Source organism: Prunus dulcis, unplaced genomic scaffold (genome assembly GCF_902201215.1).
Source record: "Prunus dulcis unplaced genomic scaffold, ALMONDv2, whole genome shotgun sequence".
Lineage (NCBI taxonomy): Eukaryota > Viridiplantae > Streptophyta > Magnoliopsida > Rosales > Rosaceae > Prunus > Prunus dulcis.
The window spans coordinates 1-57,025 of record NW_023010079.1 but is presented as its reverse complement, the minus strand read 5'-3'; the positions used below and the strand labels follow the sequence as shown (position 1 = coordinate 57,025).

General features: G+C 38.8%; 4 protein-coding genes, 2 long non-coding RNA genes and 1 pseudogene across 6 annotated transcripts; 3 read left to right on the top strand and 4 right to left on the bottom strand.

The window, feature by feature from the left end:
* Positions 1-23,744: 23,744 nt before the first annotated feature.
* LOC117612809 lies at positions 23,745-27,804 on the bottom strand (annotated as a pseudogene).
* Positions 27,805-32,814: 5,010 nt separating this feature from the next.
* Positions 32,815-33,734, bottom strand: LOC117612813 (probable lysophospholipase BODYGUARD 4). Its single transcript, XM_034341454.1, has 2 exons — positions 33,276-33,734; positions 32,815-33,080 (listed from the first exon to the last, which is right to left on the bottom strand). The coding sequence occupies exons 1-2, from the start codon at positions 33,685-33,687 to the stop codon at positions 32,815-32,817; spliced, it is 678 nt and encodes a 225-aa protein (XP_034197345.1). The 5' UTR covers positions 33,688-33,734.
* Positions 33,735-35,346: 1,612 nt separating this feature from the next.
* LOC117612812 lies at positions 35,347-36,610 on the top strand. The gene is made up of 3 exons (XR_004583572.1): positions 35,347-35,415; positions 35,526-35,624; positions 36,431-36,610. It is a non-coding gene; the product is annotated as an uncharacterized LOC117612812 (long non-coding RNA).
* A 1,702-nt stretch (positions 36,611-38,312) lies between these two features.
* On the bottom strand, positions 38,313-39,378 carry LOC117612811. The gene is made up of 4 exons (XR_004583571.1): positions 39,308-39,378; positions 38,947-39,051; positions 38,729-38,815; positions 38,313-38,556 (listed from the first exon to the last, which is right to left on the bottom strand). It is a non-coding gene; the product is annotated as an uncharacterized LOC117612811 (long non-coding RNA).
* Positions 39,379-40,758: 1,380 nt separating this feature from the next.
* LOC117612810 (inactive LRR receptor-like serine/threonine-protein kinase BIR2) lies at positions 40,759-43,389 on the top strand. The gene has a single exon (XM_034341453.1). The coding sequence runs from the start codon at positions 41,258-41,260 to the stop codon at positions 43,070-43,072; it is 1,815 nt and encodes a 604-aa protein (XP_034197344.1). The 5' UTR covers positions 40,759-41,257; the 3' UTR covers positions 43,073-43,389.
* Positions 43,390-50,387: 6,998 nt separating this feature from the next.
* Positions 50,388-53,551, bottom strand: LOC117612814 (putative rRNA methyltransferase YlbH). Its single transcript, XM_034341455.1, has 10 exons — positions 53,369-53,551; positions 53,171-53,265; positions 52,989-53,084; positions 52,706-52,810; positions 52,404-52,508; positions 51,982-52,120; positions 51,672-51,784; positions 51,530-51,586; positions 50,856-51,118; positions 50,388-50,696 (listed from the first exon to the last, which is right to left on the bottom strand). Exons 1-9 carry the CDS (start codon positions 53,520-53,522, stop codon positions 51,008-51,010), a joined length of 975 nt encoding a protein of 324 aa, XP_034197346.1. The 5' UTR covers positions 53,523-53,551; the 3' UTR covers positions 50,388-50,696; positions 50,856-51,007.
* A 462-nt stretch (positions 53,552-54,013) lies between these two features.
* Positions 54,014-56,966, top strand: LOC117612808. Its single transcript, XM_034341451.1, has 9 exons — positions 54,014-54,340; positions 54,437-54,517; positions 54,624-54,971; positions 55,080-55,215; positions 55,313-55,475; positions 55,778-55,906; positions 56,085-56,279; positions 56,394-56,516; positions 56,608-56,966. The coding sequence occupies exons 1-9, from the start codon at positions 54,199-54,201 to the stop codon at positions 56,731-56,733; spliced, it is 1,443 nt and encodes a 480-aa protein (XP_034197342.1). The 5' UTR covers positions 54,014-54,198; the 3' UTR covers positions 56,734-56,966.
* Positions 56,967-57,025: the final 59 nt, after the last annotated feature.

Below are 57,025 nucleotides of genomic sequence, written 5' to 3'. Positions count from 1 at the left end.
TTTTTGGGCGACGAGGACAAGAATTTGCGCAACAAAATCTTGTGCGACGGAAATACATTCCGTCGCGCAAAAGTTTTTTTGTCGACAAGTTTTCACGCGACCAAAAAACTCGATTTGTGTGACGGAAAAAAGGTTTTGGGCGACGGTAGTTTGCGCGACGAAATTTGTGATTCGTCGCGCAAAGTGTTTTCATTATATCAGAACACTGCCTTTGCAGAGGCAGAATGGAAAAAAATCTCCTTTCTGCCTCTCTCTCAACTTCTCTCCCGCTGTCTCTGCTGGAAAATCAGTACGTTCATCGGGTAAGTATTTGTTGTCGTTTCTTTTTAAGTATTAATGTAAATTCGTACTGATGCTATTAATTTTCTTCTCGTTAGAGATATTTGTAATTAGCGATTGGTGAAGAACGATTGAGAAGGTATTTTATTCGTTTTATATATTAAAAATGTTAAAGTTAGTTTGTTATGTTTATATTTTTTTTGTGAAGTTATATTTATATTATGTTGTTAAATTATATTTATATTATGTTGTTAATTAAAATTAACTTTGTACTTTTATTTTTTATGTTTAGTAACACTTAGTTTTCCGTTCGAGATTAGTTGGATTTCGTGCATGGATGCGTAAAGCATGACTGCGGTCCAATTAATTCTTGAATTGTCCCACTATTTGGACAGTTTGGTAATGCATAGTGTTGTCACGGAATCCATGGCTACAGGATTAGGTTTCGATTGTGGAGATTTCGGTGTCATCTTGGTACGTTCTTCGGGTGGTACGTAGGTATTAATACCTATGCCCACCTCAAGAACTGTATCGAGATGCTGTCGAAATTCATCCATGTCGAAATCTAATCTCATGTAGCCGTAGGTTACGTGATAGAACTATGCATTCCCGAATGGGACAGGGCCCTTACCGGAGGCATAAGGTGACATTATAACTTTGTATGAAGTTGTTGTGATTGTTATGTTGTGATTATGGTTTCAGGAATTATGAGCAGAAGGTGGATACAGAACCCGAATAGATGCTCAGACGAATACTTGGATGGAATCGAGGATTTTATTGAGTTTGCACGTAGACAGACCCCGGGTGCAACTAGAATCCGATGTCCTTGTAGGAAGTGTAATAACACGTTGTGGGAGACAATTGAAAATGTTGGATTTCATTTAGTAAGGAATGGAATGATTGAGACATATAGCATTTGGAACCTTCATGGGGAACAATTAGACCATGCTTCGTCTTCAAATGCCACAAGAATGGACAGTGTTGAACCTATTGTGGATCATAATGATCAAGTCATGGATATTATAGAGGATGTTTTTCCATTTGCATCGACCAACATCAATAACGAAAGGGAAGATGACGTGCCAACACCAATAGACAACGCGGAGTTTGAACAATATGAAAAACTGTTAAAAAATGCAAACCAAGAGTTATACCCGGGGTGCGAGAGCTTTTTCGTTCTCACGGCCATTGTAGAGCTAATGCACGGAAAAATAAAGTATCGTATGTCGAACCTGTGTTTCGATTATTTTTTGGGGGTTTTCAAGAGAATGCTTCCGACGGACAATTGTTTGCCGAAAGATCATAAACAGGCAAAGAAGGTGTTGAATGGTCTTGGATTGGGTTATGAAAAAATTCATGCCTGCAAAAATAATTGCATGTTATTCTACAAGGAGCACGAAACGTTGGATACATGCCTTATATGCAATGAGTCAAGGTTCAAAATGACATCTCAGAATAGAACGACTAAGATCCCACAAAAAGTGATGCGTTATCTGCCCTTGAAACCTAGGTTGCAGCGATTGTATATGTCGACGCATACTGCAACAGACATGAGATGGCATAAGGAAAAACGGGTAGACGATGATGTAATGCGGCATCCTGCAGATGGGGAGGCATGGAAAGAGTTCGATCGAACGTTCCCCGAGTTTGCTGCTGATCCCCGAAATGTGAGATTAGGACTTGCCACAGACGGATTCAATCCATATGGGGTTCTAAACCAACACCACAGCACTTGGCCGATTTTCGTATTCCCATATAATTTGCCGCCTTGGAAATGCATGAAAAAAGAATACATGATGATGACTGTTTTGATAATTGAGGATCCTGGGAGGTCAATCGATGTTTACTTAAGGCCGCTGGTTGATGAGCTGAAGGATTTATGGACAAACGGTGTTCGCACGTACGATAAATTAACTGGGAAGATGTTCACTTTGCGGGCAGCAGTTATGTGGACTGTGAATGATTTCCCAGCATATGCAATGGTTTCGGGGTGGAGCACAAAGGGTTATATGGCATGTCCTGTATGCAAGGAAGATGTAACTTCTGGTTGGCACGCAGGAAAAGTTTGTTACCTTGGTCATCGGAGATGGTTGCCATGGGACCACGAGTGGCGGGAAAAAGATAAAGAGTTTGAAGGGAACACAGAGCGTCGCCTCAGACCAAGAGAATGGTCCGGTGATGAGATCGTGGAACAGCTTAACCGTTTGGATTTTGCTCCGTTCGAAAAAATAGTTAGCCGGACCAGACCTTCTACACATATGAACTGGACTCACAAGCCTATGTTTTTTGAGCTCCCATATTGGTCGAAACTCAAATTGAGGCACAATCTAGATGTGATGCACGTTGAGAAAAATGTATTTGACACATTGGTGGGCACGATTCTAGATATCGAGGGCAAGACAAAGGACACAATCAAAGCCCGTCTTGATTTGGAAAGAATGGGCATACGAAGGGGATTATGGATGAACAGGGACAGTGATAAAGCTAGAAGGGATCTTGCATTCTTTTCTCTGAAACCGAATGACAAAAAAGAGTTTCTAAAGTTTGTATCGTCTGTCAAATTTCCCGATGGGTATGCTTCTAATATCGCACGTTGCGTGAATGTCGATGGGGGTAAATTTACTGGACTTAAGAGCCATGACTGCCATGTGTTTATGCAACGCCTACTTCCTGTGGGTATTCGACATCTATTGCCGGAAGATGTTGTGAAGCCAATCATGTTGTTGTCCAGATTTTTTTTCCCAACTGACGGCAAAAACATTGCGAAAGACAGACATATTGCAGTTGCGCCATGACATTGTCCAAGTCCTATGCAAGTTTGAGATGATATTTCCTCCAACTTTCTTCACAAGTATGATGCACGTGATGGTTCACTTGCCACAAGAGGCATTGCTTGCTGGTCCTGTCAACTATCGCTGGATGTATCCAATAGAAAGGTATATAATCCTTTTCGTTTGTGTATGCATCATTATCACAGGCTTGCTAAATTGTATCATATCTTTTTATTTTGACAGGCTTCTCGGAGAGCTGAAAAAAAGTGTACGCAACAGGGCGAAGCCCGAAGGATCAATTATAGAGGCTTGGGTTCAATATGAGTCGCTTACTTTCTGTGGAATGTATTTAAAAGATGTGGAGACGGCTTTCAATCGTCCTCAGCGTAATAACGACGGAGGTATGAGAAAGGAAAAACTTTCTGTTTTTGCCCAAAGCGCACGGCCCTTTGGAGATCCTGGACGAGGAGAGTCGTTTTCTACAAATGACATGGAAGTAGCACATTGGTTCGTACTGAACAATTGTGATGAGATAATGGCATACTTAGATGAGCATGAAGAGATGATGAAGCGAGAACATCCATCACATTTAGTTGCCCAAAAACAACGTGAATTGTTTCCACAATGGTTTTTGGAATCTGTAAGTTATAAGTATTTTGTATTTGACAAATATAAATTGTAGTATTTAATTTTATCATACTAACATGTGAATGGTTTTCTATTATATTAGGTGAATAAGTTGAAATCATCGAATTCCCCCACGTACAGTGATGAGTTATATAACTTGGCCTTCGGCCCTATTCGCGCTGAATTGTTTTCGGGTTGTTATATTAACGGTGTTAAATTTTTGGGGGCTGCACGAGATGACAAGTTGTGTATGCAAAACAGCGGTGTCCATGTCCCAGGTGGAGGCGAAAGTACGAACATTGATTTCTATGGCAAACTCACAAATGTCGTTCAATTGCTTTACAAAGATCGATGACAAGTGATCATGTTTAAGTGTTGATGGTTTGATAGCAACCCAAATAGGCCGGGAAGTGTTAAAATCGACCATGGCTTACTATCTGTGAACATTAACAGAACTTGGTATGATGACGACCCATACATTTTGGCGAACATGGCAACACAAATTGTGTATCTAGATGACCTTAAAGCCGGGAGCAGTTGGAAAGTTGTTCAGAAGATGGATCATAGGAACGTGTATGCTATACCAGAATTAGACGGGAACACTGACAACGACGTCGACAATGTGGCTGACCAACGTTTAGAATCATCAATGGAAAATGATGCGGATGCACTTCGAGATACACATGTTATACAAGAACCGTTTCAAATTCAAGGGGTGTCTTCAATCGAAATACCGATTCAGTCAATTACAATTGACCTCGGGGATCTCCCAAGATTCGATGTTGCAGTGGGCCCGAGTAGCGAAGATGATGTAGTTATAGCAGACGAGGAGGAGGAGGATTGGGAGACCGAAAGTGATGATAGCGACGATAACGAAAGTTATTATAGTTCAGATGATGAATAATTAAATTTTTTATTATTTTATTATTTTTGTGTACAGACTTTGTGTAATACAAATGTTCGAATATATGTAGTACAAATATCCAAATCTTATATCACTACTACAAAAAGTGAAAAAGACGACCAAAAAACAACGACGGTCTAAGTGAAAATCGTCGTGGTTTTTAAAAAGACGACGGTTCTAAAAACACCGTCGTGTAATACCACCTTAGACAACTAAAAAATGGAGATTCAAATGGCTGTTCAAAAACAACGACGTACCTAATTAAACAACCGACATCTATTTGAAACAGATTTCCGCAGTGTAAAATCAAAGCCAACAAAGAACGGCGGAAGTTATGAATCGACCGACGTAGAAAGTAAAGACGACGATTTCAATAAAAGCCGCCGTTTTTACTCATAAAATAACACGACGAGTTTTTCGTATAAGACGCCGTATAATTACAAACAAATCCACGGCTTTAAAATACAAAATATTGCCGTATTAAATTAATGTACAACGACGGAAAATATAAATATATCGACGTCATTCTCGTATAGTTCTACGACCTTATCTTTAAATCGTACTATAAAATTTAACATCGTATTTATTTATTTTATACGTCGTACCTTTAATTTAAACCATCGTCTTAATAAGAATTTTTGTTAACAATTTTTTTCTTTGATTTTCTTATCCTACGTCGGTAGATCTACTTAATGACAAGAATTGAAATAACCACGACGGTTTATATAGAAAACCGCCGACATAATCAGATTTTTCTGAGATCCCAAGGGTTACGAAATCTTACCAAATGGAACTCTGTTCCACATCATAATCTTAACAGATGACACAGATTTGCAATCAGAGAGACAATTTTTTGGAAGTTGATGATGTGTGTGCGTTTGTGTATCTACAAAATATTATACCTAACGTCGTTGCAAATTTGCAATCAGAGAGACAATTTTCAACGACGATTATATTATACCTAACGACGTTTAAAAAACAAATCAACGTCGCTCAACAAATATATTACGTCGTCCTAGTCTTACTTAAGACGACGAAAAACGACGACAGTAATACAAAAACAGTCGTTGTTTTTATAGTCTTATTTTATTTAAATCTGTCATCCAAAAAAGAAACTTTACATATTCAAGAACATTAATTTCCTTCATTTTAAATTTCCTCCGGAAAAAAAACTCTATTTATAACGCACTGTAATTGAAAAATAAACTGAAAGGTCACGGGAAAAAAAATTCTATTCATAATTTAAAAATTCAAATCCATGTCGGTTATATTAAACCTAACGACGTTAAATGAAAAGATTCCACGTCGCAAAACAAATATTGCGTCGTGTTAGTTAAAAACGACGGCATAACAAAAAACCGTCGTTGTTTCAAACTGAATTAATTTAAAATTTCTTCGGGAAAGCAAAATCTATTTATAATTTCCTCGGGTTAGTAATATTGCGTCGTGTTAGTTTACAAATTCTAGAACATTAATTTCCCTCATTTTAAATTTCCTTAGGAAAGAAAAATCTATTTATCACGCTTTGTAATTGAAAACTAAAACTGAAAGAATTCGGAAAAAAAAAACTCTATTTATAATTTAAAAATAAAATCCACGTCAGTTGTATTACACTTAATGACGTTTAACAAAATAATCTACGTCGGTAATTATAAATCTACCGCCATCTTACCTTAATATAGACGACGAGAAAAGACGACGGTATAACAGAAAGCCGTCGTTGTTTCAGTTTCTTTAACAGTTTGGTCCTTTATCTTTCTGCATGACTTGTATAGTTCAAAGCATTGACAATGTCTTCATCATATCTCCAGAGCAAGCCGTAAAGCAGTGCTATAAAAATATATAATTCTCACATAGCCAGAGCAGGCCGTAAAGCAGTAATTTGGAAAACTCTGTCAGGCACACCAAAGCAACCCAGCAGGGTCGAATGCGGGTATTATGTGATGCGCTTCATGAGGGACATCATCATGGATCCTTCCTTGGCGTTTGAGAGGAAGGTAAGAAGAAATTACCTTCATACATTTTACGTCGTTTTTTGTATTATCAACGACGGTCATGTAATATTACCGTCGTTGAATAGATATACTACGTCGGTTATGAAAAATATTGTCGTCTGTGATTAAATTTCTTTTTATTTATAAACCCTAATAGTCATTGTTTATGCAGTATGCCAAGGGAAAACAGGAAGCGCCATACCCCCAAGAAGCAATTGATGAAGTCCGGAATGAATGGGCAGAGTTTGTTTGCCTTCACATGGAATAGGGGAATTATTGAACACTTGATATTTATGTATAATGTACAAATTTTGTCTATAATATTGTTTGGGCCTAGAATTAACATACCAAAAGATCCAGAAACAGGCCCGTGATGAAATCACTTACCCAGTCCCAGAAAGCCCAAAGCATAGAAAACTGCCATATTGGGCCTTTGAAGATCAGCCCACGAAGATATTTGTTTAAAACTCAAGCCCAAAAGACTAAAAACACATTCACGTGGCTACCTCAGCTTTGAAAGTCAGCATTTTCAACTAAAAATTCTTTATATGGGAAGGGACGTCTCTGAAAAACTGCCAAAACAGAAGATCAAAAAGACCCATCTATATTCAGAGATTTTCTCTCCAAGACGAGACGCCATCTTTCAAAGGATTACAGGTCACGCCTTCTCAGTTAGAACGGGAAACAAGGAATTACTCAGGAGACACAAAAGAAACCAAACCGCCATAAGAAGCATAGGCGGTCGCGTTGGTTAAAACAAAGAAACAGCCGCCCAGGAAACCAGGGAAGGGATTGCTGTGGAAAAGACTACTGGGAGCCTATCTGCCATAATTGATAAAATCTTTCCTGCTTTACGTTTCGGGAGATCTGTTGCCGCCCATTATTAAAGTTTAAAATCACCTTCAAGAGAGGATCTCTTATAAAAAAACAGAAGTAGGCAAGAAAGGAGGACACTCAATTCATCAACCAAAAAAGACAACAAAAAGAAAAGCCAAGAGCTCACTTGAATCCCAAGAAAAGCTAGCCTTAGATCAAAATCCCAAAGTTCAGACTTAGAAAATAAGTCTTCTTAAAACGAGATTTCTGGTTACAAATTTAGTTCAGCAAAAAGCCAAGACAAGCAGAGTTTTGAGTTTTCACAAACGTGGAGACTTCAGCAAAATTAATGAAGAGTCCTGTCCAAGCAGAACAACTCTCTCGTAGTGCAATCCCTAGCTTACCAGATCATCAAGAATAGCCAATTCTGCCCCGTTCAAACTGAAGAAGTTGCAGTTCTGCCTACTCAGAAGGCCTCACAAGCGTGAAGCGACGATAAAGCTCTGCCAAAATCTAACTTTGGTATCGATTTATAGGCCAGCCTAGCATTTGAAGTCACAAATAGTATGGGCTGACCCAGACGCGTCCAGTCCAGCCCAAGTTGGAACCTTCCATCCAAGCAGAATCGGAGTTCCAGCCATTCTCCAACCTCCCTGGAGTCGATATGAATAGTTATTGTTTTGTAAAAGGCAGTTCTGCCTGAAACAGTCTCACTTATATTAAACATTTCTGGCCAGAACAGCCATTTGATACTGAGATAAATTGTGAAAGTCCTCACCAGTCTGAGGCAAGAAAAGAACTTACTTGGGAGATATTCCTCACCCAAATTCACAATCGTTTTGTTTTTTAGGAGTCAGTAACTTGGGGCGCAAGTTATCTTTTCTAAAAGAAGTCTGCTAGAATTTACGTTGCTAGCAGTGGCACGCTCGCACACCAAAGAAAGCTGACTTGTTGACCAATACGTGGTCTTTCAAGCCAGTGGGGAACTTCGCCCTTCCATCACAGGAGCCAAACGCGAAAACGGGTGAACAATTTGGCACGCCCAGTGGGACTTCTCAGTATACATACTCTGACAGAGTCGTTCACAGGTTTACAAATACAGGAAGCTCTAGCCAGAATCCACACCAGATATGGAGGCCTTTTCATTCTTTTTCTTTCAAACGTAGTTTTTATATTATTTAAATGTATGTAATTAATTTATTGCAGACGAACTACAACTTGGAGGACCTTGACGAAGAGTCGTTGGCGTACGTCAACAGACTCTTCTCTGAGACGTACAAGCAGTGGAAGAGCGACTTGCACCACCATTTTGAGGCATTCGATGATCCGCAAGTCGCTCTTCAAGAGGGTTGCCCGAAAGAGCTTGAGGGGCGGGAAGATAGTTGGGCGTGGCTCTGCGCTCATTTTCAGGCACCCGCTTTTGTGGTAATTTTTTATATTTTATTTTATTTTATTACAAATGTTTTTTTTAATTTTTTATATTTAATTTCAATTTCAACTAATACGTTTTATTTTTTGTATAACAGAATAAAGCCAAAGTCAATAAGGGCAATAGGAAGAAGAAGACTCTTCTCCATCATTCGGGTTCCAGGCCCTTCTCCTATCGGATGGATGCACGACGTCAGGTAATAATAGAATAATTTTTATTTAATTTTATACTTTTTCATTATTCTTAATTTATTTTGTCGTTCTAATATTTGTCTTCTTTTGTTAAATTTAGGGGGGGTCCAAATTCCCAGAGATCGACGTCTTTGGCGACGTTTATGTTCGGCCTGGGAATGAGTTGGCCGAGTCCCTTCATGTAAGTATTATTTAATTTTAGTTCTTATGTTACGATTCAACTTTAAAGTTCATTATATGAGTGTTTGAATTTATATTTTATGTTATGCTAAACAGATGATGATGGTGGAGAGGAGCCAGTTGGTTCTTCAGGAGTCCGCCTCCCAACTTCCTCCCGATACTCCGATCGAGTCTGTGGATCCTCCACAGGATACTGGGTTTCAGATCTTGACGGAGACATTGGATCAGACTCTAGGGAGGAGACCGGGGACATATTGTCGAGGGATGGGGAATGCCAGGCAGAGGGAACCCAGACCCCGTTCATCAACGCAGTCAAACAGTTAGGTCACTGCTTTGACAACAAAGGTGGCCACTCTTCAGAGCCAGATGTCGGTCATTCTGCAGTCCCTCGCACAGTCTGGCATTCCAGTCCCGCATTTTGATGCGCCGACCTCCGAGCCCGTCCATCCCGAGCATCCACACCAGATGCCGGCCCCTGTAGACCCCCAAACATCTGAACCGCATGTGCCAGACGATAATGTAGATTTTGGAAATTTATTCGATTAGTTTTTTTTATTTTCGTAATTATTTTTTAAATCTTTCTCTTGTAGCACACATTTATTTTATAAAATAAATTTTTTGTTATTGGAATTTCATTTTGTTACCCAAAAAAAAAAAACCACATTTATTTTTTTATAAAATAAAACAAAAGTAGTATTATAATTATATATTAATTATATATATTAGTTTTGCACGACGAATGGTTTTCCGTCACGCAAATGTATATATTCCGAAAAAATAATGTTTAATTTTTCAATTACGAATAATTATTTTTGCGTGACGAAAGATTTCGTCGCTAAAATAGATTACTGCGACAACAGCATTGCGTCGCGCAAAATGTTTGGGCACGTGCCGCGCGACAAAGTTCACCGTCGCGCAACCACAACATAGTTTCGTCGCGCAATACGTGTGCCGATTGCGCGACGATGAACTCCTAGTGCCGCAAATGTCTACGGGACGTCTTGCGCGACGACATCTATTCGCCGTGCATTGTTTTGGCGACGAATCAGGTTTCGTCGCGCGTAATTTTGTGCGACGAATGATTACGTCGTCTCTGAACTTTTTCTGTAACGAAGGATAACCGTCGCACAAAATGCGCGACGAATGCTATTATCTGTCGCGCAAAGTCTTTCTTCACGATCTTTGCACGACAGATTACGCGCGACGATCTTTCTGTCGCGCTTTTATTTCTGCGACTACATGTTAGTTTGCGCGACGAAATTTTGTTCGTCGCGCAAATACTAAAATGTAGTAGTGATTACTAGTCGTAATTCATAGAAGGAAAGCACCATTAATTCAAAAATAGATTACTAATACTTTAATGTGGAATTTGATATTTAATTTCAAATAAGTTTCTAAATTAGTTCCTACATCCATTACAACTATTTGGAGATATTTCCAAATTCAACGGGTGTCATTAGTTACATCCCCCATAACACATTAACTTATAAATAGGGGTAGTTTTAGAATCCGAAAAATACAATAAATCAGATTTTATGTTATATTAGGTAACTTGCTTAGTTGGATTCTCGTCATCAGATATTATTTGAAAAAAATTGGGTATTTTACATAGAAAACTAAAGGAAAGAGTTGTAAGTGATTTAAAATGAATTTTATAGGTCTAAGCTCAATTTACTATTTAATTAATTACTGCACGTATTCTAGGCTCAACTTAAAGCACTCGAACAAATCTTTGTATTGATCAAAAAGCTGAGCCGCTTATTCATGTGGCCATTACGAAAGGTGAGCTGCATATATATTCTTTTATAAAAGCTTTCCGTGGTATCAGAGCTTCTATCCACCCATCGGTGATTCCCCCTCTTGTGCACTGGTTCATATTGCATCTCCTTCTTTCACCAATCCATTAATTATCCATATGGCATCTATTCCTTTCACCAATCCTTTATGCCTACACTCGCTGGCGGAACTAGCCTATAGGCTACGCTGGGCTGAAGCCCAGGGAGGTTTTGGGAGGGAGGAAAAATAAATTTATGTATTGGACTACAAAAGGGAGCTCACCACCTCCAAGCAAAGGATCCAGCAGCTGCCACTTCTCCAAGAGCTGTCCAAAGCTCTTCCCAATCTCTCTATTTCTCTTCTACTAGAGCTCTCAAGCCTCTCTCCCCATATCTCTCTCATGTAAAATGTAATCTCCATATTCAAATACAAATACAAAGCTATAAACTATATTGGATGTAGCCTCATAATGGGTGAACCACTCAAATATTTGTGTTATATGCATGATTATGTCTTAATCCGTTATGAACAAATTCACCCGTTAACATTTGGCTCCATCTGTGGGAACCGACACAAAAATCTATGTCGTTCTCCTTCATGGTGAAACTCTCTCTCTCCACTGTGAGGCTCATCTCTACCAGCAGCTCCATACTAAAATTTGAAGCAAACCTGCTCAGAGCACCCACGGTGCTCCCCTCTTATTTTCCTCTCTCAAGAGTTATAGTCCTCCCTTATTTCTCAATCCAAGTCATCAACCTTATTGGTTGAGAGGATGAGAACCAAACTTGGTTGGTCAACCATCAGAAACCACTTCGCATGATCATCTACAACATCGAACGACCTACCCGACCACCTTGCATGGTCATATACCACGTCAAACGACCGACCTGACCCCTTGCATGGTCATCTACAATGTCAAACAACCAACCCGACCACCTTGCATGGTCATCTACCACATCGAACGACCAACACGACCACCTTGCATGGCCATCCACCAGGTCGCATGACTGACCCGACCACCTTGCATGCTCAATCTCCATGTCGTATTACTCGCATGGATGACATGAGCACTTTGTATGGTCATTCACCACTTTGCCACCTAGCATGGCCGACTACCATGTTGCATGACTAACCACCTTGCATGGTTGATTCTCCAAGGAACAAAAGCTCTACCCACCAAGGCACAGGTTGATCGGCTTGACCAATAATGGTTTTACTTTAAAGTTCCTAGTCAACAGCAAGTTCTTAACAAAGAACTTGGGGGCTCGAGGGGCACTATGTATATCAGTCACACCATCTCCAATATGTCCCGCCATGCTTAAAGAGAAGGAAAATTCTCTATATATGTGCTCGGCTCAACTTGGGTGATGACTATCTCAATGCAAGTAAGGGATTACACATACCTATTATTATCTAAATTACCAACTAGTGTGCATCATTATCGTACCATCATGTGATAACATATATACATCTGTAAACACGAATTTCTTGCGACAAATGAGACAAGAACACGTGTACAAAATAATATTGTATTTATGAAATTTAGGGTTACAATCTCTGTATTGAATCCTCTGATTCGATCTCCAAAGTGTTTAAAGAAAATTTGTGTTTCATACAAGGGTTGTAGAGACTTGATCTTGATCAAACGGGTAGCACGAAGCTTGTTTGGTGTTTGGAATTTTTATGGTGAAGGAACCGGCACGTATTTGTTGTGCTTGGTGGCTCTTCCAAGGTAGGGTGAAGAATGCAGAGAGTTTTCTGTTTCTTCTGAGTGCTATATTTTTTTCTCCGACCCCTTCTTTCATCTTGAGGCCTCCTATTTATAGGCTTTTGTCGGATGCTTGACCTAAATAACTTTCCTTGATTTGTGGGATTTGATTTGATTTAAATCAATTCCCATAATCTGGCAATTTAAACAGATTATCTTCAATTGATTAACCTGATTAATATTTGATTAAATCAAAGTCAATCACAGAAGATTCTTTCCTTTAATTTTGTCTTCATCTTGAACCGTTTGATGCACTCCGTCGGATGGCGCCATTTGTCATTTTTGACAACTAAACCGATTTTGATGAGTCACACGCCACATGGGCGAATTACGGGGCCCACGATTTAATCCACCGAACCCTAATTATTTTCTTGTCAATAGAATTTATTACACCAAAATTTCTTTGTCTACAAATTGCCCCCACTTCATGATGCATTGTAGACATGGGCCTTTTGACGTGTAGGAGGTGCAGCTTGAAGTGTTCCCCCCCTTTTTATTTTTTTTGGGCAATATTGGTAAGATCTTGGGAAGCAAGATACTTTCCTAAACTAGGAATGAGAAACCCTAGCATCACTAGGAGCTCTTTTTTTTGGTTGATATTATTAAGCTTAATAATATCCAATATTGGTAAGATCTTGGAAAGCAAGATACTTTCCTAAACTAGGAATGAGAAACCCTAGCATCACTAGGAGCTTTGATGGTCATTGGCTTCTTTAAATAACAGTATGTTCATGAATATTGAGATCAACCAAATAGAATAGCAGAAAAACTCCTCTTGTTGGCGAGAAAGTCTACGACTTTGAAGTTTGCATCATCCGAATCTCAGCAACCAAAGTGGTGAGAGTTGCTTGTTGGTAAGCCTGAACCCATTCTTCTTCTTCTTCTTCTTCTTCTTCTTTTTTTCCGCAGCATCTATCCCTTTTTTCATTTTTTTTTTCCGCAGCATATATCCTTTTTTTCATTTTTTTTTTCGCAGCACCTATCCCTTTTTTCAGTTTTTTTTTTAAATATATAAATATTTTTATAATGATGATATTTATATATGTGTATTTTTGTTGTAATAGGTACTTGGAAAGAAAGTGAAGAACGTAGACGTCCTATACCGCTTGGGTTTGATCCATCTCTCTGACTTGGTGATAACCCGCTCAAGCGCTTAGGCTTTACGTAAGTGGAGGACAAGTGAAGAACGTAGACGTCCTATACCGCTTGGGTTTGATCCATCTCTCCGACTGGGTGATAACCCGCTCAAGCGCTTAGGCTTTACGTAAGTGGAGGACGAGTGAAGAACGTAGACGTCCTATACCGCTTGGGTTTGATCCATTTCTCCGACTTGGTGATAACCCGCTCAAGCGCTTAGGCTTTACGTAAGTGGAGGACGAGTGAAGAACGTAGACGCCCTATACCGCTTGGGTTTGATCCATCTCTCCGACTTGGTGATAACCCGCTCAAGCGCTTAGGCTTTACGTAGAGGAAGACAAGTGAAGAACGTAGACGTCCTATACCGTTTGGGTTTGATCCATCTCTCCGACTTGGTGATAACCCGCTCAAGCGCTTAGGCTTTACGTAAGTGGAGGACGAGTGAAGAACGTAGACGTCCTATACCGCTTGGGTTGGATCCATCTCTCCGACTTGGTGATAACCCGCTCAAGCGCTTAGGCTTTACGTAAGTGGAGGACGAGTGAAGAACGTAGACGTCCTACACCGCTTGGGTTTGATCCATCTCTCCGACTTGGTGATAACCCGCTCAAGCGCTTAGGCTTTACGTAAGTGGAGGACGCCCAACTTGATCGAGCACAGATACTTTCCCAAAGAGACTTTCTTTTTCTTTTTTTCTCTTTTTTTTTTTCAAGATTCACCAAAGAAATTATCCATAGTGAAGCAGCTCGATGTTGAACGAAAGATGTTAATGTAGCCCTGACGGAGTGAATTGGAAGTCAAATAGTGCCAAACTAATGAGAAACTCCAAATTTATTTTATTATGTGACTGAACTCAAAGTGGTCTCATGAGCTGTCTACGTACTCTTCTAAGAAAAGAAGAGATCAAGTCATGACGTAGTTCAATTTTTTTTTTCAGTTTGCAGTTTTGGCTCATGCAAGCGAGTGAGCATTTGGTGCCTTGTGCATTTTTGGCTCTTGCAGGCTAAGGAGCGTTTTGGTGCCTTGTGCAGTTTAGGCTCATGCAGGCGAATGAGCATTTGGTGCCTTGTGCAGTTTAGGCTAGTGCAGGCGAACGAATGAGCTTTTGGTGCCTTGTGCAATTTTGGCTCGTGCAGGCAAAGGAGCATTTTGGTGTCTTGTGTAGTTTAGGCTCGTGCAGGTGAATGAGCACTTGGTGCACCGTGCAGTTTCGACTCGTGCAGGCAAATGAGCATTTGGTGCCTTGTGCAGTCTAGGCTTGTGTTGGTGCCTTGTGCAGTTTTGGCTCGTGCAGGCAAATGAGTGTTTTGGTGCCTTGTGCAATTTAGGCTCGTGCAGGCGAACGAAGTAGCGTTCGGTGCCTTGTGCAGTTTTGGCTCGTGCAGGCAAACGAATGAGCGTTCGGTGCCTTGTGCATTTTTTGGCTCGTGCAGGCAAAGGAGCATTTGGTGCGTTGTGCAGTTTAGGCTCTTGCAGGCAAAGGAGCATTTTGGTGCCTTGTGCAGGCAAACGAAGGAGTGTTTGGTGCCTTGTGTAGTTTTGGCTCGTGCAGGCAAAGGAAGGAGCATTTGGTTGAATTTGTGTCAAGTGAAGTAAGAAGTATCCCTTTTATGTTTTTCACCTCGGGAGGTGCTCGACACATTATTCTTGAAGAATCACTTGGGGAAGAAGTCATGTAGCATGATGGGGCTAGGCGACCTTTGTTTCAAGAGTTCATCTTTTGGAACCATTTTGTTCAGATTTGATAATTCATTTCCTCTATGCCTTTTATGTGATTGAGGAGAACTTCTTTTGCTTACAAATCTTTTTGATCGAGGAGTTCTTGGCAAAGGAGCATTTTTATGTAACTTCTTCCGGGTAGCCAATGCCCATCCTTCATTATCGTCATCGAATGAATCGACACTACTTTGACTTTTCACTCCAACACACTCATACGGATTGAGTTGATGGGTTTCAGAGAATGCCCCCAGTGATTGAAGTGAGGGCGAATGTGCCGAACCAGATAAGACAAACGAGATCGTAGCATGGTTAGACTCTACCACCTTGTCAAGATCCATTTCGATTCTTCCTTGTTGTGCCAACTTCATGATGAGATCTTTCAACACGAAGCACTTTTCCACTGGGTGATTGATGACACGATGGTACATGCAGTATCTCGGGTGGTTAATATGATTCATCTCTTCAGGGCGTTTGCACTCAGGTAACTCAATCACCTTCTTCTCAAGTAAGTCTTCCAGCATGTCTTCTACGTCAGAGTCTGGAAAAGGATACTTCTTCTCCTTCATTTCTTTCAGGGTGTGTCGTCGTGGTTCTTGATCTTGAGTCGACTCGGCCTTCCTCGCATCTTTCTTGCCTCGAGTGGAAATCTTCATTGGAGTAGCACTGATCGTCATTGACTCCAAGATGCGTGTCCTCAAAGAGTCTGCCCCATTTCTCGACGACTTGTCATTTCGATGATCACTCACCATTTCCTTTCTTCCATCGTGATTAGCGATACTTAGCTCTATATCATGCGCACGAGTGGTCAATTCTTCAAAGGTACGGGGTTTGATCCCTTGAAGAATGTAGAGCATACCCCAATGCATACCTTGAATGCACATCTCTACAGCCGATAACTCTGAGACTCGATCTTTGCAGTCGAGGCTTAATGAACGCCAACGATTGATGTAGTCAACAACAAGTTCGTCTTTTCGCTGCTTTGTGCTAGTGAGCTCTAGCATGCTAACTGAGCGACGAGTGCTATAGAAGCGGTTGAGGAATTCTCTCTCCATTTGTTCCCAGCTGTCAATTGACTCAGGTTCCAAGTCAATGTACCAGTTGAATGCAGTGCCTCGGAGTGATCGGACAAATTGCTTCACGAGATAATCGTCGTTAGTGCCAGCGCTGTTGCACATCTCGATGAAGTGGGCAACATGTTGTTTAGGGTTACCTTTTCCATCAAACTGCATGAACTTTGGAGGTTGATAGCCCGTTGGCATTCGAAGGTTGTCTAACCTTTTGGTGTAAGGCTTGGAATAGATAAATGTATCTTGAGAAGGCCCACCATATTGAGCCCTGATGGTGTTCGTGATCATGTCCTGAAGTTGTTGGATAGATAAAGAACCCACCGAGGCTGTGTTGCCTTTTCCGTGCGACTTATCACCCGACTCTGTTTCATGACCCAATCCTTTCTCGTTGGATTCAGCTTCATGATGTGATTCTTTCTTATGCACGTCTTGACTAGGTTCCTTATCTTGATGTGTCTCCCACTTGTTAATGAGAGAAGCAATCTGCACATCCTTCTCCTCGACCATCTTAGTCAGTTTGGTGACCGCTTCGCTCATATGGGCCAGCTGTTCTTCAATAGACATAGCTCCCATCACCATGACTTGCATAGCCATAGAATAAGACTCACCTACGAATGCCAGGTAAGCTTCTTCTGTTGATTGTCAGGCGGGGATCCATGGTATGAGCCTGTGCTCGAGTCAGCGTCTGAAACAGGTGAGAGTGAGCGTTCTCTCGAATTCTTCGAACCCGAAAAACTCCTCCCTTCTCTCCGAGAGTTTCTCTCATCCGCCCGAGAGGTATTCTTCTTTTGCCCCAATGAGGCCAAATTGATAACCGGTTCTCGCCTTCGGTGAACATCTTTCACCTTGGCTTGAGTCGGTATGGAAGTAACATGTTGAGTTGCGGATATCGCCTTGGCCTTGCTCCGGGTGACGACCCCAGCAGAATCTCCGCTTGAGAAGGAGGCGCTCACGCTTTTGCCTCTCGTCGCGGGAACGGATTGAATCTTCTTGGAAGCCATCGTTTTTGGTGTGTTGATTGATTTTGGAACTGGAGAAAGAGATGAGAGGCAGAGATGGTCCCACTGGGCGTGCCAAATTTGTAAACACGAATTTCCTGCGACAAATGAGACAAGAACACGTGTACAAAATAATATTGTATTTATGAAATTTAGGGTTACAATCTCTGTATTGAATCCCCTGATTCGATCTCCAAAGTGTTTAAAGAAAATTTGTGTTTGATACAAGGGTCGTAGAGACTTGATCTTGATCAAACGGGTAGCACAAAGCTTGTTTGGTGTTTGGGATTTTTCTATGGTGAAGGAACCGGCACGTATTTGTTGTGCTTGGTGGCTCTTCCAAGGTAGGGTGAAGAATGCAGAGAGTTTTCTGTTTCTTCTGAGTGCTAGGTTTTTTTCTGAGACCCCTTCTTTCGTCTTGAGGCCTCCTATTTATAGGCTTTTGTCGGATGCTTGACCTAAATAACTTTCCTTGTTTGTGGGATTTGATTTGATTTAAATCAATTCCCATAATCTGGCAATTTAACCAGATTATCTTCAATTGATTAACCTGATTAATATTTGATTTAAATCAAAGTCAATCACAGAAGATTCTTTCCTTTAATTTTGTCTTCATCTTGAACCGTTTGATGCACTCCGTCGGATGTCGCCATTTGTCATTTTTGACAACTAAACCATTTTGACACGACACGACATCGCCATTATGACATGACATATATCGTCATCAAGTCATTACATACAACACCATCATCACAAAATCATGTGATATGTGTTCGGCTTGGCCTTACTATCTCCACATATATGCTCGGCTCGGCCTTATTATCTCTATATATGTGTTTGACTTGGCCTTACAATCTTTATATATGAGCTCGGTTCGGCCACACTAACTCCAAGATGCCTCACCATGCTTAAAGAGAAGGACAATTATCTCCAATATATGTGCTCGGCTTGGCCTTACTATCTTTATTTGTAACACCCCGACTCCAAATTAAACCCCTTATTTAAATTATTTAAGGGAAATTACAAATTTATCATTGAGATAGGGGTATTTTGGTCATTTTCTTACCCGGATAGAGTTTGGGGCAGTGACTAGTATTTTTGGATAGGTCATACTGAGATGAGTTCGTAGACACATAGTGGGCTCGAATCGGAGTTGTAACGAGAGAGATATGGTCAAAAGAAACTCAATGGCACAATCGTAATTATTTCAAAATGGGATTTTATAAAAATCAGATTCTCTCTCTCTCTCTCTCTCTCTCTCTCTGCCCGCAGAAACAGCCCCCCGGTTACTGTTCACCGCGGTGGTTTTTGGGCCACCACCGTCGCATCCGGCCACCGCTTGGGGTGGCACCAGTCGCAAAAGAACTGTGCCATCTTCCTCTTCCCATCCCAACCAATCTCAGCCACTTGAACCACCTGTGCTCGCCAGAAAATGCAAAAATCTGACTGGTTTTAACCTAAAATTCAAGGAGCTCGATCTCTCTACTCCGGCCACCGATTCAGACGAGTAAGGTATGGATTTCTACCTATTTTCCATGCTCTAGCTGATGGTTGGGTAGAATTGCATCGATTTTGAGCATAAGTAATTCGATTTACGAATTGAAATTCGACCGATTTTGGGATCTCGATTTCGGCCACTTCCGGTCAGTTTTTGTGGTAGATCCAAGAACAAAAGTGGCTCCAAATAGGGTGTTATACCTAGGGTAGGAGTTTGGAGCCGTGGTTTTGAGATTTTATGGCAATGCGTAATCGCATTGGGCACCCAGCACTGCCGGCGCGTGTGGCGGAGCGTGGGCGAGAGTAAGGAAGTTGCACTGTGTCTCGATGAGATCCTTAGGTTGTCACGAGTGCGTAGGATTTCGCGGATCTCAATTCGGACGTCGTTTGACTACCGAACGGATACCGCCTATTGCGCGTTATCCGGGTTTGATAGGTTAGGATAGTTGGATGGTCTTGAATTTAATATATATTAATTTAGGCATTTCTAGGATCGTGTAGGAATTAACGGATTGTGAATCGGAGCCCCGGATGTTCCGATTTAACAATTTAAAATTTATATTTTATGATAACTGTCAGATCGTGCAATCGTGAGCCATCCGACCGTCCGATCTGAACCAAACTTGCAGGACGAGTGTCCTATACCTTGTAGAACCCATAGGAACTTTCAAATCGAAATTTGGAGGTCATGGGCCCGTTTGACCAGGGTTAGGGTAGTTTAACCCTTAGTTGACCGTGAGTCTCCTAGAGTAATCTAACCTTCCCATGGGGATTATTGGGTGCTAGACTATTGTTGAGGTTTACACAATATTAGAAGTAAATTATATATTTATATACGTTTGTAAAGGTATAAAAGGAGTCTAGAATGTCAGTTTGAAGTGCTATACGCACTACCTTAGGTACCTCCCCGGATTTTGGTTACACTACAAGTACCACCCTATGAAAGTTAGGTCCCACGTGGCGTAGGTTATCCGGCGTGCGGACAGACCCCATACGTGGCGTTGGTTGTACCGGCGTATGGGGAGATCTTGTGATATTATGTTAAGGTCGCACGTGGCGTAGGTTATCCGGCGTGTCGACAGACCCCATAAGTGGCATTGGTTGTACCGGCGTATGGGGAGATATTGTGATATGATGTTCAGGTCTCGCGTGGCATAGTTTATCCGGCGTTGCTACAGACCCATACGTGGCGTTGGTTGTACCAGCGTATGGGGAGATTATGTGATATTATGTTGAGGTTGCACGTGGCTTAGGTTATCCGGCGTGTCGACAGACCCCATACGTGGCATTGGTTGTACCAGCGTATGGGTACCGGCGTATGGGGAGATATTGTGATATAATGTTCAGGTCTCGCGTGGCGTAGGTTATCCGGCGTTGAGACAGGCCCCATACATGGCGTTGGTTGTACCGGCGTATAGGGAGATATTGTGATAGTATGGTATGGTAGCACGTGGCATAGGTTATCCGGCGCGTTGACAGGCCCCATACGTGGCGTTGGTTGTACCGGCATATGAGGAGATTATGTGAAATACAGAGGAATGAAATAAGGTATTGCCTATGTATGGAATTGGGTTTTAAGGAAGAACTACATGTGGCTTGATCCCTCAGTAATGGTACGTAGGCAGCTAAGGTTATTAGGTGCAGCCGCGGATATAGATGTGATTATGTTAGGAGGTTAAGACCTCGTATGTTGAAATTGAAAAAGTTAGATGATGTATGTTGAAATTTAGTAGTCATAATTTATATTTGAATTTATCATTTGCCTTGTTTAAGGTATGAATTGATTTGCTAGCATGCTTGGTAGTTAAGAATTATTAGAAGGCTGAAGGCCGTTTATGTGAATTGCATGAAATTATATTGTGCATGCTGCCAGTTGTGGATATTAAATGTGTTTTCATGCAGGTTGTAATTTTGGAAAATGTTCAATGTACAGGGGAGACTGCCGAAATTTCAGCAGAAAGTCTCGTAACCTTATTCCATTTTGGGAAAAAGGGTATAACTTTAGAAGTGGGCCCAACATCGGGATGATGTCGGGAATTTTCACAGGATTCGCCTCGAGTTTTGGAAAATTCGGGGTGGGTCCTTCCATTATTTATAAGCTCGGCTCAGCCACACTATCTCCAAGATGCCTCGCCATGCTTAAAGAGAAGGAAAATTATCTCCAATATATGTGCTCAGCTCGGCCTTACTATCTAAATTTATGTGCTCGGCTCAGGGTACACGATGTATATCAGACTCATCACTTGAATAGATATGTGCTCGGCGTCCTCATCACCTTAACAGATATGTGCTCGGCTCGGCCTCATCACCTCAATAGATATGTGCTCGGCTCAGTCAGACATTGGTCTTACTTGAAAGTCCCCAGCTAAGAAGCTATTGTTGACTGTGAACTTAGAGGCTTCTCTGTTGACACCATGTTAACCTCACCTTCCCCCTTAAACAAATCCCACTAATTAAGGGATAACCCTGACTTATCATACCTTACATCCCACCAAACAAGGAGTAGCTAGCCATGCCCCCTCCCATGCCTTATCAATGGCCAAGGCCCCCAAATCAGGGGGAGGCCATGTAGATTCCGCAAATCAAGGAGAGCCATGCATTCTCTTCCACTACTTGGACTACAAAAGGGAGCTCACCACCTCCAAGCAAAGGATCCAGCAGCTGCCACTTCTCCAAGAGGTGTCCAAAGCTCTCCCAAGCTCTCTATTTCTCTTTTACTAGAGCTCTCAAGCCTCTCTCCCCATGTCTCTCTCATGTACAATGTAATCTCCATATTCAAATACAAATACAAAGCAACTTTGAAGTGTAGCCAGTGTGAAATTGCCATGTGGAAAAGGTTTTTTTTTTAAATTAAAAATTAGAAATAAAGGAGGACGTAGTTCAATCCGGTTCTTTTCGATGTTTTGCCAGTCCGGTTCTTTCTAGTGTTTTGCCAGTTTGGTTCTTTTAGATAAATCAAATAGGCTTGACACTAGTTCAAGGTCTGTTTCACCAATTTTTCTTTCAATTTTAATTTTTTTAATTAAAAATCCAGACCAAACTGCCAAAATCGGTCCAATTTGGTCAGTTCATTCGGGTTTTCTATAATAATGCTCGGCCATTCCTAAGGTTTGTCATCTGGTCAAGCGGGCCCAGCCCTAAATTTTTGGGCTCAAGCCGAGCTTTTTCTTTTTTTGTGCTGGGCCGGGCTAGGCCGAGATTTGAAAGGGATCGGCCCATTGCCTTTTTTTTTTTTTTTTTTTCCTTCTTCCTTATATTGCTTTGCCTTATTTCCATCCTAAACCCATTTAAGTAAATGTCTTGTCTTCTTACTTTAATTTATTTTTATATTACTCCATTACTTAAGTTTACATGTAAATAAGGAAGTACCCCCTATTTGGATTCAATAAAAAATACTAGAAAATCAAATTCCCAATAAATCAAAATATGAAAATCCAATTTTAGTATACAATAAAGTTTATACCAATATTGATACATCAATAAGTCAGTATATACTTTATGCTAAATCTCATAAAATCATGTTTGATTATTTAAGTTGTAAGGAATATAAATAGTCAAAAATATCATTGAAAACATTAATATTTCAAAAGTCTATTTTTCATACTTATTCAAATATTGAGAGAGAATAGTTTTTCAAGTATGATATATGTGGTAATATTCTATGTTATTGTTTAAGAGTTATGTAAAGCTAACATTATTGTTATACCATAAGGTTGTAAAGTGCAAGTGATTAATTAGTGTGTAAATGCCAATCTAGTTGGCATATGCATAAATTTAGTTGTGCCAACCTAGATTACTACATATCATACTTGAAAAATTGTTTTCTATCAAAATCTAAGTATGAAAAATGGACTTTTGAAATACTAATGTTTTCAATGATATTTTTGGCGGTTTATATTCCTTACAACTTAAATAATCAAACACGATTTTATTAGATTTTAGTATAAACATTGACTTATTGATGTATCAATATTGATATAAACTGTATCTTAAATACATAATGTTCATATTCCTTAGCCTGCCATCGGTGGCCTCCCTTTGGTTGATTTTCTTTTCAAGCTTTTGATTTTTAAAATTTTAAAGAATTTAATGCTCTTTTTTTTTTTTCTAAGCGTGTTTTTTTTCCCCCCTAAGTTTTCCGAAGAGTTAGAAACTTATTTTATAGTGAAAATCTTAAATACATAATGTTTTTATGCAAGCAGTTCAGTGTAAATTTGTGACTTCTACTTGTTCCCACTTACAACTACAATTATACAATGGAGAAAGCACAGAAGGCAAAAACAATTAACATCTTATCTCTTCTTTTTTTTCTTTTTTCGTTTTTTTTTTTTTTTTTTTTTTTTTTGCATATAAAAACATCATAAAGACTGTTTGGCATACACTTTATTTAAGCCTATAAAGTTTCTGAACAATACATAAAAGGCGGGGAAAACGCAGAGGAAGAAGAAGAGAGAACTCCAACTCAGAGCTATGTTGACCTTTTAAGCTACAACCTGTATAGCTCACACATAATCACTCAATAATAGGCCTTACTCAAACCAAGAATACATATCAGTTTCCTCTTGCAGGGCAAATTGAAAATTTAATCTTTCTAATTTTCTTGAAAATGTATTTCAAACCTTGGGAAAATCCTTTATACAAAGGAAGCTGCATGAGCCCAAGCACAGGGACAGGAAGAAATGCAACCACGTAAATGAGGGACGTTGTCCATTTCTTTCGGAGATGAATCAATAGCACAATAGTAGCAGTGAAGGTGAGCATGGTGGTTACGAGTGAGAAGAACAGAAGGGTGAACCCTAAATGCAGCCGGAACGGAAGAGAACGGTAAAAGTCTTGGTACTCAAAAGGGGACGTCAGGATAGAGAGAAACGTGACTAAAGAAGCCAATGAGCTGATAAGCGAGACAGTGTCGGTAATGGCGAATGTGACAAAGAAAGTGGAATTCCGGACAAGAGGAAGCCCGTTAGAATCATAACCGCCAGGAGCCGTGTACGCGGCTGCATAGACCACTGTGGCCACCAGAGCCGCCACGGTCGAGCATGACTGAGCAGTCCCTTTCATCCATTCTTGTGCCGACTGAAGAAGCTTTGTATGCTCACTATTGAAGAGCTGCTCCGCTGTCATACCCTTACGGTTGTGGTGCATGGTGTAATGACGTGGCATAATCTTTTGCACACGCTGGCCACAAATAGAAACATTTTTTTTTAATGTTGGAAGATGTTCCCCTAATAATTTTAGAGGCCGAAATGCAATATTACAATTGTACTAATGTAGTAAAATCAAGTCATATAACTCACCACCATCCAACGCAATTCTTCTTGCAATTGTAATGCGGGACCACCTACGCGTTGAGTGCTTGTAGAGTAACATTCCATATAGGCAGCTTGATGCAATAGGGTGTTGCCATCACGGTCAATCTTCATAGCCATTCTTGACGTTACTGATTTGCTCTTTTTCACAAGCTTGAAGATCTCTAGCCGACGATGCTTAATGGCCATGTGAAAAATGTTTTGTTGATTATCTACGTCGTGTGCCTCAACTGATTGAGGGTGCAGTTCAAGCATCTTCTTCACAATTTGTGATATTCCTGTGCTGGTTGCTATAAACAATGGGGTATCATTATGATGAATAGATTTCGTCTCTTCTTCTTCCCCATCATCGTCACCGGAGATAGCATTTTCTTCCTGTGACGGCACCGTGAAAATTGGCACGTCGTTCGTTTTTTTATTTTCCACCCATGAATAGTCCTTCTCCACCAGCAGATGAATGAGTTCCAACAGCGCTTTTTGCTTTTGCATTTCCTCGGACTTCATACGCATTCGTGGCCATCCTACCAGTTATATATGATCATGCATATTCATGAGAGATATTATATTGATGAAGGGAAAGATAAGATTGGTAATACTAAGTCGCAATGACCAGCACATTAAAGAATTTCTCAGATCACTAGTTTTTTTTTTTTTTTTAAAAGATTTATGGGCATGAACATTGGTGTGCGGAAAAGAAGTTTGTTGATAATAATAATTATAAATTGCTCATCTTTTTTTATGGTCACAACGTATCTTAATTATTTGCAATTTGTCTAATTTTTTGTAAAAATAATCTTTGAATGAACAACTAGAAAATAAATTGTTTGGATCGTTGAGGGCAAATTTTTAATGGACCCTACTATGGTCACTCAGACAACGTTATTTAAGGGATCCCTCACATAGTATTTGAGAGACACCTTTAGAGTCCCATACAAATTTTTTTCAATGATCTAAACAATTTATTTTTTTAAGTCTTCTACCATAAATCATCCTTGCAAAACCTTAGGAAAATTGAAAATCATTAAGGCACCTAATTGGGACCAAAAAAATAGATGAACACAATACTTCAAGAAAAGACTATAATAACAACAATCTAATTGAGTGGTCAAATAGTTTTGGATTCAAGTGATTCTTTACAGAGATGATTTTTGGGGAAATATCTAAAAACTAGACGATTTGGATCACTGAAATACAATGCATGGTAAGCCCTACAAGGTTGTTAATTTCTTTAAATAAGCTTACAGAAAGCGTCAATTGAAAGATCCCTCAAATAAACTTGTAGGGTTTATTTTGCATTGTATTGCACTGATATGAATCATCTATTTTTTAGGTATTGCTTCAAAGATCATCTTTGCATATAATCACTTGATTCTGAATTCATTTGACCACTCAATAAAATGGTTGTTCTTTTATTGTTTTCTTGAAACACCATGATTATCTATTTTTTGGGTGTTCACAACTAGATATCTTAATGGTTTCAAATTTTCTCTCCTTTTTTTTTTTTTTTTTTACAAGAATATCTACGAATGAAGACTTGAAAAATAGACGGTTCAAATCCTTGAAATAAAATTCTTCGTAGACCTAAAACATGTCTCTTAATAAAATTATTTGAGAAATCAAAAAAATGGCACACAAATATATATATGGCCCATTTTTGAAGGTTTGATCAATTACTCTTAATCTTCTTTGAACAAGTAGATTGCCAAGGCTGGTTGATCCTGCTCTCCAAGTCATCGTTTTGATTTGGTGGGACCGAATCAATAGTATCATCACCGTTAGAAATGCCTGAATGCATAATAAGGGGAGGACAAAGATCAGCATTCTAATAATCAGAACGGCTTGCATAAATAAAGGTGGCACTACTACAATCCATGGTAATCCTCTTTTAGGCTACATTTAGTACGTATGATTGGATCATTTACAAGATTGAAAGTATGTTAAAGTAAGAAAAGAAGGTAAAGTTGAAGGGTTTTTCATTTTGTGGCGATTAACATATATAAGTTATAAGGTGTTGATATCCCATCATTCTGTGGCGAATTGAAAGGGATAAGTTTTCTAAAGTATGTTGAAGTAAGAAATGAAGATAAAGTTGAAAGATTTTTTCATTTTAGGGATTAAAAGAGATAAAATTAAAAAGTTTTGGTATCCTGCAATTTTGCGGTGAATTGAGAGAGATGTTTTCTTTTTTATTGATCCATCTTTACCTTCAATATATGTTATGGTATGCTCTACAACGATATGAAGTTTGGTTCATGAAATATATTTAAGAATGCTGCTAATTATATCACATTTGCTGACCACATTATTAACAACCTCTGTAATATAGGTAGATCTCATATCCATTGAGGTGATCAACAATGTATTCAGTAAATATGATACACATAACATTATTGTGTATTTAATATTATGTGGATAGAGTAGATCGTACATTTATAAATGAGCCTATTCCATAAGCTTTTGCCTAAATTTCCTTGGAAAGCGGATGGCATTTGGGCTAGCAATTGAAGACTTGTGAATCCATTACTTTTCTTTCTTTCTGCAAGAAATGGGTACTTCTTTTGTAACCAAAGAGCAGTCTCTGCATTGAAGGAAAGCCATGTTAATAAGTTCAGACCCAAAAAAAAAAAATCATGTTAATAATAGTAATAAAATATATTAAATGTTTACTCGTGCCTATAAGTGAAGTGCAGACTTATGCAATTGTCAAATTTGAAGAGAGAGAGAGAGAGAGAGAGAGAGAGAGAGAGAGAGAGAGAGAGAGAGACCAAAGTGGTGGCCAATGACTGCGATATAAAGAATGGATAGTTTATGAGCTTGGAGGTGCGGCTCTATATCCTCCACTTGGGAAACCAAATATTTGACCAACTTTGTGTGGCCGAAAGCAGCAGCCCTGTAGAGTGGTGTCTCTCCCATCTGGTTCTGAATCTCCAACGCAGGTCTATAGCAAGCTTCATCATGCGCACCGTTTCGGTCGAGATCAAGTCTAGCAAGCTCAGCCCTAACTCTGTTATCCAGACGCACCAAGAGTATGGCTGCGTCCAGGTTTCCGGACTCAGCCACCTCATGCAGAGTGGTGTTTCCTTGGCCGTTCTGTATTCTCAGCGCACGGTGCAACTGCGGAGCTTCTTTTATCAGTGAAATCAAAAACTCCAGCACGTCCTTGCGTCCGGTGAAAGCTACGAGGTTAAGTGCAGTGTCGTTGTTCGTCGTCAATGGATCAAGAAGTTCTCTCGGATTATCTCTGTAGTGTTGTTTTAGGCGTTCCCAGTTCTCGTACATGACCCATTGATATGGCCCTTGCGTGTATTTCCGTGCTTTTCCCGCTCTTTCAACCTCATCCATCTCCTCTATCTCTAGCTATATCTTTGACTCTTTATTGCTTTCTTTTATAGCCACGCGCTCTCCCAATCTCGTTCTTTTCTTTCTTTATTTATTTATTTTTAATGGTTTTTTGGTAATAGCATCAGATACCTTGCTTAATGATCAAGTTATCCTTTTGAATCGGATTCCAGCTCAATGCTTTTGAAACCCTGCTCCACACACACCTGCAAAAGTATCATGACGAATCACCTCCGCCTCCACCACCACCGGACCTGACCTACACATCAGCAGCTGCCAGCTGCCCACCTGAAACTTACCCACTTTGGGAATTAGAGGGGTATGGTGCGTTTGAAACTCAAGATGATTCTAGACTGCAATCGACTACTTCTTCTCCCACTACAAAGCTTTACCTATGCGATGCTTTTGTCCGACCGTTGAAGGCGTTCCAGCTGTCGTAGATGGCCCATTGATATCAACCTTTAATTCCCACTACAAAGCTTCACCTCTACGATGCTTTTGTCCGGCCAGTGTTATTAGGAATGGATCACTTATTATAAGTTGTAATTTATTTAATATAAGTTGTGATTTATTTAATCAATTTTCCGATGTGATACTTATTCCCTTTCATTCCACTCCGTGCCTTTCCCTCTCTTTCAACCTTATCTATCTCCTCCATCTCTATATTTTCTGACTTGGTCATTGCTTTATTTTATAGCCGTGGGCCCTCACAATCTATAGCAATATATTTGATATACATTGCTTTTGTTATTCTTCATTTTTAGCATGCACTTAATCAAGGAACAAAGTGACACGTATACCAGCCAAAAATTACACAGTTACGAAATGTTTTGAAGAAATTAAGACCGCAAAAGTAAAATAACGCAAGTTAAAAGAAGCATTAAATAAATTTAAGTTGTTAAAAGGATCCGACAATAACAAGTGAACTACACACTTTTGGAATTCGAAGAGGATCTTAGAAAACAAGGTATGACATAAAATTACAACATATGTGCAAATTATAGATAGAGAATCTTATGCAAACCCGTTCCCATTGTAGAAAGAGCGGCCAAATTCCGCAGAAATTTTTGGAATTTGCATCCAACGGGGTTGGGGCAGTAAGTGATCGGGCTGTAAAAGTCACAAACCCAAAATGAAAAAGCATCCAACGATGCAAAATCTGGATTCAAAAATATTCTGAAACCCACCGGAGTGCTCCAATCATGTCCACAAATATGCAAACATTTGAAGAAAAATGTGAACTTCCCAACATAATTTCACTATCACTAATTAAAAAATAGGATTTATTATTTTAGATTCAACCCATTCGAGACGTAGTGTCTCTTAATTACAATCTCTTTCAAGGGAACACCCTTCGATTCCATCATAAAGAAACAGAACGTGTGTATTTGGTCTTACAGTTGCTACTAAGTCGAACCTCAGGGTGCTTACGTATCTCTTGAGGGAATCAGCCCACTCGTAGTTCAAATAATTGTAATGAATAAATGACTCATTGCGAAGAAAACTTGATTTGAATTGTATTGAGAAGTGTTTGAGTGAATTTAGCTGAATACAATAGGGATTCAATATGGAATTGTGTTTGGGGCAATTTTGTTTGGATTTAAGATTTGGGCGGTTGCATCTAGATTGAGTCTCTAGATTGCCTACATTGACAGGACCCGCCCTAAATTTCCCGAAACCCGAGACAAATCCTGTGGAATTCTAGACATCACCCTGATGCTGAGCCCACTTACTAAAGACCTAGACTTTCTGCCGAAATTTCAACAGAATCTCCCCTGTAAGTTGATCATTTCCCAAATTTTTCAACTTGCATAAAACACATTTAATATTCCAACAGGCAGCACGCACAATATAATTTCATGCAATTCACATAAACTGCCTTCGGCCTTCCAATAATTCTCAACAAACACCAAGCACGCTATCAAATCAATTCATACCTTAAACAAGGCAAACAATAAATTCAAATATGAATTATGAATACTAAATACAACATACATCATTTAACTTTTCCAATTCCAACATACGAGGTTTTAACCTCCTAACACAATCACATCTATGTCCGCGGCTGCACCTAATAACCTTATGCTGCCTACGTACCCTCACTGAGGGATCAAGCCACACTTAGTTCCTTCCACTAAAACCCGATTCCAAGCACATACAGTTATTCATATAATCTCCCCATACGCCGGTACTACCAACGCCAAGTATGGGGTCTGTCTCAACGCCGGAAAATCCTACGCCACACGAGACCTCAACATCATATCACAATATCTCCCCATACGCCGGTACTACCAACCTCATGTATGGGGTCTGTCAACACGCCGGATAACTTACGCCACGTGCGACCTCAACATATTATCACATAATCTCCCCATACACCGATACTACCAATGCCACGTATGGGGTCTGTCCGCACGCTAGATAACCTACGCCACGTAGGACCTAACAATCATAGGGTGGTACTTAAGGTAGTGCGTGTATCACTTCAAACTGATATTCTAAACTCTTTTTATACCTTTAAAAATATATATATAACTATATATAATAACCTCTAATAGCATCCGATAATCCTCGAATGCAAAACAAGAAATTAATATCCTAATCCTACATCATCAACAAAACTCATCAATGCTCAAGACCTGTCACTAGGGTCATTATAATCCTCCTAGGAAGGAAACACTACCTCAGAAGACTCACAGTCAACCAAGGGTGAAACTACCCAACTAGGTCAAACGGGCCCACAGGGCCCACGACCTCCAAATTCCGATCCGAAAGTTCCTATGTGTTCTACAAGGTATAGGATACTCGTCCTGCAAGTTTGGTCTAGATCAGGCCGTCAAATAGCTCACAATTGCACGATCTGACGGTTAATATAAACATAAACTTTAAATTATTAAATCGGAACATTCGGGGCTCCGATTCACGATCCGTGAATTCCTACATGATCCTAGAAATGCCTAGATTAAGTATATTAAATTTAAAACCATCCAACACTCCCAACCTATCGAACCCGGATAATGCGCAATATGCAATATCCGTTCGAGACTCAAACGGTAACCAAATGGGAATCCGTGCATACCTACATGCTCAAGACAACAAAGGGATCGCATCAGGACACAATGCCCCATTTCTACAGTGTCCACGCACTGCCACACGCGCCGGCAGCGCGTGAGTATCCAAAGCGATTATGCTTCACCAGAAAAATCTCAAAACCACGGCTCAAGGTTCCTACCCTAGGTATAATACCCTATTTGAAACCATTTTGTTCTTGGACCTACCCCAAAAACTGACCGAAAGTGGCCGAAATCGCGATCCCAAAACCTACGTTCAGAATCAATGCAATCCTACCCAACCATTAGCTAGATTATGAAGAATGAATGAATTTCCATACCTTGATCGTCAAAAAAGGCGGCCGGAGGAGAGAGATTGGAGCCGATGAAGTTTGAGTGAAAATCTGCCTGAAAATCACATTTTTCAGCAGCTGGAGCGGCAGCCGATGTCTGGGAAGGGCCGGGTAGTGACGCCGGGGCTGAGCCGGTCCTTTTGGCATCGGTCCCGTCCGCAGCCGTGGCCGGTGGCCAGAGAGAGAAGAGAGAAGGGCTGCCGTGGCAAAGGGAGGAGAGAGAGAGAGAGAGAGAGAGAGAGATGAGGGCTTTTCTGACTTTTATCAAACCCTTTTTGCAATATTTACGATCATGCCACTGACGGTATTTTGATCGTATCTCTCTCGTTACAACTCCAATTGGAGCCCACTACGTGTCTACGGACTCATCTCGCCGTACTCTACACAACAGTACAGTGGAAATTCTCAAATTCCTTCCCGGTCAAAAAGTCAACTTAAAACCAAATAAAATATTCTAGAGGAAAAAATGGTCTTTTATCTGAATAAATTAATATTTACCTATTTATTTAGGACTGGGTCGTTACATACATACCATTTTGAAGGGATCAAACCAACATAGTTCGAAATTGCAATGAGTGAATGACTCATTGCTCTTGCATAAAGTGTTTGGGCGAATTTGGTTAGGATAAACCAAGGATTCAAATTTGGTTGTGGTTACATCTAGTGAGATGCTAGACTACCTACATACCCTTGACTGGATCAAACCGACATAGTTCCAAAATTTAGAAATTAATGGGTAAGAGAGGCCTACTAATTAAGAATTTGTGTTTGAGATATTTGAATTTGATTTTATTGAAATTTGTATAGGTAGATCACCCATGAGAAAATTTGGAATGGTTTTGTACCATTTTTATTGTCAATGTCAAAGAAAAATTATTGAGCTATTTTGATGATCCCACTAACTCAATTCAATCATTGACACTTGTATTTTTCCTCAAGCATGATTTTGAGGATTTGAGATTAATGGGCTCTTGTGATGAACAAACCCATTAATCCATATTGATGCTCCCTTCATATCTTTTGGGAATGGGCTTGAATGCTCGGAACATGACCCAGCAGTGGAATTTGGAAGAGCAAGGCAGCACGAACTCCTTGTGGGTTTAGGCCTACTGCATACCCTCACTCATATCTTGATTTGAGTGTGGAATTAGACTAGTGCTTTTTGAACCACCTCACTTTGGATTGATATCTTTTTAGCCTTTAGACTGCACTTAACCACTTCATAATTCAATATTGGTGCTGACAGTAAGGTCTGAGAGGCTTGACATTGCCCTTTGGTTCTTAGAACAGCCATGGCGATTTACCCCCACCTCTTTTTCTTTATTGGGGCTTCATCCTCTGTAGAGAGTGCGTTTGACCCCAAAATGGATCAATCATCTGCAGAATTTGGTTCATGGGTTTTATACCCAAGCACGAAGGACTACAAGAGAGGAGCTTTGTTGCATATGCAACATGTACAGAGCAGAGGTGTTGAGCCTCATTTTTGTATCTCTGCAGCCTCATGGCTACTCCTCTGTCTCCTCCCTTTCTGTAAATATTCTGCAGCAACCTCCCATTTCTTTTCCTCCCCCCAAATGGATTAATCATCCATATAATTTGGTTTGTGGGTTTTATACCCAAGAATCCAATTGAAATGGACCGATCACAGACTTCTCAATCATTTCCAAATGATCCTTCAAAGTATACATACAGTCTCTGGGCTTTGGGCTTCTTCCAATTCCCAAGAGGTCGACACCAAACAACCTATAATTATGGTTCACACGTTCAGAAAGATTTGGAAACACTGTTTCTGTCCAAAATGAGGAAGAAGAAAGAAACCCATGCAAGAATATCACATTCTCGACTGGCTTTCCTCTGCAATCCTGATCAGTGATGGCTGTCAAATATGAAATGGCAACGATATCAGTGATTATCTTATGCCACATTAGATAGCACCAAACAATCTAAATCAGACAAATGAAAACACAAAGTCAATATTTCTTGTCCTCCATACTCTCTCAGCGACTAAATGAAAGTCTAAAACCACCCAAATCTACAATTAGAATGTAAATGGGATGCATTTTCAAAATACCTTGCGAGGGCTCCCTAACAACAAAGTGAAGCTTCTGATCACAATCATTCATCCATGAAAGACAAGACTCACATCCACAATCAGACCACCTATTGACAACTGCTCCACCACCAATTTTCCTGGATTTTTTGGCAAATCCAAGAAAACCCATTTCCCTGAAAGCATTTTTCCTCTGATATAGAGTCTCTGAAAGCTCACCTTCTCCATGACCACCCACATTCCTCACCTGCTCTTCCTTGCTTGCACAGTAACAAGAGGAGGCCTGCCCTTCAAAGAGCTCATCAATATATCTATACAGGATGCAGAGAAAGTTGTCAAGAAAGTCAAGGATGAGGAAGACAATGAAACTCAAGGCAGAGATGAGAATTGTCGTCGGCTTTCTCCAATTTTCCGAGAAAATTTGAGGAGACATGTGAAGAAATCAGGAGGACAGTTGGAGAAACTACCAGCTAACAGGGATTGGGGATATGAAAAAGACATGGCTGTTGCTTGTTCGAATTTAATCGGATGTTCTCGAAAGGACCATAAATTGTTAATGCTCGCCATTTGGTAAATGTCGACCAACTTCGGATTAATGAGACTTTTACTTTTTGGGAAATAGGCGGCTTTTGGCCCCACCTTGACTAAACATTCAAATGACCTCTTTTTTAAAGCCTCTAAAATTGGAGAAAAACTTTCCTGGCACGGGGATGCCTGGTCAGTTTTTCACCCGATTATCCCAAGCCAGTAGGATACTGCCACATGCCAATCTTTTTTAAAAACTTTTAATAATATATTTTAATCAATAAAAGCAACCAAAACGTAAAATTTCTCTATCATACCATCTCTACAATTAATTTTACTAACCAATTAATTTTTTTTTTCTTTCCCAAACTCAGTTAATGTTTTACATTCTTTTCTTTTTTTGCCATTCCTCTTGCGTCTCTTATGCAAAAACCTTCCATTTGTTCAAAATCGTTCCTGTCTCTGTTCAATCCCTCTCCTTCCTCTCTTCTGTCCATAGATTTTTTATTTTTTTAACGAAGTGGTTTATTTTAGGGAGACTTTGGAAAAAACCAAAGGAGAGAGAAAATTTTTAAAAGAAGCCAAAATGGACAAAATTGCCCTTATTTATTTTTTGATTTCTTAAAGAATCCTTTACATTTGCATGTCTTTGGTTTGAAAGTTAAGAGGTTTTTCTGTCTTTTTTGAAAATACTTTAGCTTTTTCCAAAAGTGAAAGTTTTTTTATGGGCAAAACCTAAATTTACTTTTATTTTATTGCTACAAACTAATGACTTTAAAAATAAAATAAAATAATGAAGTAATGCTAATAAAATTTAGTTTGCTGTACAATTTTGTTTCTGGTATTAATAACTCAAAGAAGAAGTTTTTTTTTTTTTTTTTTCGGCCTGACATCAATAACTCAAAGAAGAAATATGTTAAATTTCTTTGATCAAGTGTAACAGGGGTAACTTGCATGAATGGATTTATAATTGACTAATCCTTCTTCAAATAACACATTAAGGAAGAGCACAAACTTAATCTCATGTATGAAAGTAGTCTTTTGGCCAAATAGTGCAACAAAAAGGAAAAGGAATCATTCCCTTGTATAAAAGTGTAATCTCGGCCAAATAACATAACAAAAAGAAAATGAGAACACTACGTCACATCTACAAAAATGTAATTTTGCTTAAAATACCACCAATTTTATAATTTTTTGTCAAAATACCACCCTTCCCCAAAATTTTTAAAACTACCACTTATAAATACATTTTTATTGTAAACTGATTGCACCCATATCACTTTTTCAGAAATTGGGTTCTCGCTCAAACTCTCTTGGCTCTGTCTCTCTCTTTAGCCTGGCTCTCTCTCTCTCTCTCTCTCTCCGACATAGTCATCTTCCTCCCTCAGCCATCCAAGCTTAACTCCACAGTTCACATCCACGAGGTACTGTTCACGTTCTTTTTCTTAGAAATTTGGGGTTTTTGTGAATTTGGTTTATGGTGTATGGATTTGTATGAAATTGGTTTAGGGGTTTCTTCCAAATTGGTTTGATAGGAAGGTGATGTTGTTGCTGCCGCTGACATACTATTTTTCCTGGGTTGTGGTTGGTGGGTGTTACTGCGAATGCTTACAAGGTTGCTGATTCTCCTTCTAAGGTCTCTCTTTCTCTCTATTTCTTCAAATTCTAAGGTTTTTTTTTTTTTTTTTTTTCCGGGGTTACTTTTTTTGATTTCTTTTGCTAATTGTAATTGGGCCTTTGTTGCAGAGGTGGATTTGTTTTGTGCCCAAAAGATTGTGACTTTGTTGAAAGTTCGTAAATGGAAAAGGCAGCTGCCCCCTGCGGCTTGGAACGCTCAATTCGGAGGTATTATGCCTTGAATTTTTACAAAAGAAGAATTGGAACTACCCTATAGAAGGCAAAACAAAAATATATAAGAGGAAAAAAGGAGAAAATTTATCTAATTTCCCTTTTTTTTAGTTGTATTTTTTTTTTCTCGGTCCTTTTTTTGGGGGGGGGTGGTGTTCAGGATGCAGGGTCGATCTAGTTGGTTTACATTGATGTAGTTCCAATATGTAAAGATGGAGTTTATATATATATATATATATATATATATATATATGTACATGATATAGAGTCAATTTTAGACCTTGTTAATGGTGTTAGCCTGTTAGGCTTGTGGGAGATTCATTTTGTTTTCTTTCATTTTCTATAAATGATTCTGATTATTTACAACGTTGGACAGACTTCCCTACATCATTTTTGTTGTTGGTGGGGGGGGAGGGGGGGAGGAGACACCCTGTTTCGTTACAGGGTTTATTGACTGCATTCTTCCTTGTTCTGGAAGACCTCCTCAGTTCCATTGAGCCGACAAACCTTATGAAGTTGAATGTGAAGTGTTACCTTGCATCTACATGTTTCATCTTTTAACTTTATTTTCATGTTTCACACTGATGCTTGTAGTTATTTCTAGTTTTGCATACAGATTAGCAAATAGGTTATGCATTTACTGTTTAGTCATCTAATGATTTGATATCTAATATTTAGGCATGTGGGAATTTATAGATGTACCGATTATGCATACATATAGGTTTTGTGCTTGTATTAGGAAGTTAGATTCTTGTGGTTCCTCTTCAATGGCATGAATTTAAATTGTTGTGCTTCATGATTAGGGTCTGAAGAACAACCATGTAGTAAGAAAGTTGGAGAAGCATCAACAGATTTGCACCATTGACCAACATATTGAAGGGCAATTTGGTGGTGGTTGTCTGTTGGCTTGTATTATAGCATGGGTTCGTCCGAGTGCTTAACGGTGTTTATCTGTTTGCATCTCATGCCTTAACTCCCTCAGTTTTCTCGAGCAGCTGTCAGATTGTTTGAAAATAATTGTCTACTTTTAATTTGTTGAAGACTCACCTTGTTATATGTTCATTGCCTTACATGGCACATAAACTGTTTCCATTTTGAAGTTGAACTATTTCGTACACCTCCATATATAAACATAGTTGCTCTTTATGGACATATAACAGTTTACTTGTTTGAAACGATGTGTTCGTTTCCACTGAATTCTACTCATTTTTGTATCCATTGTTAACATTTAGTCTCTGTGGTTTTCTTTGCAATTTATGTGATATAGGTATATTTCATTTCCTGCACTGGGAATCTGTTAGTTGAATTAGTGAAGCATACAGCTTTCTTAAGATTTGTCAAATTAGTTTTGACTTTGTTCCTTCTAAATAATTTATGTAGCAATTCTACTTTTCTGCTTAGCATTCTGTTGTTATTGAAATTTGAAACCTCATAATGTTTAGAAAGGGGTAAGATATACTTTACCCCCATGAACAAATGTGGAAAATCACTTAACATGCTTCCACTACAATATTAGAAAAATAAGTCCCTCGTTTGTTTAGAATTTTTCATTAATAGCTATTATGTCAGTATATTTACCATTAGTACAGTTTTAGGGCCAAGTTCGTATGAGCAGATGACTAATTTGAAATATGTAATCAATCATTTTGCCCTCTGAATCAATCTTTGAAACATTGGTGTGGTGATTAATAGATGCGCAGATGTGCAATACGCAGTGTGTATGTACAAATAAATGTGCAGATTCGTTTGTTTACTTCCATGTGTTAGAAATCTTGGTAATTTAACAGTTTTATCACAGAAGAATGAAGGTTTGGAATGCATAGAAGCCTGCAATATACACCAAGTGTAGAGATGGTTGCCAAATATCATGTTGAGCACTATGACCCGTGCAAAGTTAAACTGCATACATTAGTTTACTAGTTGTTCTTTATCTTTTTGAAGATTCATTAGTTGTTCCAAAAATTAGTTATCCCTATTAGATCACATAATGTTTGAACTAATGGTCATCAACGCTAAGCTGGTGATACGTTGGTGATATAGTGGTAATACAGAAGCGATAAATGGGTGCTAGAAATTGTTGTTTCTGTTTATTTTGGACTTCTTCTTTTGTTTCATTTCATTTACTTAGCTTTAATAATTGGATGATTACGAGATGAATTTGTGTCAAGTATTAACATAACAATTACATATATGAAGATTTAGACGAACAACATATCGTATCACCAAACATAATCAAACCACCAAATGTAATCATCCTTTTCTTCAACCCATGACGAAGCATTTGCATATTTATTCATACCTTCCTTTTTTGGTAAATTATTTTTTAGTTGTTATTATTTTTTAAAATAATTTCTTACAATGTCTTACGATGCAATTATAATGCACCTGACTGCCTGTTTTTGAAAGGCACGTTGTTTCTTTCTCGTCGTCGTCTTTTTTTTGAATGAAGTAGGGCCTAAACCGTAAACCCATTGATGAGTCATAGTCAATATACATACAATATAATGGCAATATTAGGCCAATATACATACACTAGAGAGGCAATATTAGGGCAATATAACGGCAATACAACAGCAATAACATCACAATATAATGGGGTGGCAATATGCATACAATATGTGTGCAATACAAAGGCAATATTAGTACAATACGCATGCAATAGGACAGCAATATTAAGTCAATCTACATACAATACACACACATCCATTACATAGTCAACCAATCTTTACTCTATTACAAACATACTTCCTACCTATAATTATAAATAATGGAGAGCTCACAAATTCTACTAATTTGATCTTAACTTCACCAATTTGTTCTTCGGTGTATGAGTTAGCTCTCTCTTCTTGCACATTTTTCAAGCTGTTCTATTCTCCTCCCGTGTAGCAATATCAGCAACAACAAGTTATCTATAGATCTGAAATCATAACTGGAGATGATTCTCAATTAACAAAGAGGAAAACCATTTTCTTTTATAACTTTGGTTCTGAAAGATATAACAAAATGCAAAGACCTTTGCTTTTGAAAAAGAGCAAAAGTTTGTCAACCAATTCATGATAAAAAGAGAAGAAACTAGTGAACCTAACCAGAGAAATGATAACCTGCAAGACCAACTCCAATACTTTAACCACAGCATTAATACTTGAGATTTTCTTCTCATGGATTATGATTAGAGGATTTTCCAATTCCTATCAGCACATACACAAGTTTGAAGATAATCAGCATCAATCAAAAAGGGACTTGAGGTGCTACTAACTTTAACAAGTAGCCCTCTAACAGTTTCAAGACATAGTCATCGCTGAATCAAACCAAAACTTACACATTTCTGATTGTTCTGGTTGGTGATAAAATAAGGGGATATGTAGCCCTTGTCTAGCTTCTTTCCCTTAACAACCTCCAACTCATTGTCCAATGTTTTCCCATCCTGCAGAAATTAACATAGTGTGAAGCTTACATGTTTTGGGTATCATTTGGGAATAAAAAAACTAAAATAAAATTATTTGCCCTCCAATATATTTCTGTAAAAATTTCATAAGATCCATACATACCTCACTTTAAAACAACAATAAAAAGAAGCTGTTATCATCCAGATTTCAGCCCTTGCAATATGGTAACTACACTAATATGCCAATGACATATCGGCTGACTAGAAACAGACATAGGCAAATAAAGTCACATACCCATCAGCACAGCCACTATCTAGGTCGTGATGAGATACAAGCCAATAGACGACCACCACCAAATTACTCTTTAATATGTTGGTCGAGGGTGCAAATCTGTTGACGTTTCTTCAACTTTCTTACTACATGGTTGTTCTTCAGACCCTAATCATGAAGCACAACAATTTAAATTCATGCCATTGAAGAGGAACCACAAGAATCTAACTTCCTAATACAAGCACAAAACCTATATGTATGCAAAAGAAATCAAAAAAAAGTAACCCAAAAAAAAAAAAAAAAAAAACCTTAGAATTTGAAGAAATAGAGAGAAAGAGAGACCTTAGAAGGAGAATCAGCAACCTTGTAAGCATTCGCAGTAACACCCACCAACCACAACCCAGGAAAAATAGTCTGTCAGCGACAGCAACAACAACATCACCTTCCTATCAAACCAATTTGGAAGAAACCCCTAAACCAATTTCAAACAAATCCATACATCATAAACCAAATTCACAAAAACCCCAAATTTCTAAGAAAAGGAACGTGAACAGTACCTCGTGGATGTGAACTGTGGAGTTAAGCTTGGATGGCTGAGGGAGGAAGATGACTATGTCAGAGAGAGAGAGAGAGCTAGGCTAAAGAGAGAGACAGAGCCAAGAGAGTTGAGTGAGAACCAATTTCTGAAAAAGTGATATGGGTGCAATCAATTTACAATAAAAATGTATTTATAGGTGGTAGTTTTAAAAATTTTGAGGAAGGGTGGTATTTTGACAAAAAATTATAAAATTGGTGGTATTTTAAGCTATTTCCCTTTTTTTTTTATCGAACTGTTCTAATTTATCGGAGTGCAATTCGAACTTGGTTGTAAGAAAACATACACACTGTCATAACTAACTGACCTAATCTATAATTGCTAGCATTTGATGCCTCTTAACTGGATTACATTCTAGTCTACTATTCATATGGTAAGAATGGAGAAAACTTTAGGAGTGATAACCATTTCATTTTTAGTTTTTAATTTTTCAGTTTCGTAATTTACGACATTTCCTATTAAGAGAGAATATAGCATACTAAACTCACACACACTACAAGAATGCTAGAATTCAAATCCACAATCTTTCCTGAGAGAGCAATTGTTCCAAATTACTATACCAGTGAGTCTTTTACCAGTATCGTATTTCTTAACAATGCGCATATAAAAAATTATGTGAATTTGTAAGACACAAGTGAATCTAAATTTTTCTTCACAAATATAGGATTTACTGGAAAAAAAAAAAAAAAAAGAACATATTTTTCTGTACCATTGAAAGGTGTATAAGAAAAATATTTGATGAATATAGAAATAGTAAAAAATTCCAACCCAGTCTAAAAGCTAGTGTGGAAAAGCTAGTGGCGGTCAAAGATGCATATGCCAATAGTCTGATTGGCTGCGCACTAAAGGCCAATCGTGATGATAAAATAGAATTAATTATGAACTAACGAACTAATTAGAGAGTTAATATACAAAAGATTACGGTATTGATTTCGGGTGCAGTAGGCAGCCCCTGTAGGCTGTAGGTGGACGACCTAACTCAAAAAAAAAAGCATCTGGTCAAATAAACCCTCAATTGAAAACATCAAAGCTTCAATTAGTCAAATAATTAATCAAAATCCGTAGTCCAATTGTCAATCTCCATCATACACTCAGAAAATTGAATTCAGGGATTCATTTACTTTATGAAAAAATTGAAAACCCATTCAACCAAATTTCCATGCGACTGTTTGCCTGGGCCTGGTAGTGGTAAGTGGTAATTTCCCACATCCAACACACGGAAGAAGAGAAGTCAATGGCCCCTTCCCTTTGAGACTTTTCCAATCAGATTCAGAATACTTGCAAATTTGATAAGTCCTTGGAGTCTTTTAGACCTCAAACACGCACAACCCATCATTTGTTCCATAGTGAATTGCTTGAAGATCCTTGCTTTTTTCAATATGATTGGCTCAATGTCTAGCGTAACTGTTAGGATATGGATTGCCATATTGTTCTTGAGCTGTGCTTGTTATTGTTCTTATGGGGCTGTGGTTGAGGACGATGTGAAGTGCCTTCAGAGCCTTAAGCAATCTCTGAAAGACCCACTTGGAAAGCTGGTCTCTTGGGATTTCAGGAACACGTCTGTGGTTTCCATGTGCAAGTTTGTGGGAGTTACCTGCTGGAACGATCGAGAGAACCGCATATTAAACCTTGAGCTCAGAGACATGGAGCTTTCTGGTGCTATTGCGAAGGACATAGAGTACTGTTCTAGCCTTCAGAATCTGGATCTTGGAGGCAACAAGCTTTCTGGGTCGATCCCTCCTGATATTTGTACTTGGTTGCCATTTTTGGTGACCTTGGACTTTTCCAACAATGATTTCTCAGGCTCAATCCCAACTGATCTGCAACACTGTAAGTACCTGAACAATCTGATCCTTTCGGATAATAAGCTTTCTGGGACTATACCTTATGAATTTTCTAGCTTGGGTAGGCTCAAGAAGTTTTCAGTGGCCAATAACAAGTTGACTGGTACTATACCTGCTTTTTTAGACCATTTTGATAAGGCTGATTTTGCTGGGAATAGTGGGCTTTGTGGAGGGCCTCTTGGGTCAAAGTGTGGTGGGTTGAGTAAGAAGAATCTTGCTATTATAATTGCTGCTGGGGTGTTTGGTGCCGCGGCTTCTTTGTTGTTGGCTTTGGGGCTATGGTGGTGGTACCATTTGAGGTTGAGCAAGAAGAGGAAGGGAGGTTATGGGGTTGGAAGAGAAGATTGGGCGGAGAGGTTGAGGGCTCACAAGCTTACTCAAGTTTCCTTGTTTCAGAAACCCCTTGTGAAGGTTAAGTTGGCTGATTTGATGGCGGCTACGAATAATTTCAGCCCCGAAAATGTGATCATTTCATCTAGAACAGGGACTACTTATAAGGCTCTACTTCCTGATGGGTCGGCTCTGGCAATTAAGCGGCTTAGTACTTGTAAGCTTGGTGAGAAGCAATTTCGGTTGGAGATGAACCGTTTAGGACAGCTTAGGCATCCGAATTTGGTACCCCTTTTGGGGTTTTGTGTCGTGGAGGAGGAGAAGCTTCTGGTTTATAAGTACTTGTCAAGTGGGACTTTGTATTCTTTGTTGCATGGAAGTGGTTCTGGATTGGATTGGCCAGCTAGATTTAGGATTGGTTTAGGTGCTGCAAGGGGACTTGCTTGGCTTCACCACGGTTGTCAGCCTCCAATTATGCACCAGAACATATGCTCAAATGTGATCCTCCTTGACGAGGATTTTGATGCTAGGATAATGGATTTTGGGTTGGCAACGCTTACGGCTTCTGATTCTAATGAAAGCAGTTTTGTTAATGGAGACTTGGGAGAGCTTGGCTATGTAGCTCCAGAATATCCAAGTACTATGGTTGCTTCACTGAAAGGGGACGTTTATGGATTGGGAATAGTGCTTCTGGAACTGGCAACTGGGCAAAAGCCACTAGAAGTCACCACTGTTGAGGAAGGATTTAAGGGTAATGTGGTGGATTGGGTAAATCATCTAACAAATTCTGGTCGAACCAAGGATGCCATTGATAAAGCTCTCTGCGGAAAAGGGCACGATGAGGAAATTTTGCAATTTCTGAAAGTTGCTAGTAATTGTGTAGTTTCTCGGCCCAAGGACAGGTGGTCTATGTACCAGGTTTACCATTCATTGAAGAGTATGAGCAAAGACAACAGTTTCACTGAGCAAGATGATGAGTTTCCTTTGATTTTTCGCAAGCCGGATAAAGATTCAGCTTAGGTTTGAATCAAAGAGGGGAGAGGGATGGCAAATGGTTACAGACTTTCATCTTGAGGTAAGTTCTCATAGGTTCATATGTAAATGGTGTGTGATCTCCCCTATTTTTTAGTATAGCTGTATAATACGATAAACTACCAAAACAGTACGGTCCTGCATCCCAATAAATTATTTGTTTGCCCTTTGTTATATGAAACAATACTCAAATGAGGTCCAGTGATATTTACAATATGCTTCCCTGATTTTGCCCATAAAAGTTTGGTGTGAAAGATGACAAATGGAACTTTAATGTAATACAACAGTATAGCAACTCGAAGGTTCCTTGCCTTGTAGGGTCTTATCTACCCAATCTCTTTGAAATTTTGCTATTTTACTACTTTAACAGGGTATTGTTTGTTTTGTTTTTCCTTCTAATAATCAGATTCAATGCACTCTTAAAGAAATTAACCCTGTTTATGAATATGATCAATTTATGTCTTGGCTAGAAGAACCAATGAATAGCTTATAGGCCTGTACTGAATAATTGATAGAACTGAGCCTGAACTATTGCTAGGCCAGAACTGAACAAACAACCCAGACCTATGTAGAATCACATATGATATGAACCTGATCACAGTAACTTTTAATCTTGTTGTCCTGTCACGAGGATTTCAAATTATCCAAGACTTAGATTCTAAACCGATGACTTTGGTTTCTCAAAAAACCTCTGTTTTCTTCTTCTGATGATGACGACTTTGGTTTTCTCAAACATTGTCAAGGAAATTGTTTCTTTTTCTGATGAGCTTTCTGCTTATGAGACACGAAGTAACATGTCCACTATTTTGTTCCTCTATAATTTCGATCAAGAGAACTAATACTAAGATATTCACAGAAACTTTACCTCAGCTGTATCATTCCGTTTTCCCGACAATGCTAGTTTCCTCTGCATCATATACACACACATGCACAAACACAAACACAAACAGAGTCAGAGTCAGCATATAATTTGTTTGAGCCACGGAATACAGTTACCTGTTATTGACTAGTTGTGTAATCCTTACCACTAGAATCAAAGTGGGATGATACTTTTCATAAGGCCAACTTTACGTTCACGCTCAAATTGACCAGCCCAAGAAAGTTTTGTGCAGCAATGCATGCCAAGTCTAACTTGTAGGCTTAGGTCACCACTACCAGCATATTCAGCACGGCACCATTTAGATTTAAGTTTCATCACTGATAGCAGGAGATGAGATAGGCCATTATAGATATGAATAAGCCAAATACGAATTTCAAAAGTCAACACTCTCGAGGAAGGAATAGTCGATGAAAAAGATGCTACTATGTCGCGCCCGTTTGGTTGCTTGGACTGGACATGATTTAGACTGAGCCAGTCCCAGTCCAGTGCTATGCTATGGAGTTTCACCACTCTAGTCCCTAGATAAGACTTGTAAGCTACAAAAAATGTTGGACTCTTGTCCAATTTAATATGTCTAGTCCATTCCCAATATTTATAAATTCTCCAAACACCGGGACATTAGTCAAATTTAATTTTTATAGTACAATTCAGTCCGAGCCACCAAACGAGCTCAGCAATGAGTTTAATGGAGGTGATACAATGACCAGAAAAGGGATACACCTTAGTGTCTCACCTCCAACCTCCATTATGGCTCTCCTACATTGTTGTATCATTTGGGATACAAAACTTGAGGTTTACTTGTGTCTCTAGCTTGACTATTGACATAAACTCTCCCCATTTTAAGTCAATAAGACAGTGATAAGTTTAATTAGTGACACAAATTGCTGAATTAATTATTGATACCAAAACCAATCTCACAAAACCAGTGAGTTAGGTTTTGCTCAATCGCAGTTTCACCGTTCAAAGCCATGCACTCTATCTGTCACACAAAGTAATTTCGGTAAGACTAATTTTAAGGGAAAAAATCTCAACTTCCTTGATTCTTTCAATCAAAGGAGCTGCACGGGAGGGGAATCTGTCTCCCATGCCACAAAAAGGGCTGTAATTAATTTTGAATCTCAGTTACTTTGGACCGAGTCTTTCCCTCTCGAATCAATCAAAATCAAGCGAGAAAAGGAAGCAAAAGAAAAAGCAGCGAGCAAAGTGTTAGCTCCTTCGTTTTCACTTTGGATATTCATTATGCTAACTTTGAACTGAATGCGTTTCTACTTTTTCTTTTTTTCTCTCTTTTCTCTTTAGATCAAATATTTTTTTTTTACTTGGTGGGTTACGTTTAAAGTCAAGTGGGATGGACAAATATGAAATAACTATTTGGGCACATATAAAGACTCGATTTGTGTGAGAAAAATGACAGAACTTGCCAATGGAAGAAAAACCATCAGTTTCTTTTTTGATACAAATCATGTTCTACTTTGATATAATCTAAATTACGGGGAGGGGAATTTGAACTCTATCGCAGAGTGAGGAACACATCTTAGTCAACTTGACTAAACTCATGTCTGCAAAAACCATCTGTTTCTTATTAACCATAAATAAATAAATAAAAATTCCAAGGGATAAATGAAATGGCAACATTATTAGCAAACGCACCATTCAAGGATTTCCTTGAGAACAGAGCACCTTTATCGGAAGGGAATTGCTTTATCTGGGGAACATAAACAAACAACAAAAGCCACTTGAAGAAAGCCTAACAATTAGAAAGAAGAAATGAATCACACAAGTCACAACAAGACCATTCCATTCCATGTACATTGTGGGGGACGACTATAGAATAGATAGAAGCTTTCTTGGGTGCTGTTCCAATTCTCTTATAGTATCTATCTACTTGGTCTGGTTTTTTAAAAGCAAAGCAAAATCCAATCCATTAACTTGTCTCCAATCCAAAGCATTTTCAGATACAATTCAATGCAAAGTTCCCGTCTTTCTCAAGATTCTTGAACGTGTATATTTTGTTTGAGATAAGCTTTGGGTTCTTCTATCCATGCGCATGAAAAACTTTACAGTGAGGCTGCAATTCCATCATAGCACACCATGCTCATAACTTGTACATCAAATCAAACTAGTGAGCTTAAAGCCTTAAACCTACCTTCTCTCCAAAATTTTCAATAACTAATACCCCACAAATCCTAGTTCCTAAAAGCGGAGAAATTGATAAATGACTGCACAAATTGTAGAATGCAGATATATAACTTATTGTACATGCATCCAGCTCCACTTCTGATGCTTCAAAATTCTCTTCACGCCGGCTATGCTCGGGTAGGTGGTTGTCTAGTCTTCACTGCTCTCCTGAATACACACAGTAGGAGGCACTAAAAAGATGAGAGGCAAAGAAATTTGATTCTCTGTTTTTCTTTTTCTTTTTTCCACGCTGTTCTCCTTAATGGATGAAATGAATAACTTTTATATCCATGGTATGGCAAAACTAGCAGAAATATCAATCCCTTTTTCTATTCTGTGCTTACACTGTAACATAATTTGTTCAATGGGGTAGTGGATAAAAATCAATTGGGATTACATTCGACACCTAATGGGGCAAAAAGAGTGGATGAACTTTCAATAAATTAACATAAATAATTAAAACAAAAGGGAGGAGTTAGCTCTACATGTTCCCTCCGCTAACAAAAGTTGTCAAATTCTTTCTCCAAGGCCTTCAGGTGTTCCTTATAAAAATAAGAGAAAGTTTGATATATAAAGAAGCTTTTAATAAAGAGGCAGACAGTCATCAACTTCCATATAATCTCAATTTTAGGGTCTTGATGGTTTCTTTTACTGAAGCTGACTGATAATATAAAATATAACCCACCTTGGCCAAGTTTGATTCTTCATCTTCTTGTTATGTACCCACTATCCAATCAAAAATGAAAAATACTAACATACAAATAAAGAAACAGAGATGCATTTCCTTTTAACCGAAAAGGAAAGAAAACCAATGTTCCAGGAAAATGGCAGAGCCACTTGTATGTAAAAAAATTCACTATCAAGTCTCTGAAAATCTGAGAGCGAATATATGAATTCAATTTATGGAAACAATATATTCTCTTTCTGCTTACTGTGATCTGTCTTTTCCTTTGATTGGTTTTCTATCTGACAGTCTCAGTGTGCGTGTCCAAATCATATTTCAGCAACAATACTTATGCTAAAAAATATACTGGTAAATATTGATGAAGGAAAAGAAATGTACCTGTTATGAATGGGATCAGGTCCATTTGGTACTCTTCTCTTGCTCACGTAAATAAAGGAGGAGTCCCAAACAACAGCATGCTTCTCTCTTCCAATTAACTTCCAATGCTTGAACATTTTGGTGGATGAAACTGTAACAGTTGATTTTTCGGCACTGCGGTTTACTAGAATTCCAGCAAGGAAAAACCAGAAGACACCCAGAAGCAGAAGAGCTCCAAACAGAGTTCTTAAAACCTTCCTGTCACTCTCCATATCTATGTATATAATATATGTCTCTCTCTAGCTCCCTCTCTGGCTTTCCACCCAAGCCTAATGGCTGGCCATTTTAAACTGAGATAAAGAATGAATCAAAAAGACCAATGCTTGTGGGGAGAGGACAAAGATGAACTCTCAGACAAGCAAGCACAAGCAGAACAGAGAGAGAGAGAGAACAAAAAGGAGGACAGAATAGAACAAATGATTAGGTGGTCTGTGACTTGGCGGTTAGAGTTGTTGGCTCTATTTAAAGGCTCATACTGGAAGATACTGTGTTGAGATGTGTATCTGAGTGAGAGAGATAGAGAGAGAATAAAAGAGAATAAGAAAAACAGAAAAGTTCGTTATTCTAGCTCTTTTGTGTGTTGAATGGGTCCATTTGAGCCCTCTTTCTCTGCTTTGGTTTGTGCATTTTCATGCAGCTAATACGGGACCTCACTATCCCCCTAACCCTTACGTACTTCAAAGTTTCTAAAAGACATAGAGCCTGGAGCTACCCTATTATGTAACAATGAGGACTGAGGAACCACCCATTTCTAGTTTGCTGGCTCCAGAGTACAAGTTAACAACTAACGCCCTGATTTCTTAACTAAACTAAGTTTAATCAATCACATTATCAACGACCTCACCCAAACAACAGCACCCAAATGATATTAACAATACTAATAAACAAAAAGGTGTCAGGCTAAAACTTTGGCCAGAGTCAGGAGATTTCTTGCTTGGTAAGGATTGTGCTATAAGCCTGTCTCTAATAAAGTAATAATTAAAGTTAAAAAGAAGGGTCTGATGCAACTTTTCATTCAAACATACCAATAGAATAGGCTCATTACCTGCCTAGGCAAATTGTCCCAATATGCCCTCAAAATTAGGTGAAATTTCCAAACAGGACTGAAAAGTCCCACCAAAGGGGCCAAAAAGAAAAGAAGGTGAATGCTTTAGAACTATCAATAGAACCAGCAAGTAACTATTTTGATGCAATCAATTCATTACTGGACCAGAAGGTTTTTCTGTCCTCTGAATATATGATAGATCATTTATCACAAAAGCATGCCCTATCTACTCTTCAGGAAAAGATTATCTCATCACGGTTTTGAACTAGTTTCATTCATACGCAATGGATGTGCAAAACTTGAAAGGTTCTATAATTAATGTACTAAATTCAGTAACGCAGAACACAGATACAAACTGGAGAGGCAAACAAACAAGATAAAGTACATTATTAGCAACTGCCTAGGCCAGAAAAATAATGTAAGGAATCTTTCTGAAATCTATTATCTTATTCATCATAACACAAGAAGGGTATCATAGGGAGTTTCCCATAAAACCAGACTCATAAATGTCAGCAACACCCCTAGCATTAGAAGAATACACTCTGAGACTCTGAGAGTGACAGTTAAAGGAGATGCCACTACAATCTAAGTGGATCGACCACGCCACAAATCCTAAAACATAATACTTACTAAATGTCCAAAATAATCCAGGAATCAGAAACATAGAAACCTGAAAAGGTGTTGCAAAAACCTGAAAACTATCATGCCACATATGATTATACATATATTCATAGTCACCATTTACAGAAACTGATGTGTATTAAAGCTTACCCGGCCGACAGACAGAAATATAAAAAAAGAAATGCTACCAGAAATGTTTCCTATCTAACGGTATTTTAAAATCAGCTTTAACTACTTTAATTTCAAAATTCTCCTTGCTACTTTCAAGGCTAGACATAATTAATTACATTAACATATCCTTAATCTTTAATCCATGACTCCCTTGAAAGAACTATTGTTCAATCCAATGATAAATGTAGGGTAAATCCTTCAATAATAGGAGAGATGAGGTCCACCAAAAGGTCCCAACTCTTTCTTCACAAATAAGCACATGTGGAGACTAGAGTCTATCAATTGACTGGGGTCCGTCAATAACAGTTTACCTAGGGATCCCAACTTCCACAAGAGGGAGGGGAGAAGCCAAAGGGGCAAACATTAGCTATGAAAGCTCTTACCTAAGCAAAATGCAGATATCACCTAATATGAACCAACAATGGAGATGCAATTCAAAATCATTTACAAATAAGTTGGACAATACTCGGATGTTGTAAGATGCCCACTCAATCATAACTGGCCTTTCGATAACAAAGATTGGAGAATAAGCATCACTGCCAAGAACTTGAAAGATATAATCACAAACCTGAAAGAATTCAATTCTCTTGCTAGAAAGTAATACTAACATGAATTTGAGACAATGCTTTAGATGCCACAGATTTGTCTACCCAATTGTAATAAATACATAGTTATCCAATCAGAAAATGCTAAAGCTTCTTTGTGATGCACCATATGAGTGTCAGTGTGCTAATCAAAACTACAAAAAATGAGATTCATTAGTCACAAGTAATCCAAACATCAGGCCCTCATCCCACAGTGAAGGCTTGAACAAAGATCAAAGTTAAGATTTCAGTCTAAAAAGAGAGTACCCTGCCTAAGTTTATGTCTTCATAAAACGCCTGACTAATTCCTACTAGTCTTTCCCACTCCCTATGCAACTTCTTTGTGCTTTCAGGAAAACCCATCTACAAAACTCAAAGTATTGATCAAGGAGGTCCACCATTGAATCAAAATTCACCTCTCTTTATGAAATTTGTACTTTTGGATACTGTCACCTCTATTAGGTGAACCTATATTGTGCTTTCAAGGGCCCAGTGTTGATTCTGTGCTCCAAAAACCAACAGATTCAGGTCAAAAGTATCTTCTTTCACCTTAGATCTTATCAGCATAAATGATCAATTAGTGGGGTCAATCAGTTTGATGCTAAAGGCTATGTGCTCTTCTATTCTATGACCTCCATTCCCGACCTTGAATGAAGACCACACACCATAATGAATCAAATAAAGTTCAGAACTAAAGCATTGGTAGATCAAGAGACATACTCTGTGTACCGTGCGTATCTTGCATTGACAGGAAAAACATTTACAAAGAGTAGAGGTACAAATATGAGAAATTTAGGTGGTAAAAGAATTTCAGCAATTCAGATATTGGGAGAAGATAAACATTTAGGAATTCGACCAATTAACTCTACCTACAAAGTTACTTTTCCAATAAAAAAAATATATACAAAAAATTAGTTTCAGATTCCTTACATATTTTTGACAAAACTCAACTCTAACATAAAAAAGTTTAACTCATCTTCTAACAATTGTTGATCAGTCAGGAGATCAAATTTACCAGTGAAGTCTTTGACCTGTAATATATAAATCCAAAACTCAGAGAGATGTAACAACATGGATATAAGCATAAAACTATATATATATATATATATATTTTTTTTTTCTTCCCTTTTTGATAAGAGAGATGTAACAAACACAATTGAATATACACTGCCCATGAAATGGCAATTTACCGTGCAAGCCCATTAGAGCTGATGCAGCATCAAAGTTGTTAAGGTAAATATTTCATTGTGTCTCAACATAGCAGAAGAGAATGCACAAGTGCATCCTCCAAGAAACCATCATAATTTCGGATTCAGTTTCCCCTCCCATATGTTGGCTTCTGTCAAACTTCTACTGCTACTCCCCGAAGTAACTTTTCTTTCTTCTTCTTCTTCTCAGCCCACTTGGGTCCATAAATAACCAAGTGTGTCCTACCAAACCGACGATCCGTTATCTGCAGTACCATATTAGATTATTAGCACTTAGAAACCCGTAAACCACACAGCTTCCACAATACTCAAACATACATAACAATACTATCTGGTATTAAACACTAACAACTCTATTCATGGTGGATAAATAGCATGTAATACAATTTCATCAAGATGAAAAAAGAAAATTTATAGAGGGAGGTCTTTCTTTCTATGGCTGCATGGAAGCATAATTGAAGAAGATAATCAACGGATATGGATGAAGCCACTTTGGTAGTATTATTTATCATTTTCTTAATGTACTTCTACCTTGCTAGCACCTTCAAATTTAACCCATCCCAAACATTTTATAGTTATGTGGTCAGTATACTTATCTATTAACTTTAACTTCAAAATGCTTTATTCATAGACAAATTGCTGATAGTTTGCATTACCTTCACAAGGCATCCACATGAATCCAGCATGTCAGTCCTTAGTGGGTACTCAACTACCTAGACCATGAAAATTGGAAGATTAATGAAGAACTAGCAAAAACATAAGCACATAGCAGAATGTTTTTTTAAAAAAACGACTTACTATAAAGGTATCTTCTCCAACTAAGGCTGAATTTGATATTTGATCCATGAGTACAGCGTAGTCAACTTCCATATACGGAGGGGTAACACTAATGTAATCAAATGGTTCTTTACCTGCAGAAAATTGAATTTTATTTTAAAATGACTGGATACGAAGAAAAAAAAAAATCAAACATGGTTACTTATGTTCCAAGAAATATGACAAATCTAAAATCATAAGACAAGTTTTGCATTATGGATTATAGTATCTTCTACTCTGTACATGATCCTTTGTCTAAAATTGAGGGAGAGAGAACAGCAGCAGCACATACCTGCAAGTTGCTTTGCACGTTCTATGAACTTTTCAACACGAACAGTATGTATGACTGAAACATCAAGAAACCCAGTCCATTCCAAGTTTGGACGTAAAACATCTGAAACGACCCATGGATCCATCTCAACAAAATGTACCTGGAAATTTGTAATTGTAAAAGGTAGAAATTTCATAAGGATGAAAGTTCCCTGACCCTAAGATTGAATATGACAGAAACAAAAAGAAAAAGAAATACATTGAAAATCATGTTGGAAATACCAGGTTCAAATCCCAACTGCACCTAAAGTCAGAAAACTACCTCAGACTGTTATTTGTTCAGTGATGATTCAAGACCCCACCGAAGAGGGTACATAACTATACTATGCTGAAAATATAACAGTTTACAGTAGCAAGAGATATGATAGAAATTTTGAATGGTACCTCAGAACATCCTCGACTAATAGCTTCAATTCCAACAGATCCAGTACCACTGTACAAGTCTAACCAACGGCCAGGCCTTAAGGATGCAGGACAGCCACCGGCAGCCTAAGATTTGTAGCACAAATATTAGTTCACAAGCACAGAACTTTGGGTATTGACAAGTAAACTTCCCAAATCTGATTAAAAGCAAATACCAAACAACAGAAACTCTGTTTTATAATACGATAATCTTCAATTGTTTGCCGAGGAATGTGAATAGTGGATGGCCTCTAGGCTCTCTACAGACGCAAACTAATAATTACCTGAAGGATATCAAAGGCTGCACCTTTGACGACCTCCATCATTGGGCGTACATCCATGCCCTTTGGAGAGAGCAACTTCATTCTTCGAGCCTTTCCTCCAAGCACCTACAGTAGCAGCAATTCAGATTCATGAAATCTTAATATAATTGGTACAAATGGTCTCCCTTGTGAAACATTTACTACACCCACCCACCCTTTAGCTAATCAACAAGTAGAAACTAAATGTGTTCTTTAACTTGCAATAACAAATGATAAAAGACACAAGTTGGAAAAATGTGCACACCGTAAGCAACTTATGGGTAGTTCGCGGGGGTTTAGGCTCCTTTGGTGCGATTTGCTTGTCTTTTCCTGCCTCTTTTAGCTCCTTCTTCCTCTTGCTCTAACATTCCAATTTCCATATAAGTAAAAAAATATGACCAAAATAATCAACAGATTAATGGACGAGCAAGAAAGAGAGAGAGGAACCTTCGGAGACGGCTCAGATAAGGCCTCGTCGGGGTTGAAACCATACTGCTCCATCAACACTCGCTTAGCCTCACTCCACGATTCCTTACTCGACTCTGCAACCATTAAAACAGAGCACAAGCTTCAATTTTTTTCCCTGATAACGAAATTTGAATCCAAATAAACTGTTTGGAAAAAAAAAAAGAACGATAAGGTTACTCGAAGAGAGGACGATGACAGGGGATGGCCGTCGATTGTTGCGTTGTATGGAGCAGAAATTGAAGCGAGGAAGACCGGTAGAAGACGAGCCAAGGTCCGCAGATATTATATTCACTCCGAATGGAGAGATAATTGGAGATGAAGAAACCGCCATTTCCACTCGCCTGAGCTCCAGAGAATGGAGCTTCTTTCTCACTTATCTCTGAAAAATATGAACGTATCTCTAACATGGGCCGAGGACGATCCAAACGGCCCAAAAGGCCCATTTATAGATGGGCTCCGTTAGAGTGATTAGGGGCCCATTTACAGGCCCAACAAATAGTACCTTCCTCGAAGTGGGTGCTTTGATAACAGACACACGTGCAAGATCATCCAATCGAACCATCCAATAAGGATCTCGGAAAGCTAGGCATACACAAACGCGACACGAATACAGATGAAGTTCGACAGGAAAAAAAGGTCACTGTACAACAACAAAATACATGCACGCACGGAGTCTGTCATAGTACCACGTGGCGGGCGCTGAACCGTTGTTGATATGATGCGTGGAAAGAGCGCGTCACAACGTCCGCCACCAACTGTCTGACTGTTTTTAATAAATAAACGAAAAATCTAATTGGAGTTAATAATTACTGCGTCGTGATCAAGATTGACTTTTCAACAGCGGGCAACGACTACAATTTTGCCCAGTTCCGAAGCCGAGAGAGAGAGTTATATCCCACTGTGTCTAATTAATTGTTTAATTGCTTAATCGATCGATCACAGACTGAAAGAGGAGAAGAAGAAGCAGCAGCAGCAGCAGAAGTTGCCAATCCGATAGAAAGAGAAAAATGGGAGCTTGTGTTTCGAGGCCGAAGGCCTGCACTTTTGGGTTTCCAAAGAAGAAGAAGAACGGCCGCCAAAGAAGAATTATTCGCAGGCGCGTTTCGTCTTCCGATCGCTCGCACCCTAAGTCTGTTCTTACACTCCAAGGTCTTTATAATTGATTCTCTTACTGTTTGTTTGGTCCATTTTTTAATTTGTTTTTTTATTTCAATTTCATTTAATTCGCTGAGAACTGACCAACAGGAAGTATGGATGCGGCGTGGTTTGATGCAAACTCGGCGATTGAGTCCGAGCGAGATGACGAGTTTTATAGTGTTCATGATGGTATTTTTTTTTCCTCTCACTTTTCAGTATTTTTACAAATTTTTAGACTTTTTAAACATATGGAATGGAATGATGGAGTTAAGAAGTGGGTTGCTTTGATTTGCAGATGTGGTGTCTCTAAATGGGTCAGAAAGTGCATCCACTTTGAGCATTTCATCGCCGAAAGGTCACAATTTTTCTCGCCAGAGAACAAGGGAACCGCAACCACCATTGCATTCGACCTCTGCTGTGTCTGCAGATGAAGTTGTGGATGAGAGTGTTGGAGTGGACAAAATGCAAGCGTTGGAGCATTGTGGGATTCTTCAAAATGCTTGCTTGCCTTGTCTGGCTAGCCCCTCAGGTGACAAGAGAATAAACCCAGCCACACCAAGTTTGAGGAGGAAAGTTCTTTCCTTTAAATGGAGGGAAGGGCATTCTGCTGCAGCTACAGCAGCTGATCCTACACCCACATTATGTGAGTGTTGCCCATAGACTCTGTTACCCTTTTCTTATTATTATGAATTTATGATACAACTTCTTAACGTGGACTGGCAGCTGACTTCACCTTCTGTTTTTGTGTTAGTATCACCAAAGGCATTTGTGAAAAGACCAATTGCAGGTTCTACAATTCCATACTGCCCCATTGAGAAGAGTATGCCAGATTGTTGGTCACCTCTTGAGCCAAACACATTTAAAGTCAGGGGAAAAAATTATCTTAGGTGAGAGCGTAGTATTTTGATGAGGTTTATTATTATTGTTATTTTCTGAATAATCCCGCTGATTTATTGTTGCGTCAACTCTTCATTTGCTTGACAGGGATAAAAAGAAAGAGCCTGCTCCAAATTGCGCTGCATTTTATCCTTTTGCCGCTGATATTTTCTTATCTCAGAGGAAGATTGATCATATTGCTCGTTTCGTGGATCTTCCTGCTGTGAATTCAGCTGAAGATGTCCCTTCTATTCTTGTTGTAAATGTTCAGGTGCCTCTCCTTTAAAAATTTCTTTTACTGGACTTTGTACCTCTTATTTTGTTTCATTATATTTTTTTTGACTGGAAGTTGAAATGTGCTGCGAATCTCTTATGGTTATTTTTGTATTCTGATCACATTCTATCAGCATGTTCTTTGCGCCAGCATTTAAAATTCATAATCATAATGTTCCATGCTAAAATTGTTGATAAGTTCATAATCTGTCCTCTAGGCCAGGGAATAGTTTTTCTTCTAATGCTAAACATTGCTATATAATTTTTCTCATATTCTATGTGTATTCTTCTATGCTGCAGATACCACTTTATCCAGCCAATTTTTTTCAAGGCGAAAGTGATGGAGAAGGAATGAATTTAGTTATGTACTATAAGATTTCTGAAAGTTTTTCAAAAGAGCTTCCGCCTCATTTTCGAGAAAGTATCAGTGTAAGTTGCCTGAAGTCCTCCTACCTGTGGCCAAATCCTGATTTTCAACATGTATAAAAATCTGATGTTTTTTTGCCTGGAAAACATACTTCATTGTAGACTCACGACTCAATTGTTGTGTTGATTTAGTACAACCAGTTGATTAAATATATTGCGTGCTTGTTTTGTTCCTTGACAGAGATTAATCAATGATGAAGTGGAGAGAGTGAGAGGATTCCCTGTTGATACAATTGCACCCTTCAGGGAAAGATTGAAAATCTTAGGCCGAGTGGCAAATTTGGAGGATCTTCATTTAAGTACAGCTGAGAAGAAGCTAATGAATGCTTACAATGAAAAACCTGTTCTTTCACGTCCTCAACATGAATTTTACTTGGTAAGTTTTGGTTTATATTTTTCTACATGCCTTTTAGTAAAAATGTAATAATCGCAGGTTACACCATATAGCTTTAGTTAGTTACTCTTTCTTTTCCCCATCATACTCTTACAGGGAGAAAACTACTTCGAGATTGATTTGGATATGCACAGATTCAGCTACATCTCTAGAAAAGGCATTGAAGCATTTCACGAAAGAATGAAGCTATGCATATTGGATTTTGGTCTCACAATTCAGGTAAACAATGTATCACATGATTCTGAGCTTGGCTTTTTTACCTCCTACTTATATCCATACCTGATCTGGGCTATGCATCGTATTTAAACAGGGGAACAAGGCAGAAGACTTGCCAGAGCATTTATTATGCTGTGTACGGTGGAATAAAGTCGACTACAATAATAAATCATCATCTGGGGTTGAGTCAAAAGTCTCTGTAATCCCAACAAGAGCTTAAATACTGAAGGATCTTAAAACAATGAAGAACAGATAAACAAGTTAACTTCAACTATGAAGAACTCATAAACAAGTTAACTTCAACCAAACCACGGGTTTCTTGGACGCTAAAATTCGTCTTCTGAAGTCTCAAATTGTGACGTTTGAGCATCTTTGAGTTATTTGTATATATCCTCTTAAATGTAAAGTTTTGGCAGGAAGAGTAAAATAAAGAGAATAAATTTTTTATTTGTACTCCCATTTGATTTATGCTTGTGCTCTCTACAAAGGTTGCAACCGCTGATTAATCAGCT

What these genes read in the sequence shown, in the direction of transcription:
- LOC117612813 (XM_034341454.1), bottom strand. Translation starts at nt 33,687, where the DNA reads ATGTCTCCTCAAATTTTCTCGGAAAATTGGAGAAAGCCGACGACAATT. An exon ending in TGTTAGGGAGCCCTCGCAAG is followed by an intron (nt 33,081 to 33,275) that starts GTATTTTGAAAA and finishes CATATTTGACAG; the next exon opens with CCATCACTGATCAGGATTGC.
- LOC117612810 (XM_034341453.1), top strand. Translation starts at nt 41,258, where the DNA reads ATGATTGGCTCAATGTCTAGCGTAACTGTTAGGATATGGATTGCCATA.
- LOC117612814 (XM_034341455.1), bottom strand. Translation starts at nt 53,522, where the DNA reads ATGGCGGTTTCTTCATCTCCAATTATCTCTCCATTCGGAGTGAATATA. An exon ending in TGTCATCGTCCTCTCTTCGA is followed by an intron (nt 53,266 to 53,368) that starts GTAACCTTATCG and finishes TAATGGTTGCAG; the next exon opens with AGTCGAGTAAGGAATCGTGG. An exon ending in CTACCCATAAGTTGCTTACG is followed by an intron (nt 52,811 to 52,988) that starts GTGTGCACATTT and finishes CTGCTACTGTAG; the next exon opens with GTGCTTGGAGGAAAGGCTCG.
- LOC117612808 (XM_034341451.1), top strand. Translation starts at nt 54,199, where the DNA reads ATGGGAGCTTGTGTTTCGAGGCCGAAGGCCTGCACTTTTGGGTTTCCA. An exon ending in TGATCCTACACCCACATTAT is followed by an intron (nt 54,972 to 55,079) that starts GTGAGTGTTGCC and finishes TTTTTGTGTTAG; the next exon opens with TATCACCAAAGGCATTTGTG. An exon ending in TTCTTGTTGTAAATGTTCAG is followed by an intron (nt 55,476 to 55,777) that starts GTGCCTCTCCTT and finishes TCTATGCTGCAG; the next exon opens with ATACCACTTTATCCAGCCAA.